Source organism: Oncorhynchus clarkii, chromosome 24, assembly GCF_045791955.1.
Source record: "Oncorhynchus clarkii lewisi isolate Uvic-CL-2024 chromosome 24, UVic_Ocla_1.0, whole genome shotgun sequence".
Taxonomy (NCBI): domain Eukaryota; kingdom Metazoa; phylum Chordata; class Actinopteri; order Salmoniformes; family Salmonidae; genus Oncorhynchus; species Oncorhynchus clarkii.
The window spans coordinates 19245100-19316673 of NC_092170.1; the positions used below are offsets into that span (position 1 = coordinate 19245100).

General features: G+C 42.6%; 3 protein-coding genes and 2 long non-coding RNA genes across 31 annotated transcripts in view; 4 read left to right on the forward strand and 1 right to left on the reverse strand.

Annotated features, from left to right (window-relative positions):
- The first annotated feature begins 10866 nt into the window (after positions 1-10866).
- On the forward strand, positions 10867-11956 carry LOC139382286 (uncharacterized). The gene is made up of 4 exons (XR_011628626.1): positions 10867-10926; positions 11035-11078; positions 11256-11415; positions 11760-11956. It is a non-coding gene; the product is annotated as an uncharacterized lncRNA (long non-coding RNA).
- Positions 11957-18547: 6591 nt separating this feature from the next.
- Positions 18548-19430, forward strand: LOC139382365 (uncharacterized). Its single transcript, XR_011628634.1, has 3 exons — positions 18548-18670; positions 18848-19007; positions 19351-19430. It is a non-coding gene; the product is annotated as an uncharacterized lncRNA (long non-coding RNA).
- A 6204-nt stretch (positions 19431-25634) lies between these two features.
- On the forward strand, positions 25635-40789 carry LOC139382831 (transcriptional adaptor 2A). 4 transcript variants are annotated; one of them, XM_071127063.1, is made up of 15 exons: positions 25635-25723; positions 26885-26991; positions 27123-27182; positions 27334-27425; positions 27604-27761; positions 29961-30049; positions 30367-30439; positions 30577-30640; positions 32708-32751; positions 35481-35591; positions 35741-35812; positions 36082-36214; positions 36646-36683; positions 37053-37132; positions 37565-40789. In XM_071127063.1, exons 1-15 carry the CDS (start codon positions 25699-25701, stop codon positions 37748-37750), a joined length of 1332 nt encoding a protein of 443 aa, XP_070983164.1. In that variant the 5' UTR covers positions 25635-25698; the 3' UTR covers positions 37751-40789. The 4 variants fall into 4 exon arrangements, with proteins under 4 accessions (XP_070983164.1, XP_070983166.1, XP_070983163.1 ...); XM_071127065.1 differs by lacking the exon at positions 26885-26991 and having other exon boundaries at positions 25647-25723; XM_071127062.1 differs by lacking the exon at positions 25635-25723 and having other exon boundaries at positions 26729-26991.
- Positions 40790-49070: 8281 nt separating this feature from the next.
- Positions 49071-57707, forward strand: LOC139382987 (dual specificity protein phosphatase 14-like). Of its 3 annotated transcripts, XM_071127272.1 has the most exons (3): positions 49071-49392; positions 54701-54819; positions 55662-57707. In XM_071127272.1, exon 3 carries the CDS (start codon positions 55775-55777, stop codon positions 56402-56404), a length of 630 nt encoding a protein of 209 aa, XP_070983373.1. In that variant the 5' UTR covers positions 49071-49392; positions 54701-54819; positions 55662-55774; the 3' UTR covers positions 56405-57707. The 3 variants fall into 3 exon arrangements, with proteins under 3 accessions (XP_070983373.1, XP_070983375.1, XP_070983374.1); XM_071127274.1 differs by lacking the exon at positions 54701-54819 and having other exon boundaries at positions 49128-49392; XM_071127273.1 differs by lacking the exon at positions 49071-49392 and having other exon boundaries at positions 54542-54819.
- Positions 57708-60942: 3235 nt separating this feature from the next.
- LOC139383180 (synergin gamma-like) overlaps positions 60943-71574 on the reverse strand; it is a 41142-nt gene continuing 30510 nt past the window's right edge. For 4 of the 22 annotated variants that reach the window (XM_071127590.1, XM_071127589.1, XM_071127577.1 and 1 more), the window contains 7 exons: positions 71338-71391; positions 71054-71150; positions 69824-69972; positions 68275-68385; positions 67931-67969; positions 65655-65687; positions 62401-64365 (listed from right to left, as the gene is read on the reverse strand). In XM_071127590.1, coding sequence (XP_070983691.1) covers positions 64234-64365; positions 65655-65687; positions 67931-67969; positions 68275-68385; positions 69824-69972; positions 71054-71150; positions 71338-71391 — 615 coding nt within the window. In that variant the 3' untranslated portion in view covers positions 62401-64233. Of the gene's footprint in view, positions 62318-62399; positions 64366-65654; positions 65688-67930; positions 67970-68274; positions 68386-69823; positions 69973-71053; positions 71151-71337; positions 71392-71574 lie in introns of those variants that run through there. The other 18 variants (XM_071127587.1, XM_071127593.1, XM_071127591.1 and 15 more) reach the window with 10 other exon arrangements.

Below are 71574 nucleotides of genomic sequence, written 5' to 3' on the forward strand. Positions count from 1 at the left end.
ACTGTTCCAAATGTCCAAACTGAATTTGGTAAAAGGGCTTTTAGGTACTCTGCGCCATCGTCTTGAAACGCCTTACAAAAGACTTTTAAACTGGAAGAACTTGTCCCGATTAGTATTTTAAATCACTGATGAATGATTTTGAGACTGATTCACTGACCTGTCAATGTTTTTAATTAGCTGTTTTTGATTTTGTTATACTCTTGTTAATTCTATGGTTTTTCCTAGATTAGTTTTTCATGTTGTCCATCAGTAATTTTTATAATGACTTGGTGCTGCCTATCTTGGCCAGGATGCTCTTGAAAAAGAGATTTTAAATTTTAAAACCCTTCCTGGTTAAATAAAGGTTAAATAAAAAATCTATAAAATTCATATGACCAAACAAAACTGGTTCATGCACGTGACAGACCAATAGCTCACGAGGCTTCTTCTCTCTAAGCTGAGACCTTAAAATTGAGATATCTTTCACACAAAACAAGTCTAGGCTTACTGTCAAATTGCAGATACTGATAGTGAGGATTTTTTCAGTCACTTGCATGAACACAGAAATTGGTTATTAGAAAAGCACAAACATAACATTTTCCATCACACATGTAACAAACAGTTACATGACCTACTTCATGGTCAAGCAAGTTAATATTACCGCAAGTCGCAAAGAAAACAGTAGCTGCCTCCACTATTCCAGCACCATTTAAACTTTAACATATTATCAGCATTAAATCACCTATGCTTAGTCTACTACAGTGACAACTAAAAGATAACAAAATAATTGTCCAGTCAATGTAATTGTCCAGTCAATGTAAGCTAAATATGATGTTGCTGTCCATGTTTCTAATGTCTGGCTGTGTGTTTGTGCAAGTAAAAAAAACATGTTGACTCAACCGACTTGTATAGACACGCCAATGCCATCCGCCTCTCTTTCATGTTGACAAAGCGTAGCGCTTAAAAATAGTCTGTCCTCAGTTGCAACACTCACTACCAAGTTCCAAACTGCCTCTGGAAGCAACGTCAGCACAATAACTGTTTGTTGGAAGCATCATGAAATCGGTTTACATGGCAGAGCAGCTGCACACAAGTCTAAGAACACCATGTACAATGCCAAGCGTCGGCCGGAGTGGTGTAAAGCTTGCCGCCATTGGACTCTGGAGCAGTGGAAACGTGTTCTCTGGAGGGAGGAATCACGCTTCAACATCTGGCAGTCCAACGGACAAATCTGGGTTTGGTGGATGCCAGGAGAACGCTACCTGCCCGAATGCATAGTGTCAACTGTCAAGTTTGGTGGAGGAAGAATAATGGTCTGGGGGCTGTTTTCATGGTTCAGGCTAGGCCCCTTAGTTCCAGTTAAGGGAAATCTTAACGCTACAGCATACAATGACATTCTAGATGATCTTTGCGGCAACAGTTTGGGGAAGGCCCTTCCCTGTTTCAGCATGACAATGCCCCCATGCACAACGTGAGGTCCATACAGAAATGCTTTGTCGAGATCTGTGTGGAGGAACTTGACTGGCCTGCACAGAGCACTGACCTCAACTCCATCAAAAACCTTTGCGATGAATTGGAACTCCGACTGCGAGCCAGGCCTTATCGCCCAACGTCAGTGACTGATCTCACTAATGATCTTGTGGCTGAATGGAAGCAAGTCCCCACAGCAATGTTCCAGTGGATCTAGTGGAAAGCCTCCCAGAAGAGTGGAAGCTGTTATATCAGCAAAGAGGGGTTAGGGTTAATGCTCATGATTTTGGAAAGAGATGTTCGACAAGCAGGTACATACATGTAGTGTACATACATTTGCCAAGGACGTGTAACATAGACACAGGGAGTCGGGAAACAAGCGCAGTGTGAGTTTAATGATAACGAATATGGAACGAATACAAAAGAAGAGAAGCGTTTAACTAGGAAACATAAACAATACTACCTGACCATTGATAGAACAGAGTGCTAGATGAATAGTAAGGAATCAAGCTAGTAATGAAGTCCGGGTGTGACTGATGATGGGGCACAGGTGTGCGTAATGATGGGTTGCCAGGTGTGCGTAATGATGGGTTGCCAGGACCGGTGGTTAGTAAACCGGTGAAGTCTAGCACTGGAGCTGGCAGTGGGAGTAAACGTGACAGGAGGGAGGCAGGTCAGGGCTGAATGATGCACCCTATGATGGCTTACCGTGTATTGATTGGGGGACCAAGATCAAACAAATGTGTAGTCCTGCCTTGTGGCATTTCGGAAGGCTCTATGTTATACTGATAACACTATAAGTTGTCATGGATGTAGATATGGTTGTCCTTGTTCGATAGAGCCATTAGACATCTTCCAGCGATGTTTCTATTGGCGGATTCATTGCTAAATATACAAGCAGACATTTTTGTTCAGTCTTCTGAAAGACTGAAACTTGTTTTGGGAGGTGCTTCGTGCTCTGGCCCCCATCCCTCCCACAAGGCTACCACAAGTCAGGCTTTTTTTTTAAAGGGCGCGGACACTAATAACAATCCTGACCAGATGCAATGGCTTCAAGTGATTCCTCTCATCAACACGAATTTGCTGATGGAGCATATTAGCCACATGGTGACATTTAACCATTCATATTTCAACAGGAATATAGAGAAGAGGATTTGAAACAAAAACTTGGATTTAGCTAACGTTAGAAGCCCAGCTACAGCCGATCCCAAGAAAGCAGATGACAAATACAATGCCTAGCTAAGTAAGTTATTTTTCCTGCAAGCCACCTAGCTGGCTAACTTTAGTTTATCTACTGAAACCCATTATGTGTATTGCCGGCTAACATACTACTGTGTTAAAGTGGGGGGAAATTTAATTATTTGTTTGTTTGCTAATTTAGTTAGTTAACCCTAGGTGTAAAATAGTAAATAATGGCTACTTCTCAGAAAGTATTAAACTGTCAAGAGAAGTAAAACAAGGTTGTCCACTATCTATTTATTATGGCCATCGAAATGTTAGCTGTTAGAATCAGATCCAACAATAGTATCGGGGGGCTAGAAATCACCCTGATTAACTCTTTAGTCATATCCCAGATTATAGTGTATTCAGAAAGTATTCAGACCCCTTGACGTTTTCCACTTGGTTACGTTACAGCCTTATTCTAAAATTGAATACATCGTTTTTTCCCTCATCAATCTACACACAATACCCCATAATGACAAAGCAAAAACAGGTATTTAGCAATTTAGTTTAAAAAAACAAGGAAATATTACATAAGTATTCAGACCCTTTACTCAGTACTTTGTTGAAGCAACTTTGGCAGCGGTAACAGCCTCGAGTCTTCTTGGGTATGACGCTCGCTACAAGCTTGGCACACCTACAGTACTAGTCAAAAAATGTGGACACACATTCACAAAGGTTTTTCTTTATTGTTACTATTTTCTACAACATATAATTTTTTTGGTATATCCTACCAACGTGACATTACAAACTGTAATATCTTCTGTTTCAAAGAGTCGTAGCTGAACGACAACATGATTAACATACACCCTGCGGGCTATACACTGTAATGAAGTCCGGGTGCGACTGAAGATGGGGAAATGTCTTTTTTTACATCATTTCTACCAGCATGCTAAATGTGAAACCAGAACGGAAAAAAACTCTAGACCACCTTTACTCCACACACAGAGACGCATACAAAGCTCTCCCTCGCCCTCCATTTGTCAAATCTGACCATAATTCTATCCTCCTGACTCCTGCTTACAAGCAAAAATTAAAGCAGGAAGCACCAGTGACTCAGTCAATAAAAAAGTGGTCAGATGAAGCAGATGCTAAGCTACAGGACTGTTTTGCTAGCATAGACTGGAATATGTTCCGGGATTCTTCCGATGGCATTGAGGGGTGCACCACATAAGTCACTGGCTTCATCAATAAGTGTTTTGATAATGTCGTCCCCACAGTGACTTTATATACATACCCCAAACAGAAGCCATGGATTACAGGCAACATCCGCACTGAGCTAAAGGGTAGAGCTGCTGCTTTCAAGGAGCGGGACTCTAATCCGGAAGCTTATAAGAAATCCCACTATGCCCTTCGGACCAACCATCAAACAGGTAAAGCGTCAATACAGGACTAAGATCGAATCCTACTACACCGGCTCCAGACGCTCGTTGGATGTGGCAGGGCTTGCAAACTATTACAGGCTACAAAGGGAAGCACAGCCGAGAGCTGGCCAGTGACACAAGCCTACCAGACAAGCTAAATGACTTATATGCTCGCTTCGAGGCAAGTAACACTGAAACATGCATGAGAGCATCAGCTGTTCCGGACGACTGTGTGATCAAGCTCTCCTTAGCCGATGTGAGTAAGACCTTTAAACAGGTCAACATTCACAAAGCCGCAGGGCCAGACGGATTACCAGGACATGTATTCCGAGCATGCGCTGACCAACTGGCAAGTGTCTTCACTGACATTTTCAACCTCTCCCTGTCTGAGTCTGTAATACCAATATGTTTCAAGCAGACCACCATAGTCCCTGTGCCCAAGAACACTAAGGTAGCCTGCCTGAATGACTACCGACCCGTAGCACTCACGTCTCTAACCATGAAGTACTTTGAAAGGCTGATCATGGCTCACATCAACACCATTGTCCCAGAAACCCTAGACCACTCCAAATTGCATACTGCCACAACAGATCCACAGATGATATAATCTCTATTGCACTCCACACTGCCCTTTCCCACCTGGACAAAAGGAACACCTATGTGAGAATGCTATTCACTGACTACAGCTCAGCGCTCAACACGATAGTGCCCTCAAAGCTCATCACTAAACTAAGGAACCTGAGACTAAACACCTCCCTCTGCAACTGGATCCTGGAATTCCTTACGGGCCGCCCCCAGGTGGTAAGGGTAGGCAACAAAACCTCGGCCACACTGATCCTCAACACGGGGGAGCCTCAGGGGTGCGTGTTCAGTCCCCTCCTGTACTCCCTTTTCACTCATGACTGCACGGCCAGCCACGACTCCAATACCTTGGTATCCACATCACCAACAAACTAACATGCTCCAAGCACACCAAGACAGTCATGAAGAGTGCAACACTGCAGAGTGCATATTTAGTCTTATAAACATCTTTCAACAAGCCCATATTTGGAAAGAGATTTTGCAGTGAGTAATCTAATTACATAACCATGTGTGCATGATAAGTATCTGTTCCTGTTCTTATGTACAGTTGAAGTTGGAAGTTTACATACACTTAATTTTTTAACCACTCCTCAAATGTATTGTTAATTAACACGCTATAGTTTTGGCAAGTTGGTTAGGACATCTACTTTGTGACACAAGTCATTTTTCCAACAATTGTTTACAGACAGATTATTTCACTTATAATTCACTGTATCACAATTCCAGTGGGTCAGAAGTTTACATATACTAAGTTGACTATGCCTTTAAACAGCTTGGAAAATTCCAGAAAATTATGTCATGGCTTTAGAAGCCCTGATAGGCTAATTGACATCATTTGAGTCAATTGGAGGTGTACCTGTGAATGTATTTCAAGGCCTACAAAAGGAAGCGAAATTATGAGAAAGAAAAATTATGTGGATATATTGAAGCAACATCTCAAGACGTCAGTCAGGAAGTTAAAGCTTGCAAATGGGTCTTCCAAATGGACAATGACCCCAAGCATACTACAAAAGTTGTGCAAAATGGCTTAAGGACAAATAAAGTCAAGTTTTTGGAGTGGCCATCACAAAGCCCTGACCTCGATCCTATGGAACATTTGTGGGCAAAACTGAAAAAGCATGTGCGAGCAAGAGAGTCTACAAACCTGACTTAGTTACACCAGCTCTGTCGGGAGGAATGGGTCAAAAAATTCAACCAACTTATTGTGGGAAGCTTGTGGAAGACTACCCGAAACGTTTGACCCAAGTTAAACAATTTAAAGGCAATGCTACCATCTATATTAATATTGACTAAAATACTGTATATTGGGCATATTTGTTCTTAGAAGGATTTCCTAAGGACAACAACAGCAAAAGCAGGAAGCTATGCCGAACGTGAATTATCTTCATTTGACCAGTTTGACCATAACAGACACATTTTAGAAACACTGTGAGTCACGCAATATGCTGTGAAACCACTTTAGACAACTCCAGAATGACACTGTGATGTTATTTTGTAACTTTCTCACTCATAATTATTCACGATTCATTCAGGATCCCCTAAAATGGGGGGAACTATGTACTGAAATGTCTTAACGGTTCACCCGATATGGATGAAAATACCATCAGATTAAAGCTGACAGTCTGCACTTTAACATCTTAGTCATTGTATCATTTCAAATCCAAAGTGCCGGAGTACAGAGTCAAAACGACAAACTATGTGTCAATGTCCCAATACTTTTGGAGCTCACTGTACTTGTTGAAAAAAGCTTGTAAAATACTTTAATTGAATGTCAGTAATGTCAGGAGACTAACAAAATACGTAACTAAAGATTTTTCTCTAGGTTCCACTGCAGTGTGAGGATGACCAATTTGGTTTCAATGAAGTTGTGGTTATAGGAGAAGTCTCTTTTCCTTTATGGAGATGTACTCCATTTGTAAGCCATGACAGGTGAGTTGTCTCAGTCTGTATATTATATTTGTAGTACAATATAACTTTAAAAGATGGCGGCCCAATTGATCTGTCAAATTTGCAAAAATTCATGTATGAGGTTTATTTTTGACTTTTTAGACCAAACAACCTTGCAGAAGTAGACAGAGGTCTGGAAATAATGGTAAGTTTATCAATTATTATCGGGAAACAGTTACCCGAGCACTCCGTTCTGCCACCTGTGGTCTCTTGGCCCCCCCCAGCCCTACGGGAGGGTAGCTCCCGCTCAGCCCAGTCCAAACTCTTCTCTGTCCTGGCACCCCAATGGTGGAACCAACTTCCCCCTGAACTTACGACAGCAGAGTCCCTGCCCATCTCCCGAAAACATCTGACACCCCATCTCAAACAGTATCACCCCCACCCCCAAAAAAAGCCTGAACCAGCAGTTTTACTTGGCCCCTCCCCCCTTTACTGATAGAAACTTTGAGAAAAAATGACTCTATGCCTGTGATATGTGGTTGTCCCACCTAGCTATCTTAAGATGAATGCACTAACTATAAGTCGCTCTGGATAAGAGCATCAAGTATATTACTAAAATGTGAAATTTCAAACCAATAGCTGGCAACACATGGATGCTTTATAAAGGACATATTTTTTTGTTGTCTGGAACTGTATTATGAATCCATGATAAAGATTCCTGTTACATTCCTCTAATCTAATTTATGAGAAGGTTTCTACTGTGCCAGGTTTGGGCTTGATCATTGACATTTGATCTTCCCTCATATTCAGGAGAAATACTGGATCTGGTGGTAAATGAACAACCTTTTCCATTCTTCCCTCCAAGACCATCTGACCATGTGCATCTACCGGGTACATATCCTAGTGTGAACAACTACCTCACTCAAGGTAAGGGACTCAAGGTAAGGGACTCAAGGTAAGGGACTCAAGGTAAGGGACTCAAGGTAAGGGACTCATACAGCCACATTGAACTATAACTGTTACCACCAACGATGCCTGATATATCTAAACATATAGTAAACCAAATGACTTATTCATTTGTGTTGTTATACAATCCAAAACACAGAAGTTAAATGATCCACTGAGCAATCAGTCCAAATTATGTGAAGCAATATACTGTATGTAGCTAAGCAATACATTGTCATTAGCTCTGAAGCTGTCCAGAGTACAAATAACTAAAGCAAACCTGCTACGTCTGGTTGCATGTCTTGGTAGATGTGGAGCCCTCATGACTGATCAAGCATTAGTATGAAGAACCAAACATGGTGGATGAGGACAAACAGGATCGGGAGGAGGACAGAGTTAAAGTGGCGTGATATTGCCTGAGCATCAGCATAACTGAACAACACAGACAGCAAAATTATGTTCATCAGCAAAGAAAGAGGGTCAGGAATGGGTGGTTGTCACAACAGCGTGCTAAGTATTGATGTCTCACAAGACATCACGTTAAACGTTTGACCATAACATACACATACTGTAACTTTACTATTTTATTTGCTTCCTGCTCCTGTGTTGTTTAAATGTATTGTACAGTTTGTAATGTTCCTGTAAATAATTATAAAACAACTATTTGAAGTTAAGTTAATAAAGAACAGAAAATGTAATGTCTTGTCCCTCTGATTCCTAAGGATATCGGTCGGTAAATCTGTAAAAGCCTTTTGATATTTTAACTCACCACCCCAAAAAACACCTTGCTGATGTTTATTCATAAGTAAACAGTTAACAGCATATAGCTAGTCTGGGTACCAGTCTGTTTAGCTATCATTCCACTCCTATCATGCTAAACATATGGCATATGACACCAAATACAACAAGTAGAAAGTTAGCTAAACAGATTGGTACCCAGGCTAGCATATTGCATTATACATCAGATGATTTTGGAGTAGGACAGACTCAGGCATAATGCAATGTCAGTGTGGGCCTAGAGTACAACTTCAGGGGGAAAGGAGGGGAGCCTCACTCTAGATCTGGGCCCTGATTTTGTGTGGGCGTGGGCGTGGGCATGTACGTGTGTGTGACCACCACTGTGCTGTGCTATTTTCTCATTTGACTTCAGGAGTGGTATGAGTTGCTCACCTTGTGGCGAGAAGAAGAATGGTCACAGAAGGACAGACAAGTAGTTTACCACCAAGGTTGGAGTTAGTTATGTATGTTAACTTGATATGAATTGTTTCTCATGCCTTCTTATTGACATTACAACAAATACTAGTCTTATAAACCTCATCAAGTCAAATGAAACAATGAATGATGATCAGCAAAATGTCAATGGTTCAACAGTCATATTGTCTATACAAGCTAGTTTTATTAAATCAAAAAAATTAGGCCTGAATTCTGTTTGTTTCTCAATAATGATGTTGGTTTACTTCTGAACAAGGTTTAATTTCCTCTTGTAACATATCAGCTTTAACTCAGTCATGACACAAAAATTAGGCCTGAATTCTGTTTGTTTCTCAATAATGATGTTGGTTTACTTCTGAACAAGGTTTAATTTCCTCTTGTAACATATCAGCTTTAACTCAGTCATGACACAAATGGAAACTTAGCACCAACGCACAGAGCACTGTCAACGTTACGAAACAAGGAAAATAGGTTTGGCATGAGTTAAATAGTGCAGTGAGTAATAATGCAGTAGTTTACCGCCAAGGTTAGAGTTGGAGTTAGTTATGTTTGTTAACTTGATATGAATTGTTTTTCATGCCTTCTTATTGACATTACAACAAATATGTGGAGTCTTATAAACCCCATCAAGTCAAATGAAACATGAATGAATGATGATCAGTAAAATGTCAATGTTTCCACAGTGCTCTTCTGGTCTCACAATCATATTGTCAATACAAGCTAGCTTTATTAAATCAAAAAGTGGGAATGAATTCTGTTTGTTTCCCAATAATGATGGTTTACTTCTGAACAATGTTTCATTTCCTCTTGCAACATAACTAGCTGCAGCTTTAACTCAGTCATGACACAAATGGAAACTAGGCACCACCGCACAGAGTTGTCAATGTTATGAAACAAGAACATATGTTTGGCATGAGTTAAATAGTGCAGTGAGTAATAATGCAGTAATTTACATATCCCATAAGTGTCTTCCTATTTTATCTATCATTGAAGGAGGACACTCCTTCAAGCGAAACAGGTTTTAGTTGGAAGAACACTTTTTCAAAAGCTCCCAGACATAGCATATACAGCCTTATTTGACTCGGGAATAGGACAATGAACAACATTTGGCACAATAAGTAACTTACTCAAGGATTCATGTCAACAAGACTTTAAGTTTGGAGAAGAGAACCACCCCAAGGTAAGGAAGCTGAGGAACTGTATGGTTTCAATCAGTTAAATATCTTAAATTACTGATATGTTAAACCCTCAAAATACATAAATGTCTTAAAAATATATACGGTTTGTTACATAGTTACTAAATACTAAGAGTTAAGGTTAAGGAAATGATGCACAGTGACGCCAAACGTACAGTCAACGTACTGACGTAGGTTTGTGGGAAATCCCTTTCCACATTCACACCGAATACAAAACATGGGGAATACATGTTTCAATGCCAAAAAGGTAATGTTTTGTCTTTCGAAATACTATTTTTATGTATTTCTCTGTATATATAGAAATTAGGAACATTGACATAAATTCAACATTGGCTATGTGCATGCATGCATGTAGATTTTTGTCTAAGTGAATGTCAACAGCATGTTGTTTGTGCTATGCTACTCAACAAGTGCAAGCTAATAATGAAACTAAAGAGCATTTTTGCTATCATTTTACAACATTTTGAAAATTTGCACAATAGTGTAGACGGGAAGTTTGACAAAACTGTAGACTATAGGGACCATTCATCCCTCAGAGCAGACCACAGTTGAAGTCAGTTTTGGCCAGGTAACCAACACACGCAGAACTGCTAAAGGCCATTGAGTTTCAAATGAGTAAACTACAACAATTTAACTATATGATCGAGGAAATTGAGCCACAAGTTTGTTTGAGACTTAGTTTTGACTTTGATTATGTTTTATTCAGTACAGAGGATATTAAAGTTATGAATGCATTTTGTGATGTTGCAGACCCAGAGTGAAGAACAGCATGAGAAGAATCAAGATGCCGGCCCCTCTGAGGGTCAGAATCATAACAATTGCCATCCTCACCAAACTCTAACGGTATTGGTTTCAACTACTAAACTACTGAACAGTCCAACTACTCATTACTGAATTTCAAATGTTACAATAACATATTATATTAATGTGTAACTCAATTAGCTTATATTTGCTGTAACATCAAAACAATTCTAGATGCCACAACAATGTAAAGAAGACCAATCTGGCACCAAGACAGAGGTGTATTATGAAAAGCTTTTTCTTCCTTGGAAATGGAACATCACAGCCTTGTGAGTTGTCTGTGTATTTGTTTTAGTGATTGGAATTTGGTGATGGTAAGGAACCTTAAGGTGTCTTGAAAAATATTTTATACCTAGGTCTACTTTTTTTCTTTTTAGAATTCAGAACAACCACATGGAATCAACTGTGCCTGTAAATAGCAGTAAGTAAACATAGTGGAATTAAAGTGGCCTACTAGAAAGTATTCAGTCTACTAGTTTGTCTTAAAGTTTTGAGATTTCAAAATCGTACTAATTGCCACCTGTGAACATTGTATGATATCATGTCATATATATTGTTATCACTTTACCTTTAATATATTCTAATCTCCTCACAACAGCGGTGGTCCCATTTCAGGCTGGGGTGGCGGGTGTGGATATACATCCTCATCTAGGCTTCATCTCAATAGGATCATCTCCAGACTGTGTTCAGGCAGCTCTACCTCATACCGATGGCTCTTCCTCACAGCATTCACCTCAACACCAGCTTCTTCAATGATGGTAGGGTTTCACAATAGTGAGGGAACAAAAGCACAACCATACCTTCAATCAAGCAGGGTATCTAGTTATATCTCAAACAGAATGGAGGCACACAGAGCAGCAACATTAGTAAATATATTTATATTACATAACGTACACAAGAATCCCCGAGTGTGAATTCACAGCCACCGATAAATGAAATGATACCATGCAGAAAGCACACCATCATTTTACGACTGATCTATCATAGATCTAAAACTGAGATTAAACTGTGGTGGTGTTTCCCCAAATGAGTCACTCTCAGTCAGATATAATCATCTGTCATTTCATGAGTGCTTCTAACCTGTTCTGTCCTGTTGTTGCAGCAGTCATAACATCAGGTATGAAAAGCTCCAGTAGCCTTGGAAGAAGAGATTAAGTGAAGGAAGAGGCTGCTTTTGAAAACATTTCTGCTGCTATTTTCTGCTGCTTTTAAGATGTATGTATGTATGTATGTATGTATGTATGTATGTATGTATGTATGTGTGTGCGTGTGTGTGTGTGTATGTGTGTGTGTGTGTGTGTGTGTGTGTGTGTGTGTGTGTATAAGCATGTGTGTGTGTGTGTGTGTGTGTGTATAAGCATGTGTGTGTGTGTGTGTGTGTGTGTGTGTGTGTGTATGTGTGTGTGTGTGTGTGTGTGTGTGTGTGTGTATAAGCATGTGTGTGTGTGTGTGTGTGTGTATGTGTGGTAGCTAGGAAATGTATGTTTTTGTATTTAAGTAAATATTTGCTATTACTTATGCAGTGAGATGGCCTTTTCATGTTCCAATCAAAATCATAAAAACACCAAGAGTGCTTTGGTGATTCCACTCTGGTTGCAGATAATATTTTTTTCTGATAGATTAGTTAGCCTTCAAAATTCTTTACATATGAGCATGAACTAGCCATAATATTATCGCCTTGATAACACTGACAGCATCATTGTGCATTGTCTAGATATGTGTGCAACAAAAGTTCACCTTCTGCTACCATTTTTGTCAAGCTGTCTACACATACAGTATGACTCATACGTTTGATAAATCCAACGTATGCACCACACAGAACGCACTGCAACTGCCTCTGCAACGCAATGCTGTAAGTCAAACGCAGCATTCCATTGGAAATTAATGTACTTCTGGTGTACTAAAACGCAATGAAGCTGTTGGTGTGACTGAGGCATTTTAAGTTGGATTTATCGAAGATATGCGTCAAACTGTATGCATAGAGGGCTTAACAGAAAGGGTAGCAGAAGGTGAATGTTGAAGTTTTGTAGCACACATTTCAAGATGATGCTGCGTACCATTTTGCGCAATAACACTGCAGGTGTGATCAAGGCATTATCCATCGAACTAGCTTACGGCTCAGCTCGTCTCACTACTTTAGATAATTAACATAGATACATAGCTAGCTAATGTTAGCTACCTGGGTCAATCTTACAATTTTCTGTCCCCAGGAAATATCAGTTCTTATTTAGTGTAAAATGTGGATTCCAAAAAGGCATTAAATATAAGGTCATGTGTCCTTTACCTTAAAAACACCAAAATGTGGATCCGGAAAGGGAGTTTTATGCATTTTAAACACTTTTTGTCAGTGGATGTAGGCGTTTTTTGGAATGTCCTCAGGTGTTATTTATCAACCGCGACAAGAAATATAAGCCATAAAATAATAACATGTTTAGAATATTTCTTCACTATTTCATAGTTCTAGTTAAAGGTTTTTTTTTTTTTTTTTTTTACTTTAGAAGGTTCCTATTCCGCTTAAATGGACCCTGTATCATCTGATGTGTCTCCAGTATGATTATGTATACACATGGTTTTATCAAGGCTTCATGCCCAAAATGCAGTAAGCTCCACTGAAAAATGGAGGGTGCTACATCCAGGCATAGTAGTACCGAATTCTGTGAGACTCTGCATTACTATAAAGTATACTGTAAATGTCACACCTGCTTCCGATCCCCCTCTCTGGTGCTCAATGTCACCAGCGCACTCATCATTACACACACCTGCGCTTAATTATGGGACTCACCTGGACTCCATCACATCATTTACCTCCCCTATATCTGTCACTTCCCCAGTTTCATTCCAGAGTCAGCATTGATGTTGTTATGTTTCTCCTGTTCAGAAGCTGTTCTTGTTTTGTTTCGTGTCTATTTATTATTAAATCCACACCCTGTACTCGCTTCTCGTCTCCCAGCGTCTGTCATTACAGAACCGCTACAATAAAGGTACAAGTATCCGGCAGTTAAGGGAGCTCCCAAATTAAGTAAGGCCTGGCCATTGGCTTGTTTTTGCCCTTTGTTTTACCACACACACAACACCCTTCTATACAAATAAATATTTGTTTGTGGTGTTAAAACCGTGTCTGGTTTATTGTGTAGGTTTTCGACTTTGTTTTAGTAGGTTCTTCATGGGCTAAAAAGGATGTACCTTCAAGGGCATACAAATGCAATTTACTGAAGTATCGATTGTCTGAATTTTGGATGAACACATGTAAGTTCTCCTGATGAGAAATGTACTGAAAAACCCAATGTAAACCTGCTATAGAGAATCTTTGAAATGTTTTACAACAATGAGTCTGAAATAAAAGGGAAAGAACAGACTCAAAGAACAGGTATTGAAAGACCTCTGTTCTGAAGTTCTGGTGAGGCCTGATCACCCTCGCAAGAAAGATCAGGGACAATGCTTGACATTTTTAATTAATATGTATACATTGCGAATTTTGAAGAACTTTATAATTGATAAATTCTTCTAAGTGTGATTCAGACCCCGTGGAAGGAGAGAGGGAGGGAGCGCTGTCCCTGAATGAGGGAAACCTGTCTCTAGTCTATTTGACTATTCCTTGAATTCCCTTAAGGGATAAAAGTATTTCCTTATGGAGTTATCAAGGGTTGTAATTCTAATTTTATTTGTTCTGAATCGTTTATATTTTTATTTAACCGGCACTGTTGGGTTACTTTGGACGCATGAATCACAGTGTGGCTTGAAGCCTTCCCCACATTAAATAAGGAAGAAAAGACTGTGGCTTAATGCCTGCTACATGATATTGTTCCACGATTCGGTATACCACAAAGTCAAGATAGCGATGAGGGGACACATTTCAACTCAAAGATAATAAAATAACTGTGTAACATGATGCAAGTTAAGAGAAGGTTGCATGTACCATTTCAACTGTAAAGTTCTGGAATTGTAGAACGCTACAATGGCATTCTGAAAATAAACTGGCAAAAATATGTGCTCAACCAGGACTACCTGGGTGGATACACTACCCATAGCCTTTTTTTCAATGCGTTCCACCCCAGTCAGGAAAACTGGACTTGGTCCACATGAGGTACTCATGGCCTGTCCCATGAGGACCCCAGCATCGCCACCAGCTGCAGTCCCAGATCTGCATCTGTTGGATGACACTATGATGATGTACAGTATAACTCTGACTAACTGTACTCAATCTATTCACTCACAGATCTCTGCTGCCCAAACCTCCCCAGACGACTGTCCCCATCACGATCTCCAGCCCTGAGATTGGGTAATGGTGATCTCCCTCACAAGCCCAACGGTGGTAAAGTGCTTAGGGAAAGACACCTGGATCCACGCCTCCCACTGTAAGCAGGTAGCAGAGCCAGAAGATGTTACTCCCGTTACTCCTACACCCCAGTAGGCAGTAGATGAACAACCTTTTCCATTCTTCACTCCAAGACCATCTGACCATGTGCATCTACCGGGTACATATCCTAGTGTGAACAACTACCTCACTCAAGGTAAGGGACTCAAGGTAAGGAACTCATACAGCCACATTGAACTATAACTGTTACCACCAACGATGCCTGATATATCTAAACATATAGTAAACCAAATGACTTATTCATTTGTGTTGTTATACAATCCAAAACACAGAAGTTAAATGATCCACTGAGCAATCAGTCCAAATTATGTGAAGCAATATGCTGTATGTAGCTAAGCAATACATTGTCATTAGCTTTGAAGCTGTCCAGAGTACAAATAACTAAAGCAAACCTGCTACGTCTGGTTGCATGTCTTGGTAGATGTGGAGCCCTCATGACTGATCAAGCATTAGTATGAAGAATCCAAACATGGTGGATGAGGACAAACAGGATCGGGAGGAGGACAGAGTTAAAGTGGCGTGATATTGCCTGAGCATCAGCATAACTGAACAACACAGACAGCAAAATGATGTTCATCAGCAAAGAAAGAGGGTCAGGAATGGGTGGTTGTCACAACAGCGTGCTAAGTATTGATGTCTCACAAGACATCGTTTGACCATAACATACACATACTGTAACTTTACAATTTTATTTGCTTCCTGCTCCTGTGTTGTTTAAATGTATTGTACAGTTTGTAATGTTCCTGCAAATAATTATAAAACAACTATTTGAAGTTAAGTTAATAAAGAACAGAAAATGTAATGTCTTGTCCCTCTGATTCCTAAGGATATCTGTCGGTAAATCTGTAAAAGCCTTTTGATATTTTAACTCACCACCCCTAAAAACACCTTGCTGATGTTTATTCATAAGTAAACAGTTAACAGCATATAGCTAGTCTGGGTACCAGTCTGTTTAGCTATCATTCCACTCCTTGCCACTCCTATCATGCTAAACATATGGCATATGACACCAAATACAACAAGTAGAAAGTTAGCTAAACAGATTGGTACCCAGGCTAGCATATTGCATTATACATCAGATGATTTTGGAGTAGGACAGACTCAGGCATAATGCAATGTCAGTGTGGGCCTAGAGTACAACTTCAGGGGGAAAGGAGGGGAGCCTCACTCTAGATCTGGGCCTTTATTTTGTGTGGGCGTGGGCGTGGGCATGTACGTGTGTGTGTGACCACCACTGTGCTGTGCTTTTTTCTCATTTGACTTCAGGAGTGATATGAGATGCTCACCTTGTGGCGAGAAGAAGAATGGTCACAGAAGGACAGACAAGTAGTTTACCACCAAGGTTGGAGTTAGTTATGTATGTTAACTTGATATGAATTGTTTCTCATGCCTTCTTATTGACATTACAACAAATACTAGTCTTATAAACCTCATCAAGTCAAATGAAACAATGAATGATGATCAGCAAAATGTCAATGGTTCCACAGTCATATTGTCTATACAAGCTAGTTTTATTAAATAAAAAAAATTAGGCCTGAATTCTGTTAATTTCTCAATAATGATGTTGGTTTACTTCTGAACAAGGTTTAATTTCCTCTTGTAACATATCATCTTTAACTCAGTCATGACACAAATGGAAACTTAGCACCAACGCACAGAGCACTGTCAACGTTACGAAACAAGGAAAATAGGTTTGGCATGAGTTAAATAGTGCAGTGAGTAATAATGCAGTAGTTTACCGCCAAGGTTAGAGTTGGAGTTAGTTATGTATGTTAACTTGATATGAATTGTTTTTCATGCCTTCTTATTGACATTACAACAAATATGTGGAGTCTTATAAACCTCATCAAGTCAAATGAAACATGAATGAATGATGATCAGCAAAATGTCAATGGTTCCACAGTGCTCTTCTGGTCTCACAATCCTAGTGTCAATACAAGCTAGCTTTATTAAATAAAAAAGTGGGAATGAATTCTGTTTGTTTCTCAATAATGATGGTTTACTTCTGAACAATGTTTCATTTCCTCTTGCTACATAACTAGCTACAGCTTTAACTCAGTCATGACACAAATGGAAACTAGGCACCACCGCACAGAGTTGTCAATGTTATGAAACAAGAACATATGTTTGGCATGAGTTAAATAGTGCAGTGAGTAATAATGCAGTCATTTACATATCCCATAAGTGTCTTCCTATTTTATCTATCATTGAAGGAGGACACTCCTTCAAGCGAAACAGGTTTTAGTTGGAAGAACACTTTTTCAAAAGCTCCCAGACATAGCATATACAGCCTTATTTGACTCGGGAATAGGACAATGAACAACATTTGGCACAATAAGTAACTTACTCAAGGATTCATGTCAACAAGACTTTAAGTTTGGAGAAGAGAACCACCCCAAGGTAAGGAAGCTGAGGAACTGTATGGTTTCAATCAGTTAAATATCTTAAATTATTGAAATGTTAAACCCTCAAAATACATAAATGTCTTAAAAATATATACGGTTTGTTACATAGTTACTAAATACTCAGAGTTAAGATTAATGAAATGACGCACAGTGACGCCAAACGTACAGTCAACGTACTGACGTAGGTTTGTGGGAAATCCCTTTCCACATTCACACCGAATACAAAACATGGGGAATACATGTTTCAATGCCAAAAAGGTAATGTTTTGTCTTTCGAAAAACTATTTTTATGTATTTCTCTGTATATATAGAAATTAAGAACATTGACATAAATTCAACATTGGCTATGTGCATGCATGCATGTAGATTTTTGTCTAAGTGAATGTCAACAGCATGTTGTTTGTGCTATGCTACTCAACAAGTGCAAGCTAATAATGATACTAAAGAGCATTTTTGCTATCATTTTACAACATTTTGAAAATTTGCACAATAGTGTAGACGGGAAGTTTGACAAAACTGTAGACTATAGGGACCATTCATCCCTCAGAGCAGACCACAGTTGAAGTCAGTTTTGGCCAGGTAACCAACACACGCAGAACTGCTAAAGGCCATTGAGTTTCAAATGAGTAAACTACAACAATTTAACTATATGATCGAGGAAATTGAGCCACAAGTTTGTTTGAGACTTAGTTTTCACTTTGATTATGTTTTATTCAGTACAGAGGATATTAAAGTTATGAATGCATTTTGTGATGTTGCAGACCCAGAGTGAGGAACAGCATGAGAAGAATCAAGATGCCGGCCCCTCTGAGGGTCAGAATCATAACAATTGTCATCCTCACCAAACTCTAACGGTATTGGTTTCAACTACTAAACTACTGAACAGTCCAACTACTCATTACTGAATTTCAAATGTTACAATAACATATTAAATTAATGTGTAACTCAATTAGCTTATATTTGCTGTAACATCAAAAAATTCTAGATGCCACAACAATGTAAAGAAGACCAATCTGGCACCAAGACAGAGGTGTATTATGAAAAACATTTTCTTCCTTGGAAATGGAACATCACAGCCTTGTGAGTTGTCTGTGTATTTGTTTTAGTGATTGGAATTTGGTGATGGTAAGGAACCTTAAGGTGTCTTGAAAAATCTTCTATACCTAGGTCTACTTTTTTTTCTTTTTAAAATTCAGAACAACCACATGGAATCAACTGTGCCTGTAAATAGCAGTAAGTAAAGCTAGTGGAATTAAAGTGGCCTACTAGAAAGTATTCAGTCTACTAGTTTGTCTTAAAGTTTTGAGATTTCAAAATCGTACTAATTGCCACCTGTGAACACTGTATGATATCATGTCATATATATTGTTATCACTTTACCTTTAATATATTCTAATCTCCTCACAACAGCGGTGGTCCCATTTCAGGCTGGGGTGGCGGGTGTGGATATACATCCTCATCTAGGCTTCATCTCAATAGGATCATCTCCAGACTGTGTTCAGGCAGCTCTACCTCATACCGATGGCTCTTCCTCACAGTATTCACCTCAACACCAGCTTCTTCAATGATGGTAGGGTTTCACAATAGTGAGGGAACAAAAGCACAACCATACCTTCAATCAAGCAAGGTATCTAGTTATAGCTCAAACAGAATGTAGGCACACAGAGCAGCAACATTAGTAAATATATTTATATTACATAACGTACACAAGAATCCCCGAGTGTGAATTCACAGCCACCGATAAATGAAATGATACCATGCAGAAAGCACACCATCATTTTACGACTGATCTATCATAGATCTAAAACTGAGATTAAACTGTGGTGGTGTTTCCCAAATGAGTCACTCTCAGTCAGATATAATCATCTGTCATTTCATGAGTGCTTCTAACCTGTTCTGTCCTGTTGTTGCAGCAGTCATAACATCAGGTATGAAAAGCTCCAGTAGCCTTGGAAGAAGAGATTAAGTGAAGGAAGAGGCTGCTTTTGAAAACATTTCTGCTGCTATTTTCTGCTGCTTTTAAGATGTATGTATGTATGTATGTGTGTGTGTGTGAGTGTGTGTGTGTGTGTATAAGCATGTGTGCGTATGTGTGTGTGTGTGTGTATAAGCATGTGTGTGTGTGTGTGTATGTGTGTGTGTGTGTGTGTGTATAAGCATGTGTGTGTGTGTGTGTATGTGTGTATGTGTGGTAGCTAGGAAATGTATGTTTTTGTATTTAAGTAAATATTTGCTATTACTTATGCAGTGAGATGGCCTTTTCATGTTCCAATCAAAATCATAAAAACACCAAGAGTGCTTTGGTGATTCCACTCTGGTTGCAGATAATATTTTTTTCTGATAGATTAGTTAGCCTTCAAAATTCTTTACATATGAGCATGAACTAGCCATAATATTATCGCCTTGATAACACTGACAGCATCATTGTGCATTGTCTAGATATGTGTGCAACAAAAGTTCACCTTCTGCTACCATTTTTGTCAAGCTGTCTACACATACAGTATGACTCATACGTTTGATAAATCCAACGTATGCACCACACAGAACGCACTGCAACTGCCTCTGCAACGCAATGCTGTAAGTCAAACGCAGCATTCCATTGGAAATTAATGTACTTCTGGTGTACTAAAACGCAATGAAGCTGTTGGTGTGACTGAGGCATTTTAAGTTGGATTTATCGAAGATATGCGTCAAACTGTATGCATAGAGGGCTTAACAGAAAGGGTAGCAGAAGGTGAATGTTGAAGTTTTGTAGCACACATTTCAAGATGATGCTGCGTACCATTTTGCGCAATAACACTGCAGGTCTGATCAAGGCATTATCCATCGAACTAGCTTACGGCTCAGCTCGGCTCACTACTTTAGATAATTAACATAGATACATAGCTAGCTAATGTTAGCTACCTGGGTCAATCTTACAATGCAGTGCCTTTTCTGTCCCCAGGAAATATCAGTTCTTATTTAGTGTAAAATGTGGATTCCAAAAAGGCATTAAATATAAGGTCATGTGTCCTTTACCTTAAAAACACCAAAATGTGGATCCGGAAAGGGAGTTTTATGCATTTTAAACACTTTTTGTCAGTGGATGTAGGCGTTTTTTGGAATGTCCTCAGGTGTTATTTATCAACCGCGACAAGAAATTTAAGCCATAAAATAATAGAATCTTTAAAATCTTTCTTCACTATTTCATAGTCCTAGTTAAAGTATTTTGTTTTACTTTAGAAGGTGCCTATTCTGCTTAATGGACCCTGTATCATCTGATGTGTCTCCAGTATGACACATGGTTTTATCAAGGCTTCATGCCCAAAATGCAGTAAGCTCCACTGAAAAATGGAGGGTGGTACATCTAGGCATAGTAGTAATGAATTCTATGAGACTCTGCATTACTATAAAGTATAAAGGTACCTGTATCCGGCTGTTAAGGGAGCTCCAAATTACGTAAGGCCTGGCCATTTGTTTGTTCTTGCACAATGTTTTACCAAACACATATCTGCATACACACACACACACACCACCCGTCTATACAAATAAATATTTGTTAGTGGTGTTAAAACCGTGTCTGGTTTATTGTGTGAGTGTTTCTACTTTGTTTTAGTAGGTTCTTCACAGGTTAAAAAGGATGTACCTTAAAGTATCTATTGTCTGAATTTTGGATGAACACATGTAAGTTCTCCTGATGAGAAACGTACTGAAAAACCCAATGTATACCTGGTGTAGAGAATCTTTGAAATGTTTTACAATAATGAGTCTGAAGTAAAGGGAAAGAAAAGTTAAAGAACAGACTCAAAGAACAGGTTTTTAATGACCTCTGTTCTGACTTTCTGATCTGTTCACCCTCGCTAGAAAGATCAGGGACATTGGTTGAAATTGAAATGTATTATGTAAACACTGAGAATTATGAAGAAGTTTATATTTGATCAGTAGTTCTAATTGTGAGAAGGAGAGAGCGAGGGACCGCTGTCCCGAATGAGGGAAACCTGTCTCTAGTCTATTTGCCTATTCCTTGAATTCCCGTATTATATAAAAGTATTCCCTTATGAGTTATCAAGGGTTGTAATTCAAATGTTATTTGTTGTTCAGATTTGTTTATTTTTATTTAACCGACACTGTTGTGTTACCTTGGATGCATGAATCACAGTGTGGCTTGAAGCCTTCCCCACATTAAATAAGGAAGCAAAGACTGTGGCTTAATGCCTGCTACATGATATTGTTCCACGATTCAGTATACCACAAAGTCTAGATAGCGATAAGGGGACACATTTCAACTCAAAGATAATAAATGAACTGTGTGACATTGTCAAGTCTGCTCCTGCTCCTCCCCCCCGGGTTACGACGTCGCCAGAGTTCTGACAACCGGTCCTGAGATTCATCATTACGCACACCTGGACTCCATTACCTTCATCATATTCCTCCCCTTTGCATGTCACTCTCCCATGTTTACTCACCAGTTGGTATTGTTCTTGTGTATCGGCGTAGTGCCTTATGTTAGTGTCGTGTTCTTGGTTTTATTGTTTTATTAAAACGTTTCACCTGCACCTGCTTCTGACTTACCACCCCATTATTACAGACATGGTGCAAGTTAAGAGAAATTTGCATGTACCGTTTCAACTGGAAAATTCTGGAATTGTAGAACACTACAATGGCGTTCGGAAAAATAAACTGGCAAAAACATGTGCTCAACCAGGACTACCTGGGTGGATACACTACCCATATACACTAGCCTTGTTTTCAATGCGTTCCACCCCAGTCAGGAAAACTGGACTTGGTCCACATGAGGTACTCATGGCCTGTCCCATGAGGACCCCAGCATCGCCATCAGCTGCAGTCCCAGATCTGCATCTGTTGGATGACACTATGATGATGTACAGTATAACTCTGACTAACTGTACTCAATCTATTCACTCACAGGTCTCTGCTGCCCAAACCTCCCCAGATGACTGTCCCCATCACGATCTCCAGCCCTGAGATTAGGTTATGGTGAGGAGGCACGGCAGAGGTAAAGAACCTTTAAAACCCAGGTGGAAGGGACCACAACAAATCTCCCTCACAAGCCCAACGGTGGTAACGTGCTTAGGGAAAGACACCTGGATCCACGCCTCCCACTGTAAGCAGGTAGCAGAGCCAGAATATGTTACTCCTGTTACTCCTACACCCCAGTAGAGGCACTATGCTTACCCTGGGACCTCCTATAACCCAGTAGAGGCACTATGCTTACCCTGGGACCTCCTACAACCCAGTAGGGGCACTCTGCTTACCCTGGGACCTTCTACAACCCAGTAGAGGCAGTCTGCTTACCCTGGGACGTCCTACAACCCAGTAGGGGCACTCTGCTTACCCTGGGACCTCCTACAACCCAGTAGAGGCACTCTGCTTACCCTTACCACTTTCTTATAGTTAGCTAGTAATGTCTCTGTACTACAGAATGAATCAGATTGTTGGGTTTGTTACCAGACAGTGCAGAGACTATGCCATTACTAGCTATACCTCTCTGTGCTTACTAAATATTGATGCAGACCAAAGCAGGTAACCTTAGAGACGGAGAGCTTGATTGGGTGGAGGATAAGGTGATTTTATTTTAATAATGCCACCTCTCTGCCTAAGCAACCCATCACCCTGGCCTACTCTCATCCAGGTTATTTGTGTTATAAAGCATATGGAATCGGTCTCCAGTTGGGGGAAAGTTAATGTAAGTATAACCTTTCATTCTACAATAACATAACCTTACCCTTATTGTTGAGAAATGAAACATTCCACCCTAACATATCGATGGGAATACATTATAAACTTAAGAATGTCAGTGTGTATGCTAAACCTACTTCCTCAGTCAGTGGATCTATGCATGTGTTTGGGGGGCCTATACTATTATCTGCCTACAAACTGGTCAGGATCATGCTATGCTGCCTATGTTGTTCCTGCTATGTGTGCTACCCCAGTACCCCCAAATCACCTTTTCTCCTACTTGTATAGGAAGACCATTGTAATGTTTTTTTCTATGCATTAATTCCCAAAATGGCATGACAACTGTGCTTGATTCCATTATAGAACTAGGAAATGAAGTAGAAAGAATACGTAATGCTACTGCTACTGCTTTTGAAGAATTAACTGCTGAACTTGTGGCTATACCTAACATGGTCTTACAAAATAGATTGTCTTTGGATATTCTCCTAGCAGCTGAGGGGTTTGTGCAGTGGTGGGTGACGAATGTTGTACTTACATTCCAGACTTATCTATTGGTGTTGCTGAGTAAGTTGCCACTATCAGACAGGAGGTATATACTGTAAACAAGCAAGATAACGAGAGAGGTCAGCATCTGTTTGCACGGGTGAAAAGTAGCCTGAGGAACATTAGAACTATTGTGTTGCAATGTCTCCTAGCCCTGGTTGGAGTCCTTATGCTATCATTCTGCGTGTTCTCATGCATTACGACCTTGGTGAGGAGATTGTGTGAAACAGCAGTATATCTTCCCCACCAGATGGTCATGACCACAGAAGTAAACATAAATGAGCTGACGGATCTTACCACTGTTTCACTCTTTACCATTTAGAGTTTGAGTTCTTACCTGTGAAATCAGAGATAGATCTCCCTCGCAGCTGCTTGATTAAAGATTTTCCTATTATACAATTAAACAGTCTCTACCTTAATTTTTCGATCGAGTTGTCCTCAACAGTACTGAAGGTCGGGTTTATAACACTTCCTTGCGGATATTTTGCATCAGATTACCCCCCGAAATAGGGACAAAATCAGCAGACAACAGGTAATGTAGGTTGAAATTATGTTTGTTCAACATTCTGACTTGTAATGGGACTGTTCGGGAATGCTGAGCCTAGATGATAGAGATGAGTGTAAGTATTTCACTCTCAGATTCTAAAAGAGCCTAGCTGTATGTACGCCTATCTATAGTGCCTTCAGAAAGCATTCACACCCCTTGACTTTTTCCATATTTTGTTGTGTTAGAGCCAGAATTTAAAATTGATTAAATAAAGATTTGTTTTGTCACTGGAGAACACACAATACCACAATGTCAAAGTGGAATTGTTTTTATTTTTATTTAGACAAATTAATAAACAATGCTAAGTTGTGTCAATAAGTACTCAACCCATTTGTCATTGCAAGCTTAAATAAGTTCAGGAGTAAAACTTAACAAGTCACATAATAAGATGCATGGGCTCACTCTGTGTGCAATAATAGAGTTAAAAAGGAATGTTAATGGCTACCTCACCTCACACACAATTATCTGTAAGGTCCCTCAGTCAAGAGTGAATTTCAAACACAGATTTAACCACAAAGACCAGGGAGGTTTTACAATGCCTCACAAAGAAGGGCACCTGTTGGTAATTGGATAAAAATGTAAAAAGCAGACATTGAATATCCCTTTCAGCATGGTGAAGTTATATCACTTTGGAGTGTGTATCAATACACCCAATCACTACAAAGGTATAGGCGTCCTTCCTAACTCAGTTGCTGGAGAGGAGGGAAAATGTTCAGGGATTTTTCTATGAGGCCAATGGTGACTTTAAAACAGTTAGAATTTAATGGCTGTGATAGGAGAAAACTGACATTTTAGTTACTCCACAATACTAACCTAAATGACAGAGTGAAAAGGAAGCATGTACAGTATAAAATATTTAAAAAACACGTATCCTGCTTACAAGGCACTAAAGTAATACTGCAAAAAAATGTGTTGTTCATTAGTTTACTCCAATTAGGGGAGGGGTGGTAGAGTTAGAAGAAAAACATGTATATATATATATATATATATATATATATATAGTACCAGTCAAAAGTTTGACTATTTTCTACATTGTAGAATAATAGTGAAGACATGAAAACTATGAAATAACACATATGGAATCATTCAGTAAACTAAAAAAGTGTTAAACAAATCAAAATATATATTTTCTATTCGAGATTCTTCAAAGTAACCACCCTTTGCTTTGATGAGAGCTTTGCACAATCTTGGCATTCTCTCAATGGGATGGTATTTTCATGTTCCACTCAAAATCATAAAAAACACCAATATAGCTTTGGTGGTCCAACTCTGGTTGCAGATAATCGGTGTTTTCCGATAGATTAGTTAACCTTAAAAATGCTTTACTTTTGAGCATGAACGATGCAGCGTTTGCGCGAATGCATTGCATTCATCCAGCCAGAGAATCAACAAAGTTGCGCAAATGCTGCCTTTTCAGACACGCTGAATCGAACGCGAAGAAATACATTGGCAACAAACAACATATTCGGGCTTCAGCTGATTGGTTGACCTTATGGACCGCTTGGCATGTTTTGGAAGTAAGTGTTGACTAAATTGCACAGATAGAAACAGCGCACAAACACGGCTGAAAACGAGTTTGCACGAGATATCGTTTTCCATCTAACTATCTGCTCAGTTCGTCGCACTAACGCAACGTTAGCTACATATAGCTAGATAGAAGGCTAGCCCAGCTAGCTAACAATTATCCATTTTAGCTAACTATGTATTTGCCTTCGGGTAGCTAATCGATTCAACCAGCTACTGTAGCTAGCTAACCAATGCATCTCTGTTAGCTACATAATTGTCAGCTAGCTTCCGACTTGAAGGGCCTACGCTAGCTTGCTAGTTACAGTGTATTCAGACCCCTTGACTTTTCCCATATTTTGTTACGTTACAGCCTTATTCTAAAACTAAATTGTTTTCCTTCATCAATCAACACACAATACTCCACAATGACAAAGTGGAAACAGGTTTTTAGAAATGTTTGCAAATGTATAAAAACTCGAAATTGAGCTCTAGTGCATCCTGTCGAAATTGATCATCATGTTGCTACAGCTTGATTGGAGTCCACCTGTGGTAAATTAAATAGATTTGGAAAGGAACACACCTGTCTATATAAGGTCCCACCGTTGACAGTGCATGTCAGGGCAAAAACCAAGCCGTGAGGTCGAAAATTGCTGTGCAGCGACGCGCCACCTTAAACCTTGACAGCGCTTGAGAGGATCTGCAGAGAAGAATGGGAGAAACTCCCCAAATTCAGGTGTGCCAAGCTTGTAGCGTCATACCCAAAAAGATTTGAGGCTGTAATCGCTGCTAAAGGTGCTTCAACTGAGTAAAGGGTCTGAATACTTGTAAATGTGATATTTCAGTTTATTGTTAGTACATTTGCAAAAAATTCTAGACCTGTTTGTGCTTTGTCGATATGCTATATTGTGTGTAGATTGAAGAGGGAGGAGGGGGGGACAATTTAATCAATTTTAGAATGATGCTGTAACGTAACAAAATGTGGAAAAAGTCAAGGGGTCTGACTACTGAATGCACCTTCTGTTAGCCAACGTTAGCTACTGCTAAACCTGTGATGCTTGCTTTAAATCTGACTAATAATACAGATTTTAACAGAAGATTTCTAGTAGCTAATGTCTGCATATGGTTACCAGTAGAATTGGCCAGTTTTGGACATTACTCTGACTTATTCTCAGATGACCCTTCTGACAAGCCCCCATGTCGAGGTTGCTCATCTAACCTGGTGGAACCCTACATAAAATGTGCTGAGTGTGGACCCTCACCTTTCCTTCTATGCCTCCAGGTGAGGGGTGCATGGCATGCGCATAAAACTGTTAATACATTTTGCCTAACTAGATAACTCTACTGACACTATACCACCCCCCCCCCACCCCCCCCACCCCCCCACACACACACACACACATTCTGTTTCAGTGTTTTACCAGAGGGTTTGAGTTCAAGAAACATGAGAGTGATCACAAGTATGAAATAATGGTAAGATATTCGTGTTAATTGTGCTGTCATCCATTCTGAGTAATGCATATTATTATAATATTGACTCTTAAGTTATCCATTATTTACCAAAATTATGTTTCTGGCTAAACAATAGTGACCATGCTCAATACCATGCCTCCCCCTCACACAGACGTCAGACTTCCCTGTGCTGGAACCTGGCTGGACAGCGCAGGAAGAGATGGCCGTACTGGAAGCAGTTATGGACTGTGGCTTTGGGAACTGGTTAGTATACACACACACACAATCGCTCTCTCGTCATATATTACAAACTTGCAGGCGAGGGGCCATTTGCAGTCTAACTTGTTTCGTAGCAGCACTCTCATGTACTGTCTGCCAATATAAACATGTTCAAATTGATTTCAAAAACATAACTGTCACTTTTGTATTTGACTCTGCACAGGCAGGATGTAGCGTATCAGATGCGCACCAAAAGCAAGGAGGAGTGTGAGGCCCACTACATGAAGAACTTCATCAACAACCCCTTGTTCTCCTCCACCCTGCTCAATCTCAGACAGATAGAGGAGGCTCGTACTGCAGACACAGCCATTCCCTTCAAACGTCAGTATACAGTGCCTTGCGAAAGTATTCGGCCCCCTTGAACTTTGCGACCTTTTGCCACATTTCAGACTTCAAACATAAAGATATAAAACTGTATTTTTTTGTGAAGAATCAACAACAAGTGGGACACAATCATGAAGTGGAACGACATTTATTGGATATTTCAAACTTTTTTTAACAAATCAAAAATTGGGTGTGCAAAATTATTCAGCCCCTTTACTTTCAGTGCAGCAAACTCTCTCCAGAAGTTCAGTGAGGATCTCTGAATGATCCAATGTTGACCTAAATGACTAATGATGATAAATACAATCCACCTGTGTGTAATCAAGTCTCCGTATAAATGCACCTGCACTGTGATAGTCTCAGAGGTCCGTTAAAAGCGCAGAGAGCATCAGGAAGAACAAGGAACACACCAGGCAGGTCCGAGATACTGTTGTGAAGAAGTTTAAAGCCGGATTTGGATACAAAAAGATTTCCCAAGCTTTAAACATCCCAAGGAGCACTGTGCAAGCGATAATATTGAAATGGAAGGAGTATCAGACCACTGCAAATCTACCAAGACCTGGCCGTCCCTCTAAACTTTCAGCTCATACAAGGAGAAGACTGATCAGAGATGCAGCCAAGAGGCCCATGATCACTCTGGATGAACTGCAGAGATCTACAGTTGAGGTGGGAGACTCTGTCCATAGGACAACAATCAGTCGTATATTGCACAAATCTGGCCTTTATGGAAGAGTGGCAAGAAGAAAGCCATTTCTTAAAGATATCCATAAAAAGTGTCGTTTAAAGTTTGCCACAAGCCACCTGGGAGACACACCAAACATGTGGAAGAAGGTGCTCTGGTCAGATGAAACCAAAATTGAACTTTTTGGCAACAATGCAAAACGTTATGTTTGGCGTAAAAGCAACACAGCTGAACACACCATCCCCACTGTCAAACATGGTGGTGGCAGCATCATGGTTTGGGCCTGCTTTTCTTCAGCAGGGACAGGGAAGATGGTTCAAATTGATGGGAAGATGGATGGAGCCAAATACAGGACCATTCTGGAAGAAAACCTGATGGAGTCTGCAAAAGACCTGAGACTGGGACGGAGATTTGTCTTCCAACAAGACAATGATCAGAAACATTAAGCAAAATCTACAATGGAATGGTTCAAAAATAAACATATCCAGGTGTTAGAATGGCCAAGTCAAAGTCCAGACCTGAATCCAATCGAGAATCTGTGGAAAGAACTGGAAACTGCTGTTCACAAATGCTCTCCATCCAACCTCACTGAGCTCGAGCTGTTTTGCAAGGAGGAATGGGAAAAAATTTCAGTCTCTCGATGTGCAAAACTGATAGAGACACACCCCAAGCGACTTACAGCTGTAATCGCAGCAAAAGGTGGCGCTACAAAGTATTAACTTAAGGGGGCTGAATAATTTTGCACGCCCAATTTTTCAGTTTTTGATTTGTTAAAAACGTTTGAAATATCCAATAAATGTCGTTCCACTTCATGATTGTGTCCCACTTGTTGTTGATTCTTCACAAAAAAAAAACAGTTTTATATCTTTATGTTTGAAGCCTGAAATGTGGCAAAAGGTCGCAAAGTTCAAGGGGGCCGAATACTTTCGCAAGGCACTGTACAAACAACATACCTACTCCTCTGGATTTCTCCCTCCATAGTAATAAGGAGAGTTTTTGTCTTACAAGTTATTATAGAATTCTGAAGCCATACAACAAATACAATTTAGGCTATGCTTCAAAAGAAATTGTAAACTGGGTGGTTCGAGCCCTGTATGCTGATTGGTTGACAGCTGTTTTATATCAGACCGTATGACAAAACATGTATATTTACTGCTGTAATTACGTTGATAACCAGTTTATAATAGCAATAAGGCACCACGGGGGTTTGGGATATATGGCCAATATACCACGGCTAAGGGCTGTGTCCAGGCACTCCATGTTGTGTTGTGCATAAGAACAGCCCTTAGCTGTGGTATATTGGCCATATACCACACCTCCTTGGGCCTTATTGCTTAATTAGACTTTTGTGTATGATTTCCAGCTGATAAAGGCAGGGAGGAATACTTGGCTTTTGTGATTTATCTGATATGCAACTACATCGTTCCTCATTTATGCTTGCTTTCTTACACAGCAGTAACATGTTTATCATGAGGGCCATTTCAGTATAAGTACTATGTTGGTTTTCCTCCCAGCCACTGACGATCCCCCCAGGCCCACCTTTGACTCTCTGTTGTCTCGAGACATGGCTGGATACATGCCTGCCAGAGCAGACTTCATGGAGGTGAGGGGAACTAGGGTCTTAAAGCATCCATGCCTTTAGTTGTTCTAATCTCACAAGCCATAGTCAGACATTCACTTTTTTCTCTTCTGCTAAAAACATTTCCCCATGTCATAATGAGCATGTCCTCATACTCCTGGCACATTATAATTAGAATCATAGTAACTACTTAACGATAACCAAGACATAACCCTTGCCACCCTGCTTATGTATGCATGATATTAGTTCTCCAGAGGGCCATCTCTCTGCAGTCCTATTGAACTCTTACTCATCTCCTTGTCCTTCTGTGGTCCCCTCCTGTTATTTGTCATCCTGTCTAGGAATTTGACAACTATGCTGAGTGGGATCTGAAAGACATTGATTTTGTGGATGATGACTCAGACCTACTACATGGTGTGTTGATAGTGCTATAATTGTATTTGAATTGAAAGTGAAGTCCAACCCTGCTTTCAATAGAGATTGGAAGTGTATGTTTATTGTACAAAATATCCTCATTGCTTTGTCTGACATATGTTTCTGGTTCAATCTAGCGTTGAAGATTGCTGTTGTTGACATATACCATTCAAGGTTAAAGGAGAGGGGTAGAAGAAAGAAGTAAGTTGAAATGTTTTAACTCTGTAAGGGGCTTATTCAGCCACTAGATGGCCTCAAATATCTTAGAATCTTTGTCCTTCATCATATGCCTATAACACTCTGCAAATGTTTCCACAAGAACATTTAATTGCTTTCCAAAATTGGAAATGTGATACCTACACAAGTAACACAAGTCTACTGACACTAGCCTATTACTATAAGCACTGGTTCAGAACCATCAGTTGCTATGAATTCTGAAAGGCTTAATTAAACATTACACAACTGTCAAATTTGAGTATTCTTTGACCTGGTCACTTTTTATTTTTTTTTTTAGATTTGAGACGTTCATGAATTGTCAAACTCCGTCCTCAGCCCCCTTCAGTGTGTGTCAGTACTGGTCTTGGCCATGGTGGTCAGTCCATTCATGTGGTAATACATCCATCACTAAATCAAACATAATGAGTTGCTACTCCCCTAACTCTGTGGTATGGCATGTGGGGTGTGTATTGTATGTTAGCTGGCCAGAGCTCCCAGGACCGTGCATGTTTGTCTCATCTCAAATGGCCCCCTATTCCCTACATAGTGCATTACTTTTGACCAGGGCCCATCAAAATTAGTGCACTATGTAGGGACTAGGGGGCCATTTGGGATGTAACACTGCTAGTCTGCCCAATGACCCCCACCCCGAGCTGGTGACATGGCAGAGGCCCAAAGCAGTGACTCTTGACTTGCAGGCCACATAGTTCAAACTCAGTAAGCCCCACTGTCAGGTCCTGTTTCACAGCATAGGAAGCCTACTTGTTGCAAAGCTGTTCTCACAACCATACCTTCAAGCTATACTATATATACAAAAGTATGTGGACACCCCTTTTTAAATTTGTGGTTTTGGCTATTTCAGCCACCTGTTGCTGACAGGTGTATAAAATTGAGCACACAGCCATGTGGGGCAGCAGGGTAGCCTAGTGGTTAGAGCGTTGGACTGTTAACCCACTGTTCCTAGGCCGTCATTGAAAATAAGAATTTGTTCTTAACTGACTTGCCTAGTTAAATAAAGGTGTAAAAATAAAATCTCCATAGACAAACATTGGCAGTAGAATGGCCTTACTGAAGAGCTCAGTGACTTTCAATGTGTCACTGACAAGTCAGTTCGTCAAATTTCTGCCCTGCTAGAGCTGCCTCGTTTCCACTTCACAATAACACAGTTGACTGTCTAGGAGCAACAAAGGCTCAGCTGCGAAGTGGTAGGGCACACAAGCTCACAGAACACGACTGTTGAGTGCTGAATCGCGTAGTGCTTAAAAATCGTCTGTTCTTGGTTGCCACACTCACTAACGAGTTCCAAACTGCCTCTGGAAGCAACCTCTGCACAAGAACTGTCGGGACTCAGGAGCTTCATGAAATGTGTTTCCAGCTGCACACAAGCCTAAGTTCACCATGCGCAATGCTGAGTGATGAATCCCACTTCACCATCTGGCAGTCCGACAGACGAATATGTGTTTGGCGGATGCCAGGATAATGCTACCTGTCCAAGTGCATAAAGCCAACTAAAGTTTTTGGTGGAGGAAGAATAATGGTTTGGGGCTGTTTTCATGGTTTGGGCTAGGCCCCTTAGTTCCAGTGAAGGGAAATCTTAACACTACAGCATACAATGACATTCTAGACTATTCTGTGCTTCCAACTTGGTAGCAACAGTTTGGGGAAGGCCCTTGTGTCGGCATGACAATGCCCCCGTGCACAAATGCTCTTGTGCTGCGGGGATTTGCTACCTTTCGGCCAATGTTTCAACAGCTAGTGGAAAACCTTCCCAGAAGAGTGGAGTCTGTTTTTAGCTGCAAAGGGGGTGGACCAAATCCATATGAATGCCCATGATTTTGGAATGAGATGGTTATCGAGCAGGTGGCCACATACTTTGGTCATGTAGTGTATGTGGTTCAGGTTTAGCAGATATAAGGTACCATCACTCATTCAATAAATGTCAGTCTAAACCCTCTGCTGTTTTCACTCTCTCTACCGGCCTGAGAATTGGCTGGTATTCACCAATGGACGTGTCCATATTTTTGACTTTGGTGTCTTAATGTTGTCTTACAGGATCATCAGGGACCATGGACTGATCAACCTGAGGAAGTTCCAGAGTAAGTGCTCTCCTAACAGATTAGAACTGGGCTGCAGAACAACCAGGAGACCAGGCGTTACTATAACACCCAGACTGAGTATGCATTATGTATCCATGGTTGTATGTAAACAACTGTTGCAATAATGATCAACAGTAACCCGAGGGACCCTGGAGGCACTGCCTGTGCTTTTATTTACGCTGGAAGCTGAGAATAGCCCAGTGCGACGTGTGCCAGAGCATGCCGCAGCATAATTATTGCTCCACTATGAATAGATGCCTATGAAATGAACACTGCAGGTCTAATAACCAACTGTATTGGAGATTTGTGAGCTCTTATTGATCCCCTCTCCATGGGCAGTTTTTCATCTAGCTTGGTAATATAATACATTTTTGTGTCCCGCTTTTTATTCATGGCAGATGGGACTGCAAGAGACTCCCTGACTAGATTTATACAATCGGTTCCTCTTTTTCCATTACTGGCCAGTGCAGTGTTATCTCCAGGTGATGCTCTGGGAAATTGGCTGTAGTTTTAGGGGTGGAAAAGGACACCCTTATGTTTTATTTACCAGTCTCCAGTCACTACGGCCCTCCTCCCCATCTCTCCTCCTATCTCGTTAGTCTTTCAAGACAAAAGAGAACCCAGAGTTGCGGTAGAGCTGCAGCGTGGTTGTCATGGAGACTGTCAAAGTGTGTGTGTGTGTGTGTGTGTGTGTGTTAGTCATACGGTAATGGAAGCCGTGTCCAAGCCTGGGAGGCTCACAGTGTCGTGCCTAGGCTGATCATGCTGTTGCTCCAGGCAGTTTGAACAAACCGTCTCACTCAGTACCTCAGGACCACCAATCCAGCCCATTCCTGTTATGGAGTGTTTCAAATATTTGACTCCGCAGGACATTGACTCTACCTGTGTGTGCATGTCAGACACGTTCTCATCACTGTACAGCCACTAAATCAATGAGGAACTCTTGCTGCCAGCTTGCAGATAGACAAAGCTGTGCCAGCCTTGAGCTGCTGTCATACTACCCCACATTCACTGTGTACAGAATATATAATATAGAAATCACCATGTCTGCAAAGCCACGAGAGTCCACTCAATAAATATATATATCTATGTCTCAGCAAAAAAATAAATGTCCCTTTTTCAGGACCCTGTCTTTCAAAGATAATTTGTAAAAATCCAAATAACTTCACAGATCTTTGTTGTAAAGGGTTTAAACACTGTTTCCCATGCTTGTTCAATGAACCATAAACAATTAAGGAACATGCACCTGTGGAGCGGTCGTTAAGACACTAACAGCTTACAGATGGCAATTAAGGTCACAGTTATGAAAACTTAGGACACTAAAGAGGCCTTTCTAGTGGCTCTGAAAAACACCAAAAGAAAGATGCCCAGTGTCCCTGCTCATCTGCGTGAACGTGCCTTAGGCATGCTTTAAGGAGGCATGAGGACTGCAGATGTGGTAAGGGCAATCTCACAGTCTGTACTGTGAGATGCTTAAGACAGTGCTACAGGGAGACCGGATGGACAGCTGATTGTCCTCGCAGTGGCAGACCACGTGTAACTCCTGCACAGGAACAATACATCCGAACGTCACACCTGCGGGACAGGTACAGGATGGCAACAACTGCCCGAGTTACACCGGGAACGCACAATCCCTCCATCAGTGCTCAGACTGTTCGCGAGAGGCTGGACTGAGGGCTTGTAGACCTGTTGTAAGACAGGTCCTCACCAGACATCACCGGCAACAACGTCGCCTATGGGCACAAACCCACCGTCGCTGGACCAGACAGGACTGGCAAAAAGTGCTCTTCACTGACGAGTTGTGGTTTTGGCTCACCTGGGGTGATGGTCGGATTTGCGTTTATCGTCGAAGGAATGAGCGTTACACCAAGGCCTGTACTCTGGAGCGGGATCGATTTAGAGGTGGAAGGTCCGTCATGGTCTGGGGCGGTGTGTAATAGCATCATTGGACTGAGCTTTTTGTCATTGCAGGCAATCTCAACGCTGTGTGTTACAGGGAAGACATCCTCCTCCCTCATGTGGTACCCTTCCTCAGGCTCATCCTGACATGACCCTCCAGCATGACAATGCCACCAGTGACACTGCTCGTTCTGTGCGCGATTTTTTTACCAGGGATTTTTACCCCCCCCCCCCCCCAGAAATGTCCGGAAACTTGCAGGTGCCTTTGTGGAAGAGTGGGGTAACGTCTCACAGCAAGAACTGGCAAATCTGGTGCAGTCCATTAGGAGATTTTATGCAGCTGGTGGCCACACCAGATACTGACTGTTACTTTTGATTTTGACCCTCTCCCCCCTTGTTCAGGGACACATTCCATTTCCATGTTGGTCATATGTCTGTGGAACTTGTTGAGTTTGTCTCCAGTTGTTGAATCTTGTTATGTTCAAATGCCCATCGGGGGAGCTTTTAAACCGTTCATGGCCACAGCAGGTTATCTCAGTGATGCAAGGGGGTCACTCAATGTGCAATGTCTGGACATGTTCTCCTCTGGTGTTCCTCAAAAGCCTCTAATCTACCAAGATTGAATGTGATACAGATCACTGCTGTCATACCCTCTTCCTGGAGATCTACTGGGTTTACAGTCCAACTCTAATTTACCACCTCATTCTACTTATCTACTTATGTAGTGTTAGACTGAACCTACCGGACGGTAGATCTCCAGGAAGAGGGTTGGGCAGTCCTGCTCTACAATTACAGCTACGTCTCGCGACCATTGTGTTTTTATCTTCCAGTCCTGGAGCATCGCTACCCTAAGGAGGTACAGGATCTGTATGATGCTATGAGACGTTTCGCCAGGGTGGTGGGCCCTATCGAACACGACAGGTTCATAGAGAGTCATGCATGTGAGTATGACATTATAATGTGCACACACAGTAGTCATTTGATGTTCACACCTGTCTGTCTGTCTCCGCCTGTCTGTCCCTGTCTGCAGTATAGACCGGTGAGGTGAGTGGACAGGCTTTTCTGATCTCATGTCATCCTTGTCTTTCAGTGGAGTTTGAGCTGAGGAGAGAGATTGGCAGGCTGCAGGAGTACAGGAGAGCAGGCATCCAGTCTTTCTGCAGTGAGTCCAGTCTACCCATATAACCCTGTCCCCCCCCTACTGCCAGACAGTCCCCCTAAGAATCTGTGTCCCAAATGGCACCCTATTCCCTATTTAGTGCATTACTTTTGACCAGAGCCCATACAGCGCTGGTCAAAAATAGTGCACTTTGTAGGAAAAGGGTTAAATTTGGGACAGAGGCAGAGCCTCATTAGTGACTTCCTTGTGTCAGCCAGGACCCAGGGCTGACTGCACCAGTAACCCCCTCCCTCCTCTGTGTCCCCCTGCAGGTGCCAAGGTGTATGAGCGTGTGAAGCACGTGCGGGAGGATGAGCGGAGGAAGAGGACCATGCTAGTTGATGTGCTGCAGTACATTCAGGACGGACGGGCCTGCCAGCAGTGGCTCAGCAAACAGGCTGCTATGTGAGCCCCGTCCGCTTACCCTTTTGTCCAGTGTTTCACAATCCATTCCTCTGGACCATGTGGTTGTACGTTCATGTTTAAGTCCAACACTAGCCCACCTGATTCTACTAATCAATGGCTTGATGATTAGTTGACTATTTGAATCAGGGGTATTAGTGCCTGGCTGTAACTGAGATACCACCCACTTCTGCAGTTTATTACTGTGTGCTTGGCTCGAACTGCAACAAGCAGTGCTTGATTGTTGATTGTTTGTATGTAGAGCTGTTCTTGTCATTTTGTTGTTTATCCTAAGCACAGCTCTTGGGTGTTCTGATAATTATTCTTTATGGAAGGGGAAAAAAACAACTGCTAGTGATTAATTCTCTCTGTGGACAACGATCCCGGAGAGTGAAGTGTGTGCATTGCCTGTAGTGACACTTCTCTTTCCACAGTGATGCTGGTATCACTCCTGTTGTCATCACCACATCAGGTAAGGACTCTCTTCCTTTCCCTCTCCTTCCCCTGCTACCTCTCTTCTTGTCATGGTCCCAGGTGCAGTCACATTAATGTATTCTCAGAGATGCTCATCCAGAAATCCAGTCAACGTACAGGACTATTATGCTTATTTGTCTGTTTCCGTTGTCATTCAGTGACCTCCAGTGCACAAGTAGGACACATCTATGTACTCAGTCATTTCTACACAGCTATATTTATACTAATTTGCCTGTCATAAATATTTGTCTTTATTTTCCTCACAAAACTGATTTTGTAAACCCATCAGTTTGTCATTTATAACAATAAGAGAATAGTCTTTTTTTAATTTTTTTTTTAGATCTGTTAAAGTGTTATTGTTCCACAGCAACAGGCAGGAGAAGCGCCCCTCCTCTCAACCTGACCGGCCTGCCAGGGACAGAGAAGCTCAACGACAGGGAGAAAGAGGTACACACAGAATCCATTCCATTACATATGAATTCTAGGTTCTCTATGGATGTAAGGCTCTCAGCACCACCAGGGCATGAAATGAAGGGCTAAACAGAGAGTGTGTCCTAAATGGTACCCTATTCCTCCCTGGTAAAAAGTAGTATACTCTATAGCAGGGCTCCAACTCTGTTCCTGGAGAGCTGTCCTCCTGCAGGTTTTTGCTCCAACCCCAGTTGTAACTAACCTGATTCAGCTTATCAACAAGCTAATTATCAGAATCCGGTGTTGTAGCGAAAACCTACAGGACAGCACCTCTGCAGAAAACGGCTTGGAGAGCGCTGCTCTATGGGGAATACAGTGGTATTTGGGATGCAGTCACGACTGGCATTTTGTTGAAGTAACATGGCGTGTCTCTCGCTCTCTCTCTCTCTCTCCTGTGGCTGGCTGCAGCTGTGCCAGGTGGTGCGTCTGGTGCCAGGTGCCTACCTGGAGTACAAGCAGGCCCTGCTGAACGAGTGCAGGCGGCAGGGTGGTCTACGGCTGGCACAGGCCCGGGCACTCATCAAGATTGACGTCAACAAGACACGCAAGATCTACGACTTCCTGATCAAGGAGGGCTACATGAACAAGGCCTAGACCAGCCTGAGACCAAGGTTGTGTCATAAATGGAACCCGATTCCCTAAATAGTGCACTACTTTTGACCAGAGCGGGGTGCTATTTGGGACGCATCCAGAGTCAGAACTGTTCCAGCAGAGGTCATGGCTGGACTGGACACTAACTGATACGTTTTATTCTCATGTTGTCTTGGTGAAATGATGCTGTCATGTGCTGTGAGAACTACGTTTCAATGCCCTTTCTTTGAAAGAAAAACAATGAATTGTACACTATATTTACAGAAGTATGTGGACACCCCTTTAAAATTAGTTGATTCTGCTATTTCAGCCACACCTGTTACTGACAGGTGTTTAAAATAGAGCACACAGCCATGCAATCTCCATAGGAAAACATTGGCAGTAGAAAGCCTTACTGAAGAGCTCAGTGACTTAAGTCAGTTTGGCAAATTTCTGCCCTGCTAGAGCTTTCCCAGTTAACTGTAAGTGCTGTTATTGTGAAGTGGAAGCGTCTAGGAGCAACAACGGCTCAGCCGCGAAGTGGTAGGCCACATAAGCTCACAAGACCGGCGCGTGCTGAAGCGAATAGCGCTTAAGCATCGTCTGTCCTCGGTTGTAACACTCACTACCAAGTTCCAAACTGCCTCTGGAAGCAACGTCAGCACAATAATTGTTCATCGGGTGCTTCATGAAATGGGTTTCCATGGCTGAGCAGCAGCACTCAAGTCTAAGATCACCATGCGCAATGTCAAGCGTCGGCTGGAGTGGTGTAAAGCTCAACGCCATTGGACTCTGGAGTGATGAATCACACTTTACCATCTGGCAGGTCGACGGACGAATCTGGGTTTGGCAGATGGCAGGAGAACACTACCTGTCCGAATGCATAGTACTAACTGTGAAGTTTGGAGGAGGAATAATGGTCTAGGGCTGTTTTTCATGGTTCAGTCTAGACCCATTGGTTCCAGTGAAGGGAAATCTTAATGCTACAGCATACAATAACATTCTATATGATCCTGTGCTTCCAACTTGGTGGTAACAGTTTGGGGAAGGCCCTTTCCTGTTTCAGCATGACACTGCCCCCGTGCACAAAAAGAGGTCCATACAGAAATGGTTTGTTGGGCCTCCGGGGTGGCGCAGGGGTCTAGGGCATCGCAGCGCTAGCTGTGCCACCAGAGACTCTGGGTTCCGGGTTAGAGACACTGGGAGGTCCGGGTTAGAGAGGGTTTGGCCGGTATGGATATCCTTGTCTCATCGCGCACCAGCGACTCCTGTGGCGGGCCGGGTGCAGTGCATGCTAACCAAGGTTGCCAGGTGTACAGTGTTTCCTCCGACACATTGTCGGAGGAAACACTCTTGTGGCTGAATGCTCTTGTGGCTGAATGGAAGCATGTCCCCGCAGCGATGTTCCAACCACTAGTGGAAAGCCGTCCCAGAAGAGTGGAGGCTGTTATAGCAGCGAAGGGAGGACCAATGCCCATGATTTTGGAATGAGCTGTTTGACGATCACATACTCTGAATTTGTTATCAACTTCAGGTCCTACATTTTGCGTCAGTCTTGCCTTGTATATGTTACCAGTCAAAAGTTTGGACACACCTACACATTCAAGGGTTTATCTTCAATTTACTATTTTCTACATTGTAGAATAATAGAGAAGACATCAAAACTATGAAATAACACATGGAATCATGTAGGATTCAAAAAAAGTGTTTAAAAAAAATCCAAAATATATTTTAGGTTCTTCAAAGTAGCCGCCCTTTGCCTTGATGACGACAGCTTTTCATTCTCTTAACCAGCTTCACCTAGAATGCTTTTCCAACGGTCTTGAAGGAGTTCCCACATATGCTGAGCACTTGTTGGCTACTTTTCCTTCACTCTGTGATCCAACTCATCCCAAACCATCTCAATTGGGTTGAGGTCGGGGATTGTGGAGGCCAGGTCATCTGATACAGCACTCCATTACTCTCCTTCTTGGTCAAATAGCCCTTACACAGCATGGAGGTGTTTTGGGTCATTGTCCTGCTGTAAAACAAATGACAGTCCCTAAGTGCAAACCAGATGGGATGGAGTATCACCGCAGAATGCTGTGGTAGCCATGTTGGTTAAGTGGGCCTTGAATTCTAAATAAATCACTGACAGTGTCACCTGCATGTACCATCACACCACCTCCATGCTTCACAGTGGGAGCTACACATGCGGAGATCAAGCGTTCACCTACTCTGCGTCTCACAAAGACACACAATAATCTCAAATTTGGACTCATCAGTTTAAAGGACAGATTTCCACCGATCTAATGTCCATTGCTCATGTTTCTTGGCCCAAGCAAGTCTCTTCTTATTATTGGTGTCCTTTTAGTAGTGATTTCTTTGCAGCAATTTGACCACGAAGGCCTGATTTTTTTTAATTTTATTTTACCTTTATTTACCTTTACCTTTATGATTCATGCAGTCTCCTCTGAACAGTTGATGTGTCTGTCACTTGAACTCTGTGAAGCATTTATTTGGGCTGTAATTTCTGAGCCTGGTAACTCTATTTAATTTATCCTCTGCAGCAGAGGTAACTCTGGGTCTTCCTTTCATGTGGCGGTTCTCCTGAGAGACAGTTTCATCATAACACTTGATGGTTTTTGTGACTGCACTTGAATACATTTTCAAAGTTCTTGAAATGTTCCAGATTGACTGACCTTCATGTCTTAAAATAATGATGGACTGTTGTTTCTCTTTGCTTATTTGAGCTGTTCTTGCCATAATATGGACTTGGTCTTTTACCAAATAATCTATCTTCTGTATACTGAATGGGTTAGGAAGGAAAGAAATTCCATAAATTAACTTTTTAACAAGGCACACCTGTTAATTGAAATGTATTCCAGCTGACTACCTGATTAAGCTGGTTGAGAGAATGCCAAGTGTGCAAAGCTGTCATCAAAGCAAAGGGTGGCTACTTTGAAGAATCAAAAATATATTTTGATTTGTTTAACACTTTTTGTGTTATTTCATAGTTTTGATGTATTCACTATTATTCTGCAATGTAAAAAATGGTACAAATAAAAAAAAAACGTGGAATGAGTAGGTGTCAACTTTTGACTGGTACTGTACCTTCCTATTTGTACAGTACTTTAATTGTCAGTGACACAGGAGCAGATAAGAAAATTGTGTAGTTATTTCTCCTTGTAATGAAATGTTTTATGTGAAATGTATAACCGTACATGGTATATTTTACTTATCATCAATGTGTAATAGCAGTTACCTGTTACATGATAACCAACTTTCCATCGTACCATCGGTGCTGAGTTGCTTTACCTAAGCAGGTTCTGTTAGCAACACCTCTCCCAGTTTGATAATGGGCTCCATCTCTGATTCAATTCCTTCTCTGCCAGTGGAGTGAGTCTGGGGCTGTATTTCTACAACTTTTCAGAGTAGGAGTGCTGACCTAGGATCAGCCCCCCCACCACCCCACCCATCCATGTAATCTTAGAAATCCAAAAGGCAAAACTGATCCTAAATCAGCACTTTTAACTTGAAACTCTATATACATACAGGCCCTGGTGTGACGTGAGAGATGTGACTAATGCTAACTATCACCTAGACCCAGCCAGCCAGCCCAGCGGCCTCTCCCTCTACTCTGATGGCATTATCAGAGCAGCGGTGTCACGTCAGCCAGCGCTAATAGTCTGATTACAGCTCCAGATCCCCCCTTTGATGATAAGGAGGAGGCTGCTTCCTGAAATGGCCTTGGGCCTCGAAATGTGCTCTGTCTACAGGGATGAAGAACCCAGAAAGTCTGTTTTGCAGCCTATTGTTATTTCTCTTTTTTGCTATGATACTAGAATATTGTTTATGATTCTGCGGTTCAGCAAAATCGGTGTCTGTTACTGTGGTCCCTAACTAGTATCCTTTGCCCCAATTGCATAGTTTCTTATAATACCAGTCTGCTGCAGACTATGCAGGACCTTGTTAAGACCAATGCAGTTCAAGATGGCTTGTGAGGTTGTAGGTGTATTGGAGAGTTTGAAAAAGTTGTCAGCATTGTTGGTATAAGCTCTGCCTCCCAGGTACAATGACTGGACTCTCAATCAATGTGGCTCAGTGGGGCCACGTGAACCCCTTATCTACATTGCAAATGGGTCCTGGTCAAAAGTAGTGCACTATATAGGGAATAGGGTGCCATTTGGGATACACACACTCTGCCACCTGCCTACCTCCTGGTGAGAAGATGGAGGAGTGTGAAATAGGAAAGAGAGGCTGTCCCAAAAGGTACATTATTCCCTATAAAGTGTACTACTTTTGACCAGAACCCATAGACCCTGTCAAAAGTAGTGCACTATAAAGGTACTAGGGTGTTGTTTGGGACATAGACAGAGTGCAGCTGTCAGCAGGTGTCATGGGAGGAAATCGGGATGAGGTTCTGTGGGCGAGAGAACGTTTATCAGGCAGTAAGAAGCTCTGGGACATTCATTTTGACACCAGTGTCTCATGGCCAGGTAAACAAGTTAATTTGCTGGGTTGTCTTGGAATAAGCGTGACATGGCAATGATCAATAAAATAACGAATCAGTAAGGTTAGTTGTTCAAATTACAAGAGCTGTTGCTTGTTATGGGGGGAGTCTCAAATTAAGCAGGTTAGGTTTAGCTACAGTGTAAATCCAAGCAGGCTTGGCTCAGCTGCACTGTAAAACCAAGCAGGCCGGGCTCAGCTGCACTGTAAAACCAAGCAGGCTTGGCTCAGCTGCACTGTAAAACCAAGCAGGCTGGGTTTAGCTACAGTGTACCATTTCTCTCTTCACCCACACACTGTCTGTTCAGATGCACTCACCATCACTCCCTTCCCCCATCCATCCCTACAGGGTTGAAGTGATACTGACTTCCTTTAGGGGAAACTCTGCCTCTGTTCATCCATTGAAGTTAAAGTGCATGTGATGGAATAGCGCCACTCTACATTACGCATAAAACACAGAACGCAAGTGGAACGTGTTAAGATTTTAAGAGCTTTCTTTTTGTCACACACTCCTGTTGTTTTTCATTTTTGCTGACAACAGCTGGTAATTTTTTTATTAACTTTTATTTCACCTTTATTTAACCAGGTAGGCTAGTTGAGAACAAGTTCTCATTTACAACTGCGACCTGGCCAAGATAAAACAAAGCAGTGTGACAAACAACAACACAGAGTTACACATGGAATAAACAAACATACAGTCAATAATTCTTACGTTCTTATGTTATCAATGTTCATAAACTGAACTTCAATTAAACGACTCAGTCTGCAACCCAGCATTTGTAATATTATGGTTGAATGAAAGAGAGTCCCAGCTGCAATAGCCAAAATGTTTATTCATGAGGAGTAGAGTGTTGGATGCTATTTTGTAAATTACATCACCAAAGTCAAGGATCGGTAGGATGGTCAGTTAATATATGAGATGCATTGGATGGCATCTTTCTAGTACTCTCTACTCTGTGCCAAATCTGAAGCATTTCTAATGCACAACTACCAGATCAATCAGTTCAATTATGTAGGCCTATGTTCAGTCATCGAGGAGATATGATCAATCGATAACCTACAATACATCTGACAAACATGTATTTGGATGAATAGTATTCACAGCTCTGTTGTGTACGCATACACAGTAAGGACAAGACACTGTATGATAAGATAAATGACCCTTCAGGGATCATGAACAGGAAATAATGTTGATTTGCTGCTTATTTGAGAAGGCATTGTTAAGAGCCTGCCAAGTCCCCCCTAACATGATCTTGTTCTGTGCCGTTCTCAGTGTTGAAGTGAGGATACATTTTACAGAGCCCTAAGTACAGTATTGTGTAAACTCCGAAGAGACCTTGGTTAGAAACACAGCTCTCCTAAAGAAATGGACGTCTTGATTTTAAAGCATCCCTCGTCTTCCTCAGTATCGATTTTGAACTGCAGTATTATTTTGTGAAAATGGAAGAGAGATGTTTCCTTCCAGTTGGTTGAATAAACAAGCAGTCTTGGCTTTTTTTCCTGGTCAGTGGAGTCTTGGGCTGTGTGCTAAATGACACACTATTCCCTATATAGTGCACTACTTTTTGCCATGACCAATAGAGTCCTAAACCCTGTATAGTATCCCACTATTTGGGGAATAGGGTGCCTTTTGGGACATAACCCTGCTCCTGCTGAAAGGACAAGCTCTAGCCCGCCCTTCTGCCTGGCCCCTTTCAGCCATTATTGCTAGGCAGTGATTAACACAGAGTGGAACCTGTCTGCCATTGTCAACATGCTTGGTTCCCTTGGAAACCAGTTCTCAGGCACTCTAGAGCTGAAGTCTGAAAAGAGGATTGGCTGGTGGAAGGAGGAGCAATGGGGGGAGATGTGTCAATAGCCACACACTCGCGCACGCACACACAAGCACACTTTCTCTTGCCCTGTTGCTCACGCTCATCACTGACTGAGTCACTAACGAAAGCCGAGAGCAAGCAGCTGCATTCCATTTAACACATAACATAGTGTTTTTACACGCAATGAGGCACACTTATTGCAGACATTTACTCCAAGTAGAATTTGAATTCTCAGTCAGTCAAATCCTTCTCCTATCAGGACACAGAGCAACAGCGAAGAGTGCAACCTCGTTGACGCTCTGTTATCACAGGTTCTACATGGTTTTCTTTGCAGGAGCTAGCAGCAGCTAAATGTGTTGTTTGATGTGGGAGTAGTCCTGGTCACTGTGACAGAGACACCATGCTAAGCCCAGCCTCTCCTGCTGACATGTTGCCACTGCAAACACTTACGATCCCAGGTCTATTTACTGCAGTCACAGCTGGAGCGATGCAGGGAGGGAGGCGCCTACGGGATCAATGGCAGCAGCCAGGGCTTCATTTAGACCGCCAGCAAGGGCTTAATTTAGACCGCCAACCAGGGCTTGATTTAGACCGCCAGCCAGGGCTTAATTTAGACCGCCAGCCAGGTCTTAATTTAGACCGCCAGCCAGGTCTTAATTTAGACCGCCAGCCAGGTCTTAATTTAGACCGCCAGCCAGGGTTTAATTTAGACCGCCAGCCAGGGTTTAATTTAGACCGCCAGCCAGGGCTTAATTTAGACCGCCAGCCAGGGCTTAATTTAGACCGCCAGCCAGGTATTAATTTAGACCGCCAGCCAGGGCTTCATTTAGACCGCCAGCCAGGGCTTCATTTAGACCGCCAGCCAGGGCTTAATTTAGACCGCCAGCCAGGGCTTCATTTAGACCGCCAGCCAGGGCTTCATTTAGACCGCCAGCCAGGGCTTAATTTAGACCGCCAGCCAGGTCTTAATTTAGACCGCCAGCCAGGGCTTAATTTAGACCGCCAGCCAGGACTTCATTTAGACCGCCAGCCAGGGCTTAATTTTGGCCGCCAGCCAGGGCTTAATTTAGACCGCCAGCCAGGGCTTAATTTAGACCGCCAGCCAGGGCTTAATTTAGACCGCCAGCCAGGTCTTAATTTAGACCGCCAGCCAGGGCTTAATTTAGACCGCCAGCTAGGTCTTAATTTAGACCGCCAGCCAGGTCTTAATTTAGACCGCCAGCCAGGGCTTAATTTAGACCGCCAGCCAGGGCTTAATTTAGACCGCCAGCCAGGTCCAGCACATCTACTCTCCATCACTGACCACAAAACACTTTCCACACGCCTCATCTTACCAGCTCCCTGCCAAGGGGGAGAATGTATCAATGGCAGTCCCAAAATGAATGGCAGAGCAATCCGTAATGTGACTCTTCCCTTTAGGTTGCGATAGTGTTGCAGCAAGGCTATGTGACAGAGCAGAGCAGAGGATTAGGGTGGATCAGACTGTGCATCTGTTGATTTAGTTTATTTTCTCAGGCATCACCATTAATCATATTATCAGAGGAGAGTATCAGGTCCTGTCTGAACTTTGTCCAACTTAGCCGTTTTTACACAGGCCTTTAATTCCACTATAGAGACTGTACTGTACCAACATATAATTCATATAATCTCTGCTGTCCAGAGACATGCCCACCTAAACCATTGAAGCTCCCTGGCTGACCCCTAAACCCAAGGCCAGTCCCCTCTCACTCTAACCCCCTGGAAGTGGCCTCCTGGCATGGAAGGTGTGGAGGGTCCTGGGAGAGAGCAGTACACTCTTAGAAAAAAAAGGTGCTATCTAGAACCTAAAAGGATTCTTCAGCTGTCCCCATTTGAAGAACGCTTTTTATTCCCAGGTAGAACCTTTTCCATTGAGATGTATACATGGAACCCAAAAGGGTTCTACCTGGAAACAAAAAGGGTGCTCCAATGGGGATGACCTAAGAATCCTTTTGTAACCATTTTTTCTAAGAGTATACTAACATCTCTTATGGGGCAGGTCCTGCCAATGCTTCTGGCGCAGCACTTCTATTTCTGCTGTAGGGCTCTCTCTAACTGGGACGCTAAAATGGGTTAGCTGTCACGTCCAGCATTCTTCCTAAATGATTTAATTAGAATCTGGCTCTCGTGCCATGTTTTTATGTTCTTGATTTATTAGTGCGATTCAAGGTTTTCTATAGGCCCCATTGACACGCGATAGTAGTTATACCCCACCAGTCTTCATTATTTAGAAACTACATACTACAAAGTTATGTGGAAAGATGCCTGTGTGTGAAATGTTTGATACTCCAGTGGTAGGTGTGACAGATATGTGTGACAGTCACTATGCTTGCTTAACAGCTTTGCTTCCACAAGTCTGCTACAAACAAACTCTGTTATATAGGAAGCCTCAGTCAAGTCATTGTGGCCCTAGTGCACCCTGCACCATCATCTGAGCACCTCTCTGAGTAACGGGAAGTGGTACCGCCCACCCATTCGGACCAGACAGCTCCACTGAAATGAGGCTGCAGGTGCTTGTTGTTTTTGGGTGACAGTGAGTGTATATTTTCAGCCTCCATCGCAGGAGGCTCTGGAACAATATTAAACCACCTCACCATCTCACCGGAATGCCTGTGACTCATCTGACATTTCCGTCTCCCTCTCCCTGCAGCCTCCAGCACTCAAACACACTCTCTTCTCTGTGACGCTCTGTGTCCCAAATGGCACCCTATTCCTGATATAGTGCACTACATAAGGAATAGGGTGCCATTAGGGATGTATCCCCTGTCGCTCTCCCTCAATCTTTTTTCAGTTTTGCCCTCACCCTCTGTCCGAACACTCCTTATTACATCTTACTGCTGGCTTTAATCTCCTTCACTCTATTGGCAGACCACTGTTTGCTCTGCTTTTACAATTTGCTCCCCTCCCCACGCATTTCTCCTGTGGTTCTTTGATAAGCACTGACATGTAGCATGAGCTAATATCTGTCTCCTACACCTTGTCCTGTCCTGTGAAATATGACATGCCAATATAGAAAGAGGAACAATGTGTGACTAGCTGTTTACTCCCTGTGTATGTCGCAAATTGCACCAGATTCCCTATATAGTGCAATACTTTTGACCAGGGCCCATAGGAAATAAAGCGCCATGTGGAACACACAAAGCTTTTTGGTTTTCATTTGCCCCTGTTTCTTTGCCTTCCTGCCCATCCGGCCAGGCAGTCAGCTCTATATCACCAGTGTTGTGTTGTATTGTGGCTGCACAGCCAGGTAGACAGACCACTGTTTCTTTGCCTTCCTGCCCATCCGGCCAGGCAGCCAGCTCTATATCACCAGTGTTGTGTTGTATTGTGGCTGCACAGCCAGGTAGACAGACCACTGTTTCTTTGCCTTCCTGCCCATCCGGCCAGGCAGCCAGCTCTATATCACCAGTGTTGTGTTGTATTGTGGCTGCACAGCCAGGTAGACAGACCACTGTTTCTTTGCCTTCCTGCCCATCCGGCCAGGCAGCCAGCTCTATATCACCAGTGTTGTGTTGTATTGTGGCTGCACAGCCAGGTAGACAGACCACTGTTTCTTTGCCTTCCTGCCCATCCGGCCAGGCAGCCAGCTCTATATCACCAGTGTTGTGTTGTATTGTGGCTGCACAGCCAGGTAGACAGACCACTGTTTCTTTCACAGTTGATTGAGTTTGGTGATTATCATCATGGAACGTAATTAGGAATGACTCAGAGCGGGGACCATGCTTGGGTTTATGGGTAGGAAAACACCCCCCTCAGGATCTCTTCAAATAACATTGACTTTGACTGCATCCCAAATGGCACCCTATTCCCTACATAGTGCACTATTTCACCAATAGGACTCTGGTCAAACGTAGTGCACTTTATTTGAATTACGGTGCCACATGGGATGCAGACTTTGGCATGCAGCAGCCTTGATAATGGCTGTGTATGGATGTAGTGAAGACATTGTATATCACAGTGGCTTTATGGAAAGCTCTACTGGGGCAGCTGTTCTGCCTGGTCTCAGAGCTGTGACATAGTTGCCATGGGTCATGTACGGTCATCTCACCCAGCCAGCAGACTGCTTCAACACATTCACAGCTTGGGCTGCCTCCGTCTGCTCTGCTCTACAAGGAAATCAAAGAGATTACTCACAGGATAGGGACATGTGTATTATTAAACACATTGGCCTATAGCAACAGGCTATAGGAAATATTTATTGTGAAATAAATGTACCTCATTGTTTGCATTTCTTTTGTGTTTGTTGTTACATTTCTTGAATCACATAATTCAAATGTAATGTGAAGAATGCAAGGATACCCAAAGGCAGAAAACGTTCAACCGGTACACTGTAGTGCATGGAATTCTCCATCCTGTGTTCTATCTCTGAGCCTAATGAGACAAGCCAGACCTTCACAGGGGCTTGGTAACTGGTCAACAGCATTCATAGAACTCTGATGTCTATTGTTGTGTCAGTCCCAAATGGCACCTGATTCCTAATGTAGTGCAGTACTTTGCGGTATAGGGAATAGGGTGCCATTTGTGCCCCGTAATAGACATTCCAGATCTGATTCCTGCTAAAGGTATCAGGTTTTCATCTGACCTTTTCTCTCTTTGTTTTCTTTGACTCCTTTAAACTCTGACCATGAGCGCAGCTGGCTGTTCTAACAAACACTGGCATTGTGTCTTGTTTCAGGAAATTTCAAGTTCAAGTATGCTTCCTTGCAGTTCTATTAGTAGACATCGGTCATCTATGACAGCCATGCTCTTTGTGACCCTGTATGGCAGAACATTTTATTGCTTTCTGTTGCCCTTACCGCAAGACCCTACTTTGACCTATGGCTGTGACATTTTTGAAGCGATGCAGATGTTCATGTCTATGTTTTCAAAGAACTGCCTTTTGGAGAGATGTCCCCCTGACCAGCTTTGTGAGGCAATGTAGTTGAAGTTCTGTAGAATACCTAGTAGCAAGTCAGATTTCACCATCATTTCACAGGGGCTTGGTACTAACCTATTGTACCCTACCCACAGCTACTTCTACTGCGTTGTTCAGAGGGGAGGCGCTTCAATATACCACCTAGGTTCTTGCTTCAGTACCGAATGTTTTCCTGCGCGAACGTTGGAGAGCTGGCTGAAAAAATTTCATTCGCATGGAGTTCTCTCTCTGCTGACTTTGACATTTTAGTGATATTGTTACATACTTATTCTTTAATATTGTATTTTATTTCCCACAAGACTACGACTGTGCGAATTATCTGCTTTACCTAATGTTCAGAGTTTGAATCATCTGCAACCGCATGCCTGGAATCGTGCGTTAGCAACTCGCTTGGAAAATCATCGACTCAGGCAAAGTAAAGTGGTTTGGTAAGTTGGTTTATCCTCTACTGTATGTAGCCTATAGATCAAATATCTAGATTTAGTTTTATTCTTGTGATGATAATATTTTGTGTAAAACTCACATATTAGGCAAAGCATAGCCTATGCATGTCTTTCTGAATGATTTTCTACAATATCTTATATTAGGCAGAGAAGGTAGGATTTTCAGCTGGCCAAAGAGTGACAGTAGCGTATCAGTCAAGAGACCAAAACATGTCTAGCCTATATCGCTCTATATATATTCACAGTTCGTTTGCATAATTCGTAGTTATTTTATCATACCCTGCTAATTTGGTGTGTGATCCAGATGGGATAAAGCTAAAAGGGGAATAATGTGTTTGCACTACAATCAAATAGACTACAATGTGATTTACAAGACCCTATAATCACAAATCCTTGTATTCTTGTAGTCTACTGGAATTATGTTCAACACATGGCATACACGCACACCTATTCACTTTGTACACACACAGTGTAACAGGTTGAGGTTTCCATTCTCATATCTATGAAAGTAGCAGGGATGAAAAGGAGATGACTACTCAATAAGCAACAACATGTATCTCAAACCTCTTTTAATACTGTACAATGCTATGGTCTGATCATCACAGGTAATCCTATACCTGTGACATAAAAATAGTTGTAGACTGTACAACACTCACTCACTCACCCTCATCGTGCCAGCTGGCCATAGGGCAGCAACAAAGGCTCTCCATGTTAGCGTTATAAATACAGTGATACTTATCATATCATTTATACTGTGTATTCTGCCACAACAACCATTGAATGTGTTCAGTCTTTGTGTCTGTATCGACTAGAGCGAGAGAGATCAAATTACATACATTGAACAAATCAAACCCTTCAAACAGGATATTCTCAAACAATTAAACATAGCCTTATCTTATGCTTACTCTTCCGCAATGTTCTGTCATTAAATTAGCTGGTGCTGCAGGTGGCTTGGGTCCACTTCTCTAGCTGATAGAGAGGGACTTTAAAAAGGGGGCGGCAGGACTATGTAGAGGGTTACATGGCAGCTTCCACAGACAGGAGACAAATTGCTGGTGTGAATGAGCAGCACCCAGTCGCCGGTGTCACAGGGAGGTGGTACTCTGCTCAGACAGGTGTCAAGACAGCCTAACCCTGGCCTCGTGTGAGGTGTCATCCCTGATATACTGGAAAACATACCAGACCAGATTCTCATCTAGCACTTCAAGTTAGGCTGAAGAGGTTCCCTAATCAATGAATGCCCCTGTAAAACAACAACAACAACCCATTTCACATCACCTAGCTGGTGTACGGTGCGTTCGGAAAGTATTCAGACCTCTTGACCTTTTCCACATTTAGTTACGTTACAGCCTTATTCTAAAATGGATTAAATTCATGTTTTTCCTCATCAATCTACACACAATACCCTATAATGACAAATCGAAAACAGGTTATTTACGTAAGTATTCAGACCCTTAGCTACGAGACTCGAAATTGAGCTCCGGTGCATTCTGTTTCCATTGATCATCATTGAGATGTTTCTACAACTTGATTGGAGTCCATCTGTGGTACATTCAATTGTTTGGACATGATTTGGAAAGGCACACACCTGTCTATATAAGGTTCAACAGTTGATAGTGGATGTCAGAGCAAAAACCAAGCCATGAGGTCGAAGGAATTGTCCGTAGAGGTCCGAGACACTACTGTGTCAAGGCACCAAAAATGTCTACAGCATTGAAGGTCCCGAAGAACACAGCAGCCTCCAGCATTCTTAAATTGAAGTAGTTTGGAACTCTTCCTAGAGCTGGCTGCCTGGCCAAACTGAGCAATTGGGGGTGAAGGGCCTTGGTCAGGGAGGTGACCAAGAATCCGATGGTCACTTTGACAGAGCTCCAGAGTTCCTCTGTGGAGATGGGAGAACCTTCCAGAAGGACAACCATCTCTGCAGTTCTCCACCAATCAGGCCCTTCATGGTAGAGTGGCCAGACGGAAGCCACTCCTCAGTGAAAGGCACATGACAGCCCGCTTGGAGTTTGACAAAAAGGCACCTAAAGGACTCTCAGACCATGAGAAACAAGATTCTCTGGTCTAAAGAAACCAAGATTGAATGTTTTTCAGCGGCAGGGACTGGGAGTCTAGTCAGGATCGAGGGAAAGATGACCGGAGCAAAGTACAGAGAGATCCTTGATGAAAACCTGCTCCAGAGCACTCAGAACCTCAGACTGGGGCAAAGGTTCACCTTCCAACAGGACAACGACCCTGAGCACATAGCCAAGACAATGCAAGAGTGACTTCAGGACAAGTCTCTGAATATCCTTGAGTGACCCAGCCAGAGCCCGGACTTGGAGAGACTTGAAATTAGCTGTGCAGCCACGCTCCCCATCCAACCTGACAGAGCTTGAGAGGATCTGCAGAGAAGAATGGGAGAAACTCCCCTAATACAGGTGTGCCAAGCTTGAAAGTGTCATACCCAAGAAGGGTCTGAATACTTATGTAAATGTAATATTTCAGTTTTGTATTTTTTTATCAATTTAATTTAATCCATTGTAGAATAAAGCTGTAACGTAACAAAATGAGGAAAACGTCAATGGGTCTGAATACTTTCCGAATGCACTGTATGTGACCCCCCCCCCCAAAAAAACATATAGATGCAAAGCCCTTTATTGTACATAGAAAGCTCTGGGTAGGTGTACAGTTCCTCACAGTGTTCTAGAATAAAGAGTCATTGTGTGGGAACACTGTGAACTACTATGAATTGTATTGTGAGAGAACAGTACACTACTGCTTACTTCCCTCTCTGTTCCAGTCAGACAGCCACTTGTTGATTCAGGAATGTTCTGTGTTTTCCAACATGTCTTGACCAGCGGGTGTGAGTGTCAATGAGCTGCTAAGTCAGATGCACATGCCCAGTTCAAATCTGATTTCGAAGGTCCACATTTGGTGTGGGAGAAGAGCCAATTTATGAGGCTCCAGTTTTTCTGCAACGTGGCTCACGTTCCCCATTTGTGCTATAGGAGGTGGAACCGGACCAGAATCTCGCCATGCAGAGAGAGAGAGAGTCGAGATGTGCATCAGGGAATCTGTGATGGGCCCTGTGTTGACATGCCCTGAAACGAACACTGAGTTGTGTGTTGTGTGTTTGCAATGCAGATGTAGGAGAATGCATATCTGCCATGCCGAGTAGAGCCAAGCACCAGCCAGATGGCAGGCCTCAAGTGTGGTGAGAACGTGCATGATGTGCCTTGAAGGCAGATCGACAGATGGATATTAATGTTAACCCTGTGGAAGGTGCTAACCACTTTTATAAGGGCCCTTTAAATGTGTCTCAAGCTGCTCCCTCTATCAGCTTCATTTTACATATTTATTTTGGAGAATTAAACCACAGAGAAAATTCGATTGACAGAGAGCCATCTCTTTGCCGGCAGACAGTAGGTTCATCTCGATGATATCCCCTGCGTAGCCTCCTTCCCTCCTCCTCTACTCCTCTTCTCTACTCCCTGCCTCCTCAGCCCCTCTGCCCAGGCCAAGTCAGATATAAATAGCCATGTGGATGGAGGGAGCGAATGTCAGCAAAGCCAGGCAGTGGTTTTGTTCTTTGCTCCTGTTTCATTCCCTCCAGAAATCTGAGGGGGCACAACGTATGTGAGCGTGGCTAGGGCGTGGCTAGGGCGTGGCTAGGGCGTGGCTAGGGGGTGGCTAGGGCGTGGCTAGGGGGTGGTAGGATCATTTATTATTTTCAGACACCTGAAACAGCCTTTTCCTGCAATCTACAGCCATAATCATTATGCCTAATTCTATGTCAAAATGAATGTTTCTGCTTATCTAAGCATACCTCTTGAGCTGTCTGTATCCTCCTGACTGGTGGTTATTTTAAATAAAGTAAATATGCTTCTCTGCATCTTTGCTCAAATCTGGAAAGAGATTTAAGGGAATGTGAGTCTTATTCGGTACATTTAGTAATTTAGTAAAAGTCTACCAACTTTGCCCACAGGCATGCCCGGTAACTTGATTGATAACCTGAAAGGTTGGGAGATAGGTTCCCAATCTGGGCTAGCTAAAGCCAACTTCATAAAATTGCTAGGTAGTATTACAGAGAAACATAAAATAAAATAGAAAACTGGACAAGTCTGAGGGGACAACTGCCCATGTGCCCCCTATGGGCATGACACCTCTGGTACAGTATATCCTGTTCCCTTTCTCCCATTAAATGTAATTTTGAATCAGTCACTATCTGTATATACAGAGTGTTGCTGTCACTGCAGGTATTTTTGGTTTATCACCAACGGCAACTGTGAGAAAGATTGTGGAGTCAGCTGCACCTAAGTGTTCCATGGCAACCACTGCATGTGTGAGCAGGCAAGATGCAGGCCAGAGTGAAATGTAGCTCAGGAACAAGGGATTCCGTGGCCGGGCTGAGAGGATAGATTTGTTTGAAGTTAGCATCGGAGGGGAATAGGATAGCAGGATGTGTATCAGTGCTGGGGAAGGAGGGAGGGCAGGGAATAAGGGAGATAGACAACTTGCTCAAACGGGGCCATTGATGGGAATGCAGCCTCAGCCCTCAGTGAATGGCATTCTTGTGACTGCCATTAAAACAAAGCTCTCTGGTAGAAAGCAGGCGCTATCTGTCCTGGTTAGTGGCTTTATGATATGTGTGTGTGTCATACAGAGAGCCTCAGAGAACAACCACATTGAGGTGGAGGGTGACATGGGGTGTGCAGGTGTTTTCAGCACAGACGGCAGATTGAATTCATATTTCATGTGTTTGATTTGATCTGTGTGGCTTGTTAACCAGACTGTGGCAGAGAGGGAGAGAGATCTCCCCCGGCTATTGTGCAAGGTGTGGATGGGATGACGCACGACCAGTGCAACAGTGTGTAAGGTAGTGCCTTAAACTCTGTGATCCCCCCCAGATAACTAACTTCAATTTAAATGCAGATGGATGAAGGGTCTTTCATATCAGAGACTGGAGCGATTTGATCTGTATGCAGGAGCTGTGGAGGAGCTGGTAGTGTGTATCTGCCTCCAGAGGACTGATGTCCATATGGTAGAGGGAGGCGGGGGGAGAGAGAGAAAGATAGAGGGAGACAGAGAGAGGCTGAGAGAAACGGAAGGGGACAGCGTGAGTCAGAAAGGCAAAGGGAGGAACAGCAGGAGTGACGCATTACTCCGAATGGAAGACAGTAGCTTCAGTAACAGTTCTTACTGTGCAGGGGAACAGTGTTCTGGTTCCACTTCCTGGAAGCCACTGTGTGACCTGTTACAGGAAAACATCCCCAGCCAAGTGTATTTGAATTGTTTTTGTGTTGTTCAGTTTGTTCTTATTAGCCTCTTCTATGCTGTGATGGGGCCACTGGCTCTCTGGCTCTCCTCCATAGATGCCTTAAAGGCATTTTACAGCCACTGAGCCACCACAATACCTTCCCTGAGGGGGTAAGTAGACCCTGCCTGGTACTGGCACTGCGGGCCACACACACATCTCTCTCTCCTGGCGAGGGATGACTTGTGGTAACATTTGCCAGACACAGAACTTTTCTGTCACAGCACAATGTCATCCAAAAAGATCCTAATACCTAATTTGATGAGTCATTGCAAATAGCTTTAATGGCACCCTGCTGATGTAGTTGTATAGGTAACTGCCAAAATAAAGGAAACACTTGAGTAAATGAGGGATACAACGTATATTGAAAGCAGGTGCTTCCACACAGGTGTGGTTCCCGAGATAATTAAGCAATTAACATCCCATCATACTTAGGGTCATGTATAAAAATACTGGGCAGGCCATTATATTGGCTACCATGGCTATGCCCCCATAGGATGACCATGCCTCCATCAGCAGGGCACGAGTGGTCACTGAATGGTTTGATGAGCATGAAAACGACGTAAACCATATGCCGTGGCCATCTGTCACCAGATCTCAACCCAATTGAACACTTATGGGAGATTCTGGAGCGGCGCCTGAGACAGCGTTTTCCACCACCATCAACAAAACACCAAATTATAGAATTTCTCATGGAAGAATGGTGACAAGTCCCTCCAATAGAGTTCCAGACACTTGTAGAAATTATGCCAAGGTGCATGGAAGCAGTTCTGGCTCTTGGTGGCCCAGCGCCCTATTAAGACACTATATGTTGGTGTTTTCTTTATTTTGACACTTACCTGTATGTTTGCCAGTCTGAGAGTGGTCATCACAAATTGAATAAAAACAAATAAAAAAATGGAAAAAACTGTTGCCCATTTTGGTCTGAAATTGGGATGTGCCTTTGTTGTTTTAGGTGAATCTCCTGCTCCTGCTGGTTTTGCTGTTCCAACATGACCTCAGGTTACTGAAGACCTCCCTGTTATTCCTCCTGCTCTCTCTGTATCACTCCTAGTACTCTATTCTCCAATGGGTTCCCGCAGTCAAGGTGGCTTTTTCCACCATCACCACCACCACAGCTCGGTGGTGCCCACAGCCGTGCCCAGGCTTCTCACAGAGAACGGCAGTCTGCTAGGGGGCATTGCCCAGATCACCCCTAACCTCTTCCTGAGCCGGGGAAACGTGGCGTCCAACCGCAGCCTGCTGCTGTCCAAGGGCATCACCTGCGTGGTCAATGCCACTATTGAGCTGCCCAACTTCAACTGGCCCCACGTGGAGTATGTAAAGGTACCCCTGGCGGACATGCCCCACTCCCCCCTCTCCCTTTACTTCGACAGCATAGCTGATAAGATCCACAGTGTTGGGAGAAAGCGGGGAGCCGTGCTGGTGCACTGTGCTGCAGGGGTGAGCCGCTCAGCCTCCCTGTGCCTGGCTTACCTGATGAAGTACCACCGCGTGTCTCTGGCTGAGGCCCACGCTTGGGTCAAGGCCCGCCGGCCAGTCATCCGGCCCAACGGGGGCTTCTGGCGTCAGCTCATCGACTACGAAAGGAAGCTGTTTGGCAGGAACTCTGTGAAAATGGTGCAGACGCCCTACGGGGTGATACCTGACGTCTATGAGCGGGAGCGCAGGAATCTGGCACCCTACTGGGGCCTGTAGAGGAGGTCTGCGGCCTCGCCAAGGGGGGAGGGAAGGCGACGGAGAAGAGAGTCCTCCAGGGCTGCTGGTTCATGCATGTTCCCCCAGCCAGAGATGCAGAGTGAGATGAAGCGTGTGACTGTCTGTCTTTGTGAAGCTTAATTAATGAATGCATTGGGATGTAGGGAGTCTTAGTAATCAGTCACTACACTGCAGACTGGTTACTGGTGGGTGATGCTACACTACACTGCATCAACCCCCGTCTGTCTGTCTCTGAGAGGAAGCAAGGCCTCCTCAAGTCTGGAATCCTCAGGACCAAAGGAGTAACAGAACCATGACCAAGCCAGACCCCAGATCAGCTGACATGGCCAGACCCAGACTGTGACTTTAGAGTCTAGCTTAATGCCCCAGACTCTGGGAAGGTGTAGGTGGTGCTTTAGACTCAGCAATTTTGACAGGCAGCGGTGTGACTCACTCAAGTCCTTCCCCGACGTAACGTCATGTGATGGTATTGTGCCAGTTTTGCTGTTGTCTTTAATGTGAGAACTAGCAGCAGTCCTGCTCTGTTTTGTTTGACAAATTGAATTATGTTCTTGAGAGAGAACTGAAATCAAGAAAAGATATGGTGCACAATGAATATTTAAAGCTGTTAGTGTATACACATTTTAATCAAGACAACATCTAAGGCTGTTAGTGTATACACTTAAAAGTCCCTACTTACTATGGGGATGATTGTGCAGAATATACTGTATTGGTACTAATATTGTACAATATTATGCTATTTTAGAATGTCACCCCCCTCTGTTAATAGGAAGACAGTACTGTGTTGGGGGCTTGGGAGAATCACAGTTTCTATTTCCCTGTTTTTGCCTCATATGGATGTTTAAGTGAAATGAGGTCCAAGGAAGAACACAACCAGACAGTCCTGTGCTTAACTGGTGTACTGTCATTGATAAACCTTCCTATTTTTGTGGTTTGGAAGAATGCTATACCTTACACACGAAAAGCTTTGTAATAAAATGTTAATATTACTGTAGCAAGTGAACAATGCCCTTGTCACAGGTGTAAGCAGAAAGCCAAGCTTACATGAATTTAGTGCTCTATTCAATCTATCGCTGAAGCGTTACAGATTGTGCAATAGAAATGTAAAGGTCATTTCTGACTGAGCCAAATTTGTATCACGCTGTAACGCTAAACTTGATATGGATTGAATAGAGTCCTGAGTTTCATAACCTAAGGCAATGAATGATTAACAAGCTAATGTAACAGGTTAGCTCATGCAACTGTTTGTGTTTGAAATGAATAATAAAAGACATGATATGCATTATTGTCAGTTTATACTTTTCCCTGTAAATATGGAATAGGACTGAAGTAGAGTAACATAATGGATCCAGACACAGTGTGACTACACTGAAAATCTATACATGGAGTATATCAAACATCAGGAACACCTCCACAAACCGGTACACGTGGCTGGCACCGACTACCATCCGCCGTTCAGAGGCACTTCAATCTTTTGTTTTGCCCATTCACCCTCTGAATGGCACACAAACACAATCCATGTCTCAATTGTCTCAAGGCTTAAAAATCCTTCTTTATCCTGTCTCCTGGATTTAACAAGTGACATCAATAAGGGATCATAGCTTTCACCTGGATTCACCTGGTCAGTCTATGTCATGGAATGCGCTGGTCTTAATGTTTTGTATTCTCAGTATATATGGAACGTTTAGAAAAGACTTATGGAGGATTTTCAAGTCCCTCAGTCGAGCACCTGATTCTCTTTTTGTTGAAGCTGGGCTGAAGCGTGTTTTGGGTACACACTTTTTATTTGATTGATAATGGTCAATATTCATCCATGGTGTTGTAAAGTCATCGTCATTTTGAGAGCCAATCAGTCGATTGTAAACCGACCATGGGAATATTCATTGTAATTTTCATGGTGATACTCACATTCTTTATTCAGACCAGTGGAAAATAAAGATGTAATGAGGTTAACAGTAAGTTTAGAATAATTGCAGAATTTTTCACTTTTGATAGATCCTGTTAAAGTCCTACTATCCAGCTGTGCCAACAATGAGGCTGGAATGATTATAACATGGTTCTCTATAGCAACAAAGACAATTCAGATTGAAAATGCACATTCTTACAAGTTAACCGTGTGCTCTCTGTTTCTTTGTGACTTTAAAACGTCTTTAATAGAGGTTGATATAAAAGTGAACTCTGTACACCGGCTCCTTCAACAGAAGACCATGGATGCATCCCAAATGGCACCTTTTTCCCTATATAGTGCACTTCGTTTGACCAGAGCCCTATGGTGTCTGGTCGCAAGTAGTGCTCTATAAAGGGAATAGGGTGTCATTTGATTTGGGACGCAGCCTACTGATGTTGCTCACAACAATTTCCCTCAGAGAAGTCTTCAGATGTCACAGCAACATTCTATCATTCATTTTCATTTGGAATGGCCACAGAGAACCAGACAGACAGGATGGGAACTATTTGTCTTGTGGCCTATTCTACTGAGGGATCTCCAGAATGGCCTACACAATAAACAGCATTAACCACACAGACACTGGCTCCATTAGATGACAGGCCAAGCGTGAGGAAGATGCAGGAGTGATGGGCCCAAATTATACCTTTCTTATCAGCTTACTTCCCCCAATAGACTGACGCTCTGTGTGTGTGTATGCGTGTGTATGTCTCTCACTCACTGATTCTCAGGGAATAGTTAGCCAACCTAGAGTAAAGACATCTTTCAGCAGCAGCAGAATATGACCGTCAATCAGGAAACCAGTAAGCAGAATGATCTACATTACCCTGAACATCACAGGCAGTAGACTGGGCAACAGTGCTGTGGTGCAGGCCATGCAGAACAAACTGCTGTGATGAACTGGATGAGATGTCGTTAGGCTGTATGTAGGAAGGAGATGTGTCTGGCAAAAGGGCTCACAACAAACTGCCTGCCTGACTGCAGCTTAATACGCTTTGCAAAGCTTGGATGGTTGCACTCACATCAAGATTGTCTCTTTAGAAGATCCTCCATTTTAAATTGGAATATGATCAAATACAAATTATGTGAACAAGCAAATAATATTTCTCATGACACTAACATGGTAGTAATGTTATGATGTATCGCCTTATAAAGGAACGTGTTCCTATTCCAGTATTTTATTTAGCCTTTATTTAACTAGGCAAGTCAGTTAAGAACAAATGCTTATTTACAATAATGGCCTACCCCGGCCAAACCCTAACCCGGACAATGCTGGGCCAATTGTGCGCCGCCCTATGGGACTCCCAATCACAGCCGGTTGTGATACAGCCTGGAATTGAACCAGGGTCTGGAGTGACACCTCTAGCACTGATGCAGTGCCTTAGACCGCTGCGCCACTCGGAAGCCCAAACTTGAATTGATGCCCTGAACACTACAGATGTAGGATCTTAATTTGAGCCAGTTTGTTACAGCAGGAAAATAATAATGCAGCACCAGGAAATGTGAATTGCACTGAAAAAATATAAACACAAAATGTTGGTTCAATGTTTCATGAGGTGAAATAAAAGTACCCAGAATTTTTCCATACACACAAAATGCTTATTTCTCTCAAATGTTATACACAAATGTGTTTACATCCCTGTTAGTGAACATTTATCATTTGCCAAGACAGGTTTGTCATATCAAGAAGCTGATTAAACAGCATGATCATTACACAGGTGCAACTTGTGCTGGGGATGATAAAAGGCCACTCTAAAATATAGTTTTGTCACACAATACAATACCACAGATGACTCAAGTTTTAAAGGGAGTGCAATTGGCAATTGGCATGTTGACTGCAGAAATGTCCACCACAGTTGTTGCCAGAGAATTGAATGTTAACTTTTCTACCAAAAGCTGCCTCCAACATAATTTTAGAGAATATGGCAGTACATTCAACCGGCCTCACAACCGCAGACCACGTGTAACCATGCCAGCCCAGGACTTCCACATCCGGCTTCTTCACCTGCGGGATCGTCTGAGACCAGCCACCTGGACAGCTGCTGAAACTGAGGAGTATTTATGTCTGTAATAAAGCCCTTTTGTGGGGAAAAACTCATTCTGATTGGCCGGACCTGGCTCCGCAGTGTGTAGGCCTATGCCCTCCCACGCATAGGCCTGCGCTCCTGCCCAGTTATGTGAAATCCATAGATTAGGGACAAATGAATTAATTTCAATTGACTGATTTCCTTATATGAACTGTAACTCAGAGAAATTGTTAATTGTTGCGTTTATATGTTTGTTCAGTATAATTATGTAGATTGTAATTAATGGATATTTTTTGTATATGTTGATACATTATACATTAGGGCAAAAGTGGAAATTGCAAACTATAGAAGCCTTTTTAAACCTTGAATACACTACAAGTTTGCATTTCCTGCTGTGCAAGAAAATTCTCATCAACAAAAGAGTGATCAAATTAGATCCTACATCTGTAAGCTTACTTTGAATTAAAACAGCTCATACAGTTTTTTCCTGGTATATATCATGCTTTTCTATTTAATAACAAGGTACAGACGGAGAGCATAGTCAATATTCAGACAAATAATAATCACGCTTGTTACACCATTGATGGGATAAGAGAAGGCTGCCGAAAAGGGACATGATTTTCTAAAGCAATCAATCCTCATACAGGAGTGGGGAGATGCACTTTGTATGACAATACCTTGACAGCAAATGAAAACTACAGTAACCCTAGTAATGGTCACCAAGTGCAGTGGTGCTGTTAGTGATGAACATTAACACTGAATCAATGCCTGGGCACAGTAATCAATTGCTGTGGCAAGCAAGCGCTGTGGAGGAAAAATGGTGGGAGAAGGTGAGGAAGAGAGAGAGTATACTGTATGTATGAATGACAGACTGAGTTCATGTTCATTTGAAAGTTAAACTCAATAAAAATGGAGACAGAATGTGATGGGTTATGAATAGCCCAAGCATCATCAAAGCAGTTATATTTGTCCTCGTGTTCATTCCAAAACCATTTGGTACGACGACTTCTATTGAAACACAGTCATGGATGTTTCAGAAAACGATCACAGAATTCTTGCTCCTTTTCCATAGTCATATAGTCAAAGATTGAAGTTCAACCGAGAGAGGGAGACTGACCTTGAAGTAATTCAATTTAAGCAAGGGTGGATGAAGTCATTCTTTCTCAGTGATCGGTTGACTGAGTGGGATTCTATCCTCTCTTCAAGCCTGCCTTTGACTCATCTATCCATTCCCCTAGAATGAACACTGATGATCTCTAAATCCATGGCCCTACCGCACTGTGTTGTCTGGATCAGTTTATAGAAAGGACATAGATGCTGAATACTGTCATCTATTTGTAATAAATAATTTGTGATTAATACATAGTAAGGATTTCTAATAGTTTCATCTTGTCATTGTTAAACTGAACAATTGAAAGTGTCTGTAGGAGATATCTGACTAATCTTGTCAGTGCCTTCTTCAAAGACCCATATTTGACCAGACAGGGGTTTCAAATCCTTAATTTCAAAGTACAAGATCTTGGACACTCAAGTGAAAATCTTCACAGATCTCAAGTCATGTAAGCCTCAAGCCTTTTCAAATCAGCAAAACTACAGTCTGAAATATCACCCAGATTAGGCTGTGAACACTAGCTTTCATGGCCGATAGGATGTTTGTATGAATTCTAAAGAAAAAAAGGAAAATATACATTTTTCTAGGGACATCAAAGTAATAAAAATCTCCACTTGACAATTAAGGGTAAAGGCATTACTTGCGAGTCAGGCGAGCAAAAAATCTGCCTTTAATCAATACTGTAACTGACAATGGGCAGAAAATATGAAAGAGCCTGTGGCTGAAGAATAACAGTCAATACAGTAGGGTAGCACTCCCTCCCATCTCTCCAGACCCATTCTCCTCAGGTGATCCTCCGAGGCACAGCCCTGCAGACAATAATAGGCATGAAGAAGACAGGACATGGGGACAGATGGATGGGTCTGCATTTCAAATGTACAAAGCCTTATTATTCAGTAATTTGAGCTTTTGTAATTTTCTGTAATCTGGCAGCTCATGGTGAGAAGACAGAGAGAGGAATTCATTTTCAGCAGGATGTTCAATTAGGGAATGGTGAGAGATAAAATGTATGTTGGTGAACACACACACCTGCCCTGTACACATAAGGAGACAGAATGATAATGAGACTGGTTCCATGCATGGCGCTACTGTCACAAAGTGATAGAGATGAAGCCTCTCTGGTCTGAGAAATAGCATGTTATTGAGTGAAAAATAAAAGACGAGACAATCTCAAACCATTTGGCATTTTAGGAGAAGTACTGCTAATATGATATTGCTGCATTAGACTCTGAACCTGACTTTATTCCAGATGTCATCCAGATTAAACGACTCGTGCTATTGGGACTATAGAATGCCTTCAGGATTCATGTTGGCATTCAAGCCAACCTTCTCGATTATATTCAGAAAATATTGAAAACAAAAAACAAATTCAGCAGAACTGTACAATACTCTTAATTGATGTGTATGGTAATAGGCTTCCAGGTAATACATTCATTGATTAATTGATTAATGACCATGAAAAGTATTTAATTTATGCATCAATGTATTATTTATGTAAATGTCATCACTTCACATTACAGTTAGTCATTGCAATTACAATACTATGATACTGTAATCCTCACAAAGAGCTGCTGCAATAGTCCATAATCACAGTTGACTTCATTCAAGACTTAGATCTGCAAAAACATCCCCGTCAACAGCGCGAGTATATATACACTGGCACAGCAAGACAGAAAAACAAAACCCACAGCCAACAATCTTTAAGAATTAAGACTCCCTTTCAAGCCCCAATGTCACAAAAATGTTCAAACAGGACATGAACATTCATTTAGATAAAGCAGTCCTTATCAAACAATACAAAGACATTAAAAAGCAGTCAATGTCACACAATACTTAAAAAGTTAAATATCAATTCAAATGTTAGCAACCATAGACTCTCCTTTTAGAGACCCGACCTTAAAATGGATTCAGTTCCAGCAGTGTGATGATACCACAACCCTGATTCGAGAAGAACAGAGAGGAGAAAATACTACTTTAAGACCCAAACACCAATAAAGTCCCTCTTTCTTTGCTGAGCTCAAGCATTAAAGAGTAACCAAGCAACAAGTGACAATCAAGGGAAATGACAGATAGCTTTACACTTCAGTTTGTCTCCAAGTTCCTTCATTAGTAGTATATTGCACAGTTTTAATAGTTTGTTATGGACTTGTTGAGTCACAGAAAGAGTGCAGTACAGAAAATGTTGACACCCATTACCCCATTCATATAACTGTCCACATTTTCTCCTGCTCTGACATAGGGACTAGACCTCCTTTGGGTTACCGTAGCACAACATTGGTTAATTATCTGAATAATGTTTGCCAAAATAAATCCTGCCAGGGAAGTCGCAAAAGCATCAATGCTAAAAGGCCAACTTGCATTCTACTGTATATGAGACCAGACAATGAAAAAAAAGAGAGAAAATGACACTATTTATAAAGTATAATTTTACAATACATTATGATACAGAATAGTCTTTACTGTGTCAAGCCTTGAATTTGTACAAACTAGCAGATTTGCACTTCTTCACCGCCGCAAAGAGCAGAGTACCTCAGAGTGAAAGAGAGAGAATAAAAGGAAAATAAATAAAGATGATTCCAGTGAATTCTGAGGTCTCTTCCTCTGTGATCTCTGTATTCGCAGCCCAAGGTGTGAGGCTGTGAGGTGTGTGGCGGAGAGCCCGGCTGTTGCACCTCGCCGGTGTTGATTACCTGGCGCCCGTTGCCATGGCAGCGGTGTCTGCAGTTCAGAGCAGGTCGGGCAGAATGAGGCCCGGCGGTTTGGGCTCCACGCAGTTAATCCAGAAATTGGCACAGCTGGCGTGGTACTGGTGGCCCCCGTACGGCAGCTTGAAGTTGTCCGTCTCTGAGTTGAAAGCCTGGCGGAAGGGTCAAATAAGAGCGAAACGAGGGGGGGATGTTAGGACAACAAGGTTCTACTGAATAGTTAATAAACAGATGAACTTGGCAGTAGCTCAGGCTAACAAATAGAAAGCAGAGGTAAAATTAAATCAACGATCAACAGGAACTAAATAATTGATCTATGAGAGTAATGGTAGAAGCAGGGATTTGTAGGTAACTTAACCTGCATACAGTATCTCCACTGTGGCATATAAACAAGGGGTCAATGAAAACTGGTCCTTTGAAAATATGACTCGTGTTTGGCACAATGATCTGTTTACTGATCAATAAGATTGCTGCTCATTGCCTGTCCTCCTGACTGTTAGTTGAATATATTGAGATAGCTGAATGGCACTCCCACATAACATCTGAATATAGCCGTTGAGAAAATAAACTGAGTGAACTGAGAGGGGCAGAGAGCTGTTATGCGAGCTTGCATTTAGCTGAGCCCAGCTGTAGCAGCAGGTTGGTGATGAGGAGGAGATGCTAATGTTTAAGAGTTTGCATCCCTGGTGAAATATCCGAACTGAAGCAAGAAAGACAAATAAGTAATGTGTGGTGAATCATATCCTCCCACAGACAACAACCTAGAAACACACACATCATATAGTATACTCATACCTGTCCACCTGCTCACAAACATTTATAGTACATTTACTATGCTGTGCACACCTGTTGTCTTTCTCACACACACTGACACACTCAGGTTTCACAGACACAATGTATTCTCCTTCCATCTTTTGCACGTCCTCCCACTTCTTTTGTCAAACCTGCATTTAGTCCACCTGCCAAAGCCTGGAATGTTGGAGAGCGAGAGCGAGAAGAAAGGAGAGAACACAAAGGCATAACCCCTCGTCTCCACGTCCTCCCTCTCCTCCTCCTCACCCCCACCTCCACCTCCACAGTCCCAGCCTGCAGAACTGTAATGATGTGCAATTTACCCATCAAACATGATTGTGCCGACACATATAATGTGGTGAGACATAACAGAAGTAGAAAGTGCTGGAGAGAGGATATGCTTGGGAGAGTTAGACAATTTGAAAACCAAAATGAAAGGTCAGCATGATTAATCCTAGGTAACCTTTCTAACTGTAATCTAAAGGTTAATGACCCTCCATTAGGAAACCAAGACGACAGTGCTGCTCATGGTGCTACAGGGCTCCAGACTAGAAACACCACCTGTTAATGCAAGGGTCATCATGCCTAAAGAGGGAGGCTACAGTCTACTGCTGCTTAAGAGGCGGAAATAAGTGAAGCATACCCTTACCCTTAACCTCTTGTCATGGTCTTTAGCCAGTGCCTGTAAGTAGCATAAGAGGTGTCAGCATTTTCCTGGTTTCATGCATTGTCCTGAGTAAGCAAAGTGAAACTCTACAGTAACTGAGGATCAGTCCGTCAGTTTGCACAGAAAGGAACGTTGGTACACCAAGGAGCAACATTCCAAGATCCCCAAAGTGAAAGAATCTAAAGTACCACCTTACGATCATCCATCTAATTTTCCAATAAACATCAAACAGGGATGGGCATCTTTCAAACAGGGATAGGTAGGATTCCAGACTCTGCAATAGATTTGAGAGAAATACTGTGCAGTCTGCAAAGCCATGGCATCCAATGCCAAGTAAACTTATTTGAATGTTATTGGCCTATTTCCAGATGAAGTCATAACCAAATTAAACAAACTGAAAAATAACTTCAAATCCTGGAGGTACAGTATATTTCAGAATCTGACATTTATGAAAAATAATGCATCATACTGCATAAATTAGTATTGGGAAAAAATCCAAACCAGTACTTTTGGGAATGATTGCACTCATTAGCATTTATCACTGACCAAAAATAGTAATACTTCATTAAACCCAAATTATCACTCAGAGAGTTTATAGCTTGTTGCAGTCGCCAAGTAATAAACTATGTTTAGATGCTACCTGTTGCTTAGCCTGACAGCAGATCTGTGTGTGCTGTAACCAACTCCCTTGTCCTTCGTTGTCATACCATACATGTTTGACATGACAACAAGCACATCAGAGGACTTGGCTGAAACCCAGGCTGATCTGCTACCAGGCTACATGGTGCTGCTGTTGCCCATCCCTGACTCAACATATGAGGGTGATTGGATGAAGAACATTGAGAAAGGTCTCCATTGGATAAGTTAAAACCCAGAACCCAGTCAGCAGTATCAAAGACCAACAGCCTAGGACCAGTCTCTCAATGGTGCCCATCATAATATTATGCCAGTGATGTCATCAACACCACACCTTTACTGGTAGTTGGAAGACAGACAGAAACTACCTGTACTCTGAAAGATAATAGTATGATCAGCTTCTGTATGAAAACGCTTTCTGTGATTTCATTATTCTCTGAGGGGATGTTATTCTCTGTTTGGCTTTTATGCCTTCTTACAAATGTTCCTCTGGACACAAGTTTAATTAAAAGGTGGCTTATTAATCTGATGTCAGGGGCAGGCTGAATAAAACTATTATTCAGCCTGACTCAGTTCACACGAAAGAGAGAGAGGAGAAAGAGCGAGAGAAAGATTGAGATGAACACAGAGAGAGTGTGAGAGAGATGGAGAAATACCCTAACCCTCAGCAGATTTCTTAGCACCTGCGCTCCCAGCTCCTAACTGATCTGATGCGTGAGCCACATCAGCTGCCTAAACTCAGCCATCCTCCCTCCGCCTCGCCTCATCAATCTATCTCTAGCTAAATGATGCAGGGGAACATCGCAAGAAACAATCAAAGCAATCTTGCCCTGCAGACTGTCCAGTCAAACAATACTATTAATGGACCCCAATATGACAAACAGTTACTGATGATCAGGGTTTGACAAGTGGAAAAGAAAGTGTCACAAACACATTTTAAGCCATAGCAGAACTCAAATGATGAAACAAATGAACACACAGATACGGATGAGTAATGTATAGACTTGTTGTTAGTAGCTGGTAAGAGGTGAAGTGAGAGGTGGCTGTCAGATGAAGGTTGAGCTACAAGCCTGTTATTGTCAGAGTAAAGCTGCATGCTTCACTGACCCTCCAGAAACCTTCCCACAATTCCCTCAGCTCAACCAGAGGTGCCAAAAGAACAACTTCACTCCTCTCACGTCCCGTCTGTCTGTCTCCTCCAACTCTTTTTATCTCCCTCTTTTTCTCCATCTCTCCCTTCCTGAATTGTTATCATCTTAACAGGTGTCATTTTATCATCATTGTTTCATCACCTTCTCTTCTAAGACTCATTTTGGAGGGATATTTGGTGAAATCAGATTGTCTGGTCATTTCTAACACATCTGTGCATGAACACAGTGCTGCTGCTGTCGGCACTGGCAGTGTCTCAAATAGCACTCTATTCCCTGTATAGTGCACTAGTTTTGACCAGGGCCCATTTTGTCTTTTGGGATGCAGTCAGTGTGAAGGGAGGGAGCTGAGAGGAGAAGAGTGTGCTGTCATTTTGGCACCCCATCGCCTGTCTATCAGTGGAGAATTTGGCCCCCAGGCCCCCAGTAGTAGAGAGTGAAGTGAGATTCAGTTGACAGTTCACTGCATCATACTCTTTTAAACAGACGTCCAATAGTTGTCTCTTCTTTGCTCTGCAAAATGTTGAAAGTCAAAGAAACGATCATTTAGTTATTATGCGTCAACCACTAGTTTAAAAACAACTCTCAAAAGGCAAAATGATTCATGGTTTATTCAGCTTGAGAAATTTGTTGGAACGGATTTATAATCAAATGTTTCAACAGTTGTTGGGTCCATCTGTTCAGGGATTGAGGGTGTGTTGGTTGGCAATCATGATTATGTGTTGACTGAGAATTACTGTATGCTTATTGTGTTGTGTGTCTGTACATTAGTGTTTGTGTGTGTGTGTGTGTGTGTGTGTGTGTGTGTGTGTGCAGACCTTGCTGCGTGAATCCACGTTGAGCAGGCACACCCCACAGGCCAGCTCCTTGGCGTTCTTGATGCCGTGTCTCAGGATACAGGAGGAGAAGTCCAGCGAGCTCTCATCAGGCTGTACAGAGAAACACACAACATTACACAAGGAGAAACACACACAGGCGAACATACTCAAACACACACACACACACACACACACACACACACACTTTATTTGAATCCACAAATTGCATTACATTCAAGAAGGATTCAAAACATTTCAAAGGTCTTTGTATGCATGGACACTTAAGGATACAGAAAGCCCCTTCTCATAACAGCTGAAACAGAGAAGTACCTAGCCAATTACTTTGCCTTAGGCTGGCCTGCAACCTGGAGGCCACGTACTGTAAGCCTATGTTTGTGACCGAGACACACACAGGGTGGTAGCTTGCCCCCCGTGTGGAGGTGCTGGCAGATTGGTCACCTGATCATAGGACTCCGCTGTGGGGCACACGCCTCACATCAACAACTTCACAAAACACTGCATGAAACGAGGGATCTACAGTTCTGAAATTTGAGGAAATGTACCATATTTGCAAGGATTTTATAAGGGTGCCAACCAATTTACATTTAAAAAATAAGTTGTATATTTAAGCAATAAGGCTCGGGGTGGTGTGGTATATGGCCAATATAACATGGCTAAGGGCTATTCTTAGGCACGACACAATGCATTCAAAGCTCGAACAACCTGGTTTACAATACCTAGATACAGACCACTGTAACTGTACATGTGTAGCAGCTTCCTCTCCAACACTGAGCTACAGAACAATAGCTCGAAGGAAGAGACATGTTCATTAACCAGCTAAATGAACTGAAGTAGAAATATGTCTTTAATCTGGGAAATGAAAGTAAATACAGTCCATTAGTCTGTTGGCAGCAGAGCTGTGTGAACAAGTGAGTGTGCCCAGGCATCGTTCTCTCTCTCTCTCTCTGAGGAGGAGGAGGAGGAGGACGGAGACTGCAGAATCAAAAGGCAGCTGCAGGTCTACGGTCTGAGATAACGTAGCGTTACTACTCACTCACTGACCGTCTCCCTCTACCTCTATCACCCTCTGTCCCTCTCCGCTAATTCTCTCTCTTTCTGTACTGACATTATCTCCAGTCAGGAGATGGCCAGCCTGTATTATCTGCTGGCATTTGAGAAGCAATGTTATTCCTGAGGCTGGCTGCAGAGGATAAGGCCAGCACATCTCCTCTCTGCCTCTGTTCTCAACACATCACTACAGCCTACAACAGACAGCTCTACACTCGCCGTCCCACAGCTACACACACTAACAGATACCAGCATAGGGCTTGGTTTAGTACACTGTCAAGGTGTCATTGATAATCCTACTAGGCAGTCCTTATCCACTCAACATTTTATCAGGAACATTTTCAAGACAAAGTTGTTACAATCAAGTGTCATTTTCTCAGGTCTGTGTGTAGCCTAACCAACTGCATTTTAGGAAGGGAGGTCTGTGAGTGTGTGTGTGTTGACTGTACTGTGTGCGTGGGTCTGTGTGTGTGTTTCTTACCGCCAGGTTGGCCAGGGACATGAAGCCCATGAGGTTGTTCCAGACGCGGCTGATGTCCTTCAGCAGCTGCTGCAGCTTCTCAGAACACACGGCTGTGGCCTTGATACCCAGCTCCACACGCTTGGTCACGCGGTACACCTCCACCACACCTGCCACATAAACACACTTCGACAATAAGACAACACCAGTTCTCTCCCACAGCCAGCTCCAACATAAGCCAAAGATAGCTGTTTTTCATTGTCCTTCTCACTGTCTAACATGTCTACACTCCCCTATGTTGAAACCTCCTCTGAAGTTGGATCATTAGACCAACCTGACATAATGTTGGCTGTAACACTACCCTCCCTGGGGATTGAAGGGTTAACATGTTGTTGTTCTCCGTTGAGAGGTCAAAGGTTTATAATGGTGTGTTTTTGGAAGAAGACTCATTGGTGGTACACTGTGTTCTGTTCTCAGCCCCTCACAACGGTATGGGTGCCTGTCCCACTCTCACCGCTCATTAAAAAGACACACTGCTGTCTGTCTGGTCAGATACACACTCATGTGCATCCCAAATGGCACCCTATTCCTACTCTGCCTATGACCAGAGCCCTATAGGACCCGGTCAAAAGGAATAAGTGACATTTGAGACACATCCACAGTCTGTCAGGCCGAGTGAAGACAAGCCCCCACTAGGATCCACAGTCTGTCAGGCCGAGTAAAGACAAGCCCCCACTAGGATCCACAGTCTGTCAGGCCGAGTGAAGTCAAGCCCCCACTAGGATCCACAGTCTGTCAGGCCGAGCGAAGACAAGCCCCCACTAGGATCCACAGTCTGTCAGGCCGAGCGAAGTCAAGCCCCCACTAGGATCCACAGTCTGTCAGGCCGAGTGAAGACAAGCCCCCACTAGGATCCACAGTCTGTCAGGCCGAGCGAAGACAAGCCCCCACTAGGATCCACAGTCTGTCAGGCCGAGCGAAGTCAAGCCCCCACTAGGATCCACAGTCTGTCAGGCCGAGTGAAGACAAGCCCCCACTAGGATCCACAGTCTGTCAGGCCGAGCAAAGACAAGCCCCCACTAGGATCCACAGTCTGTCAGGCCGAGTGAAGACAAGCCCCCACTAGGATCCACAGGCAACACTGGAGCGCTGAATAAATCTCTCAGAGGGGATCAGGCAGAGTTTGCGGTTCTAGCTGAAGACTGTTGGACCTTGTTTAACAAGCTCAGGACCTCTGTCTGTGTCTCTCACCCAGCAGGTACTCCATGCCCTGAGCAGACTGGATGACCTCAGTGCAAACAGTAGAGCAGCTGATGCTGTTTAGGGTGTTGTTGGCGTTAATGATGACCTGGGGACAGAGACAGACAGCAGAATGGGTTAGGGTTACTCTCTCTCTCTCTCTCTCTCTCTCTCTCTCTCTCTCTCTCTCTCTCTCTCTCTCTCTCTCGCACGCACGCACGCACGCACGCACGCACACACACACACACACACACGTCAAAACAGGAGAGGGGGAACAGTCCTGCACACTATCTTACCTGTACAGCACTCTCCAGACACCTCTGCCACTCGTATGCATAGCGCTCACTCTCCTGAAACAACATGCTATAGTTGTTAGAAAGAGTTCAGATATGAGAAGACATTTACACATTTCCATAAAGACACTTACATAAATACAAAAAAAAACTTATAAACTTATTAAGGCCAAAGCCTCTGTGGTTTGCTATTGAAATCAATGTCTACTGAACTTCTAAACACTCTACAGAGCATCTGGA

What these genes read in the sequence shown, in the direction of transcription:
- LOC139382831 (XM_071127062.1), top strand. Translation starts at nt 26,764, where the DNA reads ATGCTTGCTTTAAATCTGACTAATAATACAGATTTTAACAGAAGATTT. An exon ending in ATCACAAGTATGAAATAATG is followed by an intron (nt 27,183 to 27,333) that starts GTAAGATATTCG and finishes CCCCTCACACAG; the next exon opens with ACGTCAGACTTCCCTGTGCT. An exon ending in TGACTCAGACCTACTACATG is followed by an intron (nt 30,440 to 30,576) that starts GTGTGTTGATAG and finishes GGTTCAATCTAG; the next exon opens with CGTTGAAGATTGCTGTTGTT.
- LOC139382987 (XM_071127272.1), top strand. Translation starts at nt 55,775, where the DNA reads ATGGGTTCCCGCAGTCAAGGTGGCTTTTTCCACCATCACCACCACCAC.